The sequence below is a fragment of the Bos taurus genome, chromosome 1, assembly GCF_002263795.3.
Source record: "Bos taurus isolate L1 Dominette 01449 registration number 42190680 breed Hereford chromosome 1, ARS-UCD2.0, whole genome shotgun sequence".
Classification (NCBI taxonomy): Eukaryota; Metazoa; Chordata; class Mammalia; order Artiodactyla; family Bovidae; genus Bos; species Bos taurus.
In genome coordinates, this window is record NC_037328.1 from 48,291,440 (window position 1) to 48,363,528 (window position 72,089).

Here is a 72,089-nt window from a genome sequence, read left to right on the forward strand (position 1 = left end):
ACCCTCACACAGCAATGATGACCCAGTGCAGCCATAAATAAAATAAATAAATAAAATTTAAAATTAGAAAAAAAATCATTTAGTCACAGATATTTATCAAGTAACAAGTATGAGTGTTTACTTGGACCATTTTGTTTACATGTAAACTAAAACAGAAAACAAAACATTTATGTAAAATACTTGACAGGATACTTTCTATTTTATTAGGTAGGTAGTCAAGAGTATTTTCCTTTCCATGACTGGTTTATTACTATAAATTTCCATAGCATCTAATCTATTTTCTTGTACATAACAAATGCTCAACAAATCTTTGTTGAACTAGCAGATGGTCTTTTTAGCTCTTTCTTCATTTCTTTAAAAACTGTTACATTAATGAAATTAAGTATCATGTTATTACAATTCATTTATGAAAATGTCCATTTGCATGGACACATACCTGTATATACTGTAATGTACAACTGATAATACTTTTACTTTCCAAGCTCAAAGAACAATTTTAAAAATTCATAATTAATTAATTATTTCTAGTAATGAGAATAAATAATTTCTTCTTTTTTTTGAAGAAAAAATTAAATGTACTATTTACCTTTCAAAAGAGAAACTAACAAAGCTGAAAGTATCTTAAGTACCTGATAATAGATACTGTCTTTTATTATACTTAACGAGGCAGCAGAATTTTCCATGTTTCTATTCTATAGCCTTGTGTTGTATAAACCAATTAGATCTTCATACAACTACAAATAAATTCCAATCATTAATTCAGCATATAAAATTATTACTTTCAAAGATATTTGTTATCAAGTGAAGTTAATGATCAACTCTTTCCTACACAGAAAACATACAACAAATCAATATTGAATCATGACTAATGATGTCAATATATAACAAGCATACTGTTATAAAGAAATGAATTTATTACCCCTTTGACACTCAGTTATAGCTAAAACTGTGTGATGTTTTAATGAACAGCTTCCAAATAATTGCATTAGAATCAACTACATATTTAAACTGTGTTAAAAGGCAACATAGAGAGGGTAAAATTGCCTTCCCCAAAACTCAACAAAAGCATAATTGTGTTTATCATCCCCTAAACTATTTTCAAAGCATTTTATGAAACATATGATGTGTTCAGTAGTATTTTGGGTGTTCTAAAGGATATACAAAATGTATTTGCAGATATCACCTTCAAGGATGTTATAACTTAGTACACACATGAAGCAGATAGCATTTTACACTATTTGGTTAAACAGTGAGGTAGGTTGCATGGATTTTATAGCTACTTAGTTTTAAGAAAGTTCCCAAAACAACTTGGAATAGTTCTTTGCAACTGAGTGAATTATTTGGAAATCTCAGGATTATTTATTCATGTTGTGTTTCCTAGAACATGTTTATCAAGATTTTCATTTTCATGAAACAATGCATTCTACATCTATTCAAAGATAATTATATAAAAATTTTAAAAATAAATTATTATTATTATTACTAATCTCTTTATACTTAAATTTTAAAGAAAAAACGAAATAAAGATTTCCAGTTTTGACTTCAGCCTGAAGAGTGCTTGGAAGTCACCACTCTTGGATGTTTTAGAGATTTTAAAGAAAAATGCTGACTAGAAATCTAGAGAGACAGGCACATCCAAAGAGACACAACCAGGATATATCTATTGGAATGGAAACTTCTGGTGACATAAACCGTAGAAGACTAAAATGCTAGTTTTGATGATCTGCCAGAGACTGAGTGTAAACTGGTCACAGAGTAAGAAATTTCTGAGAGCTGCAGTCTGAGCAGGGCCCCTACACTTCTGTGAGCTTTCCTTCTAGAATTCCACCAAAATTTCACAGAGAAGATCTAATAAGTATTCCTTCTTGTCTCTGGCAGGGGAAGGGAACAGTAATGATGTGAAACATGCCTACAGCATGCTCCATAACAAAGGCATACTCTCCAGGGATGAAGGCTATGCCAGATCCTTATTCTGCGTGTTCTCAGTCTTTAAGTTGTGTCCAACTCTTAGTGACCCCATGGACTGTAGCTTGCCAGGCTCGTCTGTCCATGAGATTGTTCAGGCAACAATACTGGAGTGGGTTGCCATTCCCTTCTTCAGGGGATCTTCTCAACCCAGGATTGAACCTGCATCTCTTGAGTGTCATGGAGTGGCATGCAAATTCTTTACCACCAAGCCACCCGAACCTTCTAACCTTTGCATATCACATAAGGGGGGAAAAATGCAGCAGGAAAATGCAGCCACCAGGCAAGGCAAGACAGTAAGAGACTGGAGGAAAACAGCCACAGCTCTTGAGAAACAATTGTGAGGGTCAAAGGCCCACTAAGAAATGGAGATTTTAATTGGAGGATTATAAAACACTCCTCCTCACTTACAACTTATTCCACACCAACAAGAGTCTCACTTTATAATAGTTTCAAGACATAGACTGTCTTTAAGGAATAGTTCTCAGGGAAGCCCAAAGTCAAGAAGGGAGACAAGAATTAGGACACTATAGGCACCTAAAGCTATCAGTTCAGTTCAGTCACTCAGTCATGTTTGACTCTTTGCCACACCATGGACTGCAGCACGCCAGGCCTCCCCGTCCATCACTAACTTCTGGGGTTTACTCAAACTCATGTCTATAGATAACACTAAACACAGACCAATGCCTAGCCATATTAAAATGAATCCTTGCATTAAAATCCTATTTACTTCAGTAGCTATTTCCTGATGTAACACATACAACATTTAACAACAAAAAAGCCATGCCAAAAGGCAACAAAAATATAGTCTGAAGAGACAACATAATCATCAGAGCCAGACTCAGATAATGACATGAATTTTGGAATTAGCAAATACAAAACTTAGAATAATCAAGAAAAATGTGTTAAAGAGCTCTAATGGAAAAAGTAGATAGTGGATATGAATGAATGAAAAATGTAAGCAGAGAAATTGACACTCTAATTAAATGTGAAAAGAAAATGCTGGAAATAAAAAATATTGTCATATCAATGGAGACTGCCTTTGTTCAGCAAACCTATAAAGGTCAAAGAAATAATTAATGAGCTTGAAGACTGGTCAAAAGAAACTTTCCAACCTGAAATGCAAAAGGATTTACATGCATTTTTACACAAACTCATCCAGAACATAAAAGATGAAAAACTCTTTCCAAGTAATTTTGTGATACAAGTATTTCTCTGACATAAAACCAGAAAAAGACAATAAAAAAAGAAATAAAATAGAAAAAGAGAGGAAAATATGTTAGACAAATATCTTTCATGAACTTTGATACAATAATCCTCAAAAATTTATGAGCAAACCAAATCCAAAATATACAAAAATAATTATAAAACATGACAAAGTAGAATTTATTATAGGTTTATCAGGCTGGATCAACAATTGAAAACAAATCAATGTAATCCACTATATCATCAATCAAATCAATTGACACACTGTGAAAGAACATTTGACAAAATCCAACACATATTCATGATAAAAATATTCAAAAAATAGGAATTGAAGGAAACTTCCTCAACTTAGTAAAGAACAGCTATAGGAAACTGACAGCTGATATTCTTTATGGCGAATGAATGAATGATACCCTCAAGATTGAGAACAAGACATAGATATCTGCACTCATCAATAGTTTTTCACATAATACTGGAGATTCTAGCCACAGAAATAAGGTTAAATAAGTATTATTTACCCATATTGATAGGAAATGGAAAAAAAAAAAAAAAACCTCTCTATTTGCAAATGATATGATTGTCTACATAGAAAATTTAACTAAAGATTTTTTAAAATTTCCTAGAAGCAACGAGTGAGTTCAGCTAAATTGCAGATTATAAAAGGAACACGGCAAAATCAACATTTTTATACATTGATAATTAGGTCTTCTCTTGTGGCTCAGTGGTAAAGAACCCGCCTCCCAATGAAGAAAATTGGATTCAATCCCTAGGTCAAGAAGATCCCCTGGAAAAGGAAATGGCAACCCACTCCAGTATTCTTGCTTAGGAAACCCCATGGACAGAGGAGTCTGGCAGGCTACAGTCCATAGGGTCATAAAGAGTCAGACACATCTTAGTGACGAAGAAACAACATGCTAATAGTGAACATGCAGAAACTGAAGTGAAAAACGAATGTTGTTTATAAGTGTTCCAAAGAAAAGAAACACTTATATACTTACAAAACATGTGCAAGGCCCATAAGTCTAAATTACATTGATAAAAGAAATAAAGAGAATTATATTGAGTGAACATACATTCAGTAAGACACCAGCTTCACTTCAGTTCCTTTCCCTGCCTTCTGAAGTCTAAAAACTCCACAGATGATTTGCATTTGCAATAAATTTTGAAAACATCTAATTATTACTATCATCATTATTATCATCATTGTCATTGTCATCTTTATCATATCATCATCATATAAATCCCTCAGATTGGGGCCTTAGAGCTTCTACATAATTCTAATTTTTTTTTTCCTCATAAGTATTTTCTTAGAAGTAAAAATTACTCTTCCCCTGGATCACTGGTTCTCCAAGTGAAGGTACTTATGAAATAGGGAGTTTATTAGAATGAAGATGCTGGATCATTAGGTCAGGATGGGCCTGAGATTCAATGTTTTAAAGGATCCAATAGATCGACCAGATATATGTTACCAGACTAGGTGCCTCACTGTAGGATAGAGTTATTTCAGGGTTCAATATTAATCTCCAGTGTATATAGGTTGTGTATTTAGTTATGCCCTATACCAATCAGACTGGGTAGGATATAGTCTATGTTGTTAAGCTCATAAGTAAGCTCCAATTCTGCCACCATGACCAGTTTATAGATGAACTCATTGAGAAAGTACTGACATGTCTCAAAAAAATATGGTTGCTTGACTATGTAATTAATGATGGCATCTTCTGCATAAAATATAATAATTTATAAATTTGCTTCAGTCATAAGCATTCTCACTATCATCTTAATTTTTTTTTGATTAGCAGATAGTTGCTTTCCAATGTTATGTTTCTGCCAAGCAACAATGTGAATCAGCTTTAAATATACATATATACCCACCCGCCTTGAGCCGCACTTTCACCCTCCCCATCTCACTCCTCTAGGTCATCACAGATCACCAGGCTGAGCTCCCTGTGTTATACAGCAACTTTCCACAAGCTATCTATTTTACACATGGTAATGTATATAATTCAATGCTACTCTCTCAATTTGTCCCACATGTCAGACTTTATTTTTCTGGGCTCCAAAAACACTACAGATGGTGACTGCAGCCATGAAATTAAAAGACGCTTACTCCTTGGAAGGAAAGTTATGACCAACCTAGATAGCATATTCAAAAGCAGAGACATTACTCTGCCAATAAAGGTTCGTCTAGTCAAGGCTATGGTTTTTCCTGTGGTCATGTATGGATGTGAGAGTTGGACTGTGAAGAAGGCTGAGTGCCGAAGAATTGATGCTTTTGAAGTGTGGTGTTGGAGAAGACTCTTGAGAGTCCCTTGGACTGCAAGGAGATCCAACCAGTCCATTCTGAAGGAGATCAGCCCTGGGATTTCTTTGGAAGGAATGATGCTAAGGCTGAAACGCCAGTACTTTGGCCACCTCATGCGAAGAGTTGACTCATTGGAAAAGACTCTGATGCTGGGAGGGATTGGGGGCAGAAGGAGAAGGGGACGACAGAGGATGAGATGGCTGGATGGCATCACTGACTAGATGGACGTGAGTCTCAGTGAACTCCAGAAGTTGGTGATGGACAGGCAGGCCTGGTGTGCTGCGATTCATGGGGTCGCAAAGAGTCGTACACGACTGAGCAACTGATCTGATCTGATCTGATTTCCTTCCCCCACTGTGTCCACAAGTCCATTTTCTATGTCTGTATCTTTATTCTTGCCCTACAAATAGGTTCATCAGAACCATTTCCCTAGATTCCTTATAAATGTTATTTTCTCAAGATTCATTCACATATCTCTTCCAAGAATTTGTTAACAATTCTCTAATTTTCACATTTATCATCATACCAAAATTATTAGCCTGAGAAATGAAATATTTCCTCCTATGTCAGTAAACAAGCATGTCAAGTCATCAGCAATTGAAGCCCTTCAATATGAGCCAGTATTTCCTAAGGGCACTCAGGAAGGAGAAGAATACCTACAATCTAGCAGCCATGAGACCAGTCACTCCCTATGGTGAGCACAAAGGGGTCTCATGATGTGAAAAATACAGGATACTGACCATGGACTGATGAGATACATATGAAATAAAGTCTGTCACTGGTTCCACTGTTTCCCCATCTATTTTCCATGAAGTGATGGAATCAGATGCCATGATCTTAAGGGAACCAGATGCCATGATCTTAGTTTTCTGAATGTTAAGCTTTAAGCCAATTTTTTCACTCTCCTCTTTCACTTTCATCAAGAGGCAATCTTCTTACTGGCACCAGAAGATTGGGATGGGCCTGAGATCCTGTTGCCTTTTCTGTGTTTTAACAGACCCAATATATTCAACTTGACATAATTTACTAGACTAGATAATTTTTATTTTCTTGGTGTTCCTTTTATAGTTTCTAAATATTCTAAAAAATTATAACTAAAATATTATTATTAAAACATAATATTTTAAAATATTAAGTTATTTGAACTAGTATTTCCATCACTACAAATCTAACCTAATAAACAGAATGAAAAAAAAATTGCACATACACATGTTCACTTGCAGTACTATTTTTACTAGATAAAAACAAACAGCTCAAATACTCAGTAATTTAGTATGGTTAAATATGTCCATATGCTAATATCTAGATTCTTAGACTCTGTTATGTTACATGACAAGAGAGAATTAAAGCATAGGTAGAATTATGTTTGCTAATCATGACCTTGAGGTAAGGAGAGTATCTTGGTTTGTTCAGGTAGGTTTAATGTAATCACAAGGGTCCTTTTAAGGGAAAGAGTGAGACAAAAGGCCTGGAGTCAGAAAGAGATTCCTTATGGCTTTGAAGATGGAGCAAGGGACCATAAACCAAAGAATGCAGGAGATCTCAAGCACCTGAAAAAGTTAAAGAAACATATTTTTGCCTAGATCCTCCAGAAAGAATGAAGCCTTGATGCATTCAATGATGACACCTTGATTTCTAGCTCAAGGAAAGGCATTTAGAAGCTTTGCTCTCTAGAATTGTAAGATAATAAATGTGTTGTTTTACACCACTAAGCAATAGGACACAAATCTATCAGGTTTTTTTTTCCCCCTTTGCTAACTCATCATAGCAAAATCTTATAAAGATATAAGAATCACTTGAGGGAGGAATGGCAATGAGATAAAAATAGTTACTGTGGAAATGTGAGAAACTTTCTCATGCAATTTACTGGAGTTTTCATAATTACTTAAGTCTGATATAAAACATACCACTTCCTCTCTGAAACTGGGAAATGCTATTTTCACAGAAATATATGACTTTGTAGGTTATAAAAGATTAGTTAACATAAAGCAAATAAATGATCTTGGTTACTTAGTATTTCATGGATAATAACCAATTCCTATTAAAAGTTTGATAGAAAAACAAGAGCTAACCTCACAGAATTATGTTTAATTGCAAAAGAAATCAATTTACTTCAAATGTTCTGATTGGGACTTTACAGAACGCTATATTACAAGTTACCTGCTGTAATATCTGCAAATGACCTCTTCCAACAACACAAGAGAAGACTCTACACACGGACATAACTTGATGGTCAATACTGAAAGACGCTAGCTCCTTGGAAGAAAAGCTATGACCAACCTAGACAGCGTATTAAAAAGCAGAGACATTATTTTGACAACAAAAGTCCGTCTAGTCAAACTATGGTTTTAGTTATGTACATCCATCAGAGTTGGACTAGAAAGAAAGAATTGAGCACCGAAGAATTGATGTTTTTGACCTGTGGTATTGGAGAAGACTCTTGAGAGTCCCTTGGACGCCTAGGAGGTCAAACCAGTCAATCCTAAAGGAAATCAGTCCTGAATGTTCACTGGAAAGGCTAATGTTGAAGCTGAAACTCTAATACTTTGGCCACCTGATGCTAAGAGCTGACTCATTTGAAAAGACCCTGATGATGAGAACCATTGAAGGTGGGAGGTGAAGGGGATGACAGAGGATGGTTAGATGGCATCACTGATTCAATGGACATGAGTTTGAGTAAACTCTGGGAGTTGGTGATGGACAAGGAGGGCTGGAGTGCTGCAGTCCATGGTGTTGCAAAGAGTCAGACATGGTTGAGCTACTAAACTGAACTGAACACGCTGTTTTAGCAGAGAAGGATGAAGCATAAGAAACCACCATATACCATTTTGACTCCTTGTGCTACATGTGTGTGCTCAGTTGCTCAGCCATGTCCAACTCTTTGTGAGACCAGGGACGGAGGCCCGTCATCTTCTGTCCATGGGATTTTCCCGACAAGGGTACTGGAGTGGGTTGCCATGCCTACCTCCAGGGGATCTTAGCGACTCAGGAACCTAACCTGCTTCTCTGGAGTTTCCTGCATAGGCGGGTGGATTCTTTACCACTGTGCAAACTGCTTACCATTTCTATCCAGCATCCTGGATTTGGACAATAAGTTTTCCTCACTCATTAGAAAGAGTTAGGAATTAGGGGGTAGATTGTTTGGTTGAATGGGTCTCAGATAAAACTCCTTTTCCTGTACATGTAAATAAATTATTAGATATTGATAGAAATATTCAGAGGACATTTGAAAATTGTATTATATACTTTTTATTTTCATTAAATTTGCTCATCACAATTACTTTGTTTCATGGTCACCAACACAATGAAATAATTAAAAGGACATGTCAGGATGGCAATAAAGTTGAAGCTACATATATTAATAAATGGAATGTTATTTGTTTGTGTTAAAGCATCCATAAGCAAATTTAAGTTTCTGTTTTTGAAATAGCAATAAAAAGAAGTATACATATTCCCTGGCTTTCTAATCATTTCTGAGTTAGAATAATGTTAAAAAAATAGTCTAGGTATTTTATAAAAGCCAGCAAGTTCATATCATAAAGCTAAACAAAATACTCCTTAGAGGAAACAACAGAATGTAAAAAAGGAAGCAAAATTTTATAAACTATTTAGATAGTTTCTTAGGATGAATTTCAGTGTTCAGAAAAGACAAGCAGTGCCTTGATATCATCTGGCATATTTTTGAATACTTAGGTAATAATGATAAATTATATGTTGTGAATACATAAATAAAATTTTTAAAATATATGTACTACTTTGAAATCAGACCTCTCTTGCTTTATCCACCTCTTTCATGTCTAGAATGCGTTGTCTAATTTTGAATGAATACCCTTAAGAGCAAGATTGCCCTTCTTAAATATTTGCCATGCCATGAAAAAAAGAATTGCCTCAGTAAATTAGAACTATTAGTAATTATAAATTACTGAATAGTTGATGAGTGATAAATCTTTGGTTTTTCACTTTAACTCATTATATTCATATCAAACTTCAAATGATTATTTGCTTATTTTCAAAGATTTAAATCAATAGCTCTTGAATAAAAACATTTGTTTCACTCCACAGCCATTTCTAATCTTAAATCTATTTTGTTTTTGCAAGTCATAATAATTATTAGATTCATAAAAAGTCTATTACAGCAGGATTTTAAAAATATTCTGCAAATCTTCTGTAACTTCAAAGTGAAGATCAGCAACCATCATTCAAGGAAAGGCTGAGTGACTGCTACACTAGAGAGAAACACATTTTATGCAAGGAATTATGAATGGCTTAATGCAATGACTGAGCATGCAGACACACAGGATAAAGAATGGAAGTCTGATTCTGTGAGGTTTTTCTTTCCTTGCAGTCACTCATGTCCAACTCTTTGGGACCCCATGGACTGTAGTCTGCCAAGCTCCTTTGTCCACAGAATTTTTCAGGCAAGAATCCTCAAGTTGCCATTTCCTACTCTAGGGAATCTTTCTGACCCAGCGATCCAAACCGCATCTCCTGCATTGGCAGGCAGATTCTTTACCAGAGCACCTCCTGGGAATCTCTTAGAACCAGTAAAAAATACAAAAAGTATGAATAATAACTCCATGGTTTAAGGAGAAAATATAACAGTGAAGATGATGTTAAAGATAAAACAACCAAAAAATTATTAATAGGACTTTCTTGATTTTCCCACATGGGAGATTTTAACAAAGAATAAGCTGTACAGGCAACAACAGGAGGGATAGAAAAATATTACAGCTCAAACATGCAAAGAAGCTAGAGTCAATTCTTAAATGTAAGGCATGTAGATATGTACACAGTGATGGAGAGAAGTTTCCTATCAAAGACAACATCACAATGGCTGATAAACATGTGACAGTGTGCTCAACATTAGTAATCATGGGAATGCAAAACCAGATCATGAGGTACCACTTCATATCAACCAGAAAAGACTAATGAAAGAACATACAAGGTGTTAGAGAACTTTGTGGGGTATCTGGAATGCCTATACATGGCTAGAAGTATAAATCTGTACTTTAGAAAATCTTGGTACTAAAGTTGAACATATACACACACTTTGCTGAGCAATTCCTTTTTTAGAGCTCCCTGGACAAAGTATCACAGTCTGGGCTTAAATGACAAAAGATTTATTTATTTTATTTTTAAATTTTTTTCTCTTCTGTCTAGAGGCTAGAAGTTCAAGATTGACATTTTGGTAGACCTGCTTTCTTCTGAGATCCATTAGGAAGAATCTGTCTGGGATTCCAAGCCTGGCTTTGAGATGGTAATCTTCTCCATGTCTTTACTTTGCTTTCTTTCTGCCTATGTCTGTGTCCAAACTACCTCTTCTTATGAAGACACCAGTTATATATGATTTGGACTCACCCATAAAACCTGATTCTAAACTAATCACCTCTCTAAAGACCCTATCTCTAAATAGCTACATTCTGAGGTACTAGAAGTTAGGATGACTTCAACACATGTATTTTGAAGAAGAGGGTAAATAATTCAGTACATAAAGATACTCAACAGAAATGCCTATCTATTTATCGACATCTATATATCTATATATATAATCCTGCACAAATTGTTTATTTTAGTACTATTTGTAGTATCTCCAAAATATAATTTATCTGAATGAACCTAACAAACAGAATGACCAAGGGAATTTTGACATATTTATATAATGAACTACTATATAGCAATTAGAACATATGAATAGAACTTGCAAACAGAAAGGGGCCAACATAAAGAAGTACACAACCACATGATTTTATTTATGTGAAGTGTAAGAACAGGAAAAACTAATTAATAATGTTAAAAGTCAGGGTGAGCATTTCTCTTGGTGAGGGTATTAAGAAAGGATTGTGACTGGAGGAAGCATGAGGGGACTTCTGAGATACTGGTTAGATTGTTGTTTTGTTGTTTAATCTATTTGTCTAGTTTATGAAAAAACACTAGACTCTTTATTTAAGAATCACACACATTATTGAAAATATTTTATACTATAATAAGATTTTCTTAAAAGAGAATAAATAAATCAACATCATGACATTGATGTTGATTTTAATAACAAGACACAGTATTTTGAAATATTTTAGGGGAGTCAGTAGGTGCCCAGTATGCTACTGGAGATCAGTGGAGAAATAACTCCAGAAAGAATGAAGGGATGGAGCCAAAGCAAAAACAATATCCGGCTGTGGATGTGTCTGGTGATAGAAGCAAGGTCCGATGCCAGTACTTTGGCCACCTCATGCGAAGAGTTGACTCATTGGAAAAGACTCTGATGCTGGGAGGGATTGGGGGCAGGAGGAGAAGGTGACGACAGAGGATGAGATGGCTGGATGGCATCACTGACTCGATGGATGTGAGTCTCAGTGAACTCCGGGAGTTTGTGATAGACAGGGAGGCCTGGCGTGCTGCAATTCATGGGGTCGCAAAGGGTCAGACACGACTGAGCGACTGAACTGAACTGAACTGAAGGTAATGATTTAATAAACACACAGAAATTAAATCTTGATGAAGCATTTCATATTCCATCCCAGGCCCTTAAGTAGATTTATGATGCTGAAAAAATCTTTTAACACTGAAACGCTGATGTCTCCCCCTAAATTAATGATTTCTATAGTAATATCTTTAGAAACCCTCTTTCAACATTAGAATTCTTACATTCTTAATAATTTAGGGACTGAATTGCTGAAATTGAAGAAAACATCATATTTAAATATTTGATTTAAAAAAGGATAAGTTTCCCAACAGTTAAGATAACAATGTATTTCACACTTAACTGTCATTGAAATATAAGGATTAAGATTAGGCTTAGAATTACGGTTAATTATAGGGTTATCCTTTTGGTCATTAATTTTGTATATGTTGTCAGAGGAAATTTATTTATGTAAAAATAATGAAGATAGTAAAGCTTTCTTAATTATTATTTAATAATTTTAAGAGTTCCAATAAAGAGTTTCAGTATTGATAATTAAAAATATTGGCAACTATTTTTGAAAAATGTATATTCTTATGTGATAGGAAACTTTGAGACTATTACCAAAACACATGATAGCAAGATAAATATCAATTAAATATGGCTTCAGACCATCCCAAATACCAGGTAAAAAGAGAAGCATGCAGTGAGCAGCTGAGGATTATGAATAGCACTGAAAGAGGGCTGCTGTCAAAGACTGACACAGTTAAATTAACTAAAAATAATGGTGGGCTTTTGTATGAGGGTGATGAATCAGAAATATTTACAGTCAATCAAAATCTGAAGGAAAATGAAACAAAACAATCATACTGGTGTGTAAAGCAAATATCAGCATCTGCAGGCCCTTATATTGAGTGATTCCTGTAGCTAACAAGAAATAGGAAACTATGATTCATGAGTTGCCTCACACATTGCACAGCAAAACTCAAAATGAGACGGCTATGTTGAGATTTTGCATTCAGTACCCTTACAGCAATGTTTTACATTGAAATCTGGTATAAATATAATATCTATGTCACAAAATAAGAAAAAGTATTAGGAAGACATATGAACTGAAGTCACCCTTAAGCAGCAATTGCCAGATATTGCTACATTTGCTTTCCAGAAATATTCATAGAATACAATTGATGTTGGATCCATCAAGATTATTGTGTTTGAAGCCAAGTGGAGAGGGAGAATATGAAATATGATAATAATGAACAGCTTTCTAGTTCTAAATGCAAGCAGAGGTTTAAGTGCTTCACACTTCATTTGAGTGGTCATGCAGTAACCTTTTCAAGCGTGATGACAAACAACCTCACAGTTGGGCAATAATGTTGCCATGTGAAAAATGCCAAAACACTTAAAAAACAAAACCTACTTCTCATCTTTCAAGTTCTTATTTTTTCTCATTTTTTTAACTTCAGTTTACTATTTATATGTTAAAGTATTTTTAAAAAGAAAAAATAGCAGTGTAAATATTCTAATGGCGACCCCGTGGACTGTAGCCTACCAGGCTTCTCAGTCCGTGGGATTCTCCAGGCAAGAATACTGGAGTGGGTTGCCATTTCCTTCTCCAGGGGATCTCCCGACCCAGGGATCGAACCCAGGTCTCCTGCATTGGAGGCAGACACTTTAACTTCTGAGACACCAGGAAAGATAAAAGATATATACAATATTAATTTTTGAGAGAAAGAGAAGAACTTACAGTCACATAGATGTAAACATTAAAAAATATATTTTATCTTATTCCTGATTTTATCTTAATTATTTTATCTTATTTTTGAAGCATAGCATTTGTCCTCAGATAGATCATTTAATTTTTCTTACATGATTTTATCACTATGCAATTAGCTCAGTAATACCTATAACTAACTTTAGAAATTATATGAACAATAAAGATTGAATGGTATAAAAGTCACTGGAAAACACTGTTATTTGAATAGCAGTCATAATACTAGGGGATTGCTAGAATGAGTTCAACTCACAATTCAGAGTTGATATTCACATTAGGATATTAAACCTATTCAATTTTTTTAAAAAAAGATTAATATTTTCACTAAATAACAATCTAAGGTTATTTAGGGTACTAAAGGTAAACTAAAACCTTTAGTAAAGGCTTACCAAAGGTTAAGTGAGGTTAACTTAAACATTCCTTAAACAGGTTTAAGGTTACTAAAAGAGCTTTTGCTACATAATGGGGAAAAAAATCACTCTTTATACTTTGCTCATTATTCCCACTGCTTAACCATATATTACTCAGCCAGCAGTAGATCATGTGTAGATTCCATTGTCCAGAAGAAATTGTTATAGGATGCAAAAGTCCACTGGGCCATGTTCTCAGCCTTTTTATAATGCTGAAGTAAATGATAGTCTATAGCAGTAATTAACAATTAACTGCTATAGTATATTACATTGCCCTTGGTTAAAACATGATTGATCAAAATGTAGAAAGACATGGAAGATGTTTCCAGGAATAATTGAGAGTGAATCTTTCTACCTTCAAATAGAAAGGTCATTTCTATTTATTGTCAATAACTATTAATTAAAAGGGCTTCCCGGGTGGTTCAGCTGGTAAAGAATCTGTTTGCAATGCAGGAGACCTGGGTTTGATCCCTGGTTTGGGAAGATCCCCTGGAGAAGGGAAATGTTACCCACTCCAGTATTCTGGCTTGGAGAATTAGGGTTAGGGTTAGGGTTAGGGTTTAGGGTGGTGTATAGTCCATGGGGCTTCCCTGGTAGCTCAGATGGTAAAGCGTTTGCCTGCAGTGTGGGAGATCTGGGTTCAATCCCTGGGTTGGGAAGATCCCCTGGAGAAGGAAATGGCAATCCACTCCAGTACTTTTGCCTGGAAAATTCCATAGACTGAGGAGCCTGATAGGCTACAGTCCATGGGGTCACAATAGAGTCGGACATGACTGAGAGACTTCATCTTCCTTCCTTCATAGTCCATGGGGCTGCAAAGAGTTGGACAGGACTGAGCAATTTTCGCTTCACTTCACATTTATTTAAAAACTTACAATGTTCCAATTGTTCTGGGTTTTGTTGTTGTTGTTGTTCTTAGAACCATCAGCAAATAGATACATATTCTTCTCCTTTAATTATATTTCTTAGTGAAAGAAGACATAAACTAGGTACAAAATAAGGAAATCATAGTGTTTGTTAGCTGTTGATCCAAGTTATGATAACAACAACAGCAACAAAATAGAGAAGGGAAAGGGAAACTGGGAGTACAAGGTGGTCCAAGGTAGAGGAGAAAGTTGTAATTTTAAACTGTGTGGTCAAAGCAGTCTCAGTAGTAATTTAGCTTTGAGCAGACTTGATACAGGCAAAGGAATTAACAATTCAAATACATGAGACAGAAATGTCCTATAAAAGAAAAGAGCCATTATAAAATTCTAAAGTCAGAGCATGTCTTCTGTGTTTAAGGAATAACAAACAGACCGGAAGGAGCAGATATCAAGAGATGAGATGTTCAGGTAATGGCAGCCTACTCATAAGAACCTGCTAAGGCATTGTCAGTTCAGTTGAGTTGTTCAGTCTGTCTGACTCAGTGACCCTATGAACCACAGCACACCAGGCCTCCCTATCCATCACCAACTTCTGGAGTCTACCCAAACCCATGTCCATTGAATTGGTGTTGCCATCCAACCATCTCATCTTCTGTCATCCCCTTCTCTTCCTGTCCTCAATCTTTCCTAGTATCAGGGTCTTTTCAAATGTGTTAGTTCTTCGCATCAGATGGCCAAAGTATTGAAGTTTCAGCTTCAACATCAGTCCTTTGAATGAATATTCAGGACTGATCTCCTTTAGGATGGACTGGTTGGATCTTCTTGTAGTCCAAGGGACTCTCAAGAGTCTTCTCCAACACCACAGTTCAAAAGCATCAATTCTTTGGCGCTCAGCTTTTTTTATAATCCAACTCTCACATCCATACATGACTACCAGAAAAACCATAGCCTTGACTAGACAGACATTTGTTGACAAAGTAATATCTCAGCTTTTTAATATACTGTCTAAGTTGGTCATAACTTTCCTTCCAAGGAGTAAGCGTCTTTTACTTTCATGGCTACAATCACCATCTGCAGTGATTTTGGAGCCCCAAAAATAATGTCAGACACCTTTTCCACTGTTTCCCCATCTATTTGCCATTAAGTGATGGGACTGGATGCCATGATCTTAGTTTTCTGAATGTTGAGCTTTAAGCCAACTTCTTCACTCTCCCCATTCACTTTCATCAAGAGGCTCTTTAGTTCTTCTTCACTTTTGCCATAAGGGTGGTGTCATCCACATATATGAGGTTATTGATATTTCTCCAAGAAATCTTGATTCCAGCTTGTGCTTCCTCCAGCCCAGTGTTTCTCATGATGTACTCTGCATATAAGTAATCAGGGTGACAATATACAGCCTTGATGTACTCCTTTTCCTATTTGGAACCAGTCTGCTGTTCCATGTCCAGTTCTAACTGTTGCTTGCTGACCTGCATTCAGGTTTCTCAAGAGGCAGGTTAGGTGGTCTGGTATTCCCATCTCTTTCAGAATTTTCCACAGTTTATTGTGATCCACACAGTCAAAGGTTTTGGCATAGTCAATAAAGCAGAAATAGATATTTTTCTGGAACTCTCTTGCTTTTTCCATGATCCAGCGGATGTTGGCAATTTGATCTCTGGTTCCTCTGCCTTTTCTGAAACCAGCTTGAACATCAGGAAGTTCATGATTCACATATTGCTGAAGCCTGGCTTGGAGAATTTTGAGCATTACTTTACTAGCGTGTGAGATGAGTGCAATTGTGTGGTAGTTTGAGCATTCTTTGGCATTGCCTTTCTTTTGGATTGGAATGAAAACTGACCTTTTCCAGTCCTGTGGCCACTGCTGAGTTTTCCAAATTTGCTGGCATATTGAGTGCAGCACTTTCACAGCATCGTCTTTCAGGATTTGAAAGAGCTCAACTGGAATTCCATCACCTCCACTAGCTTTGTTCATAGTGATGCTTTCTAAGGCCCACTTGACTTCACATTCCAGGATGTCTGGCTCTAGGTCAGTGATCACACCATCATGATTATCTGGGTTGTGAAGATCTTTTTTGTACAGTTCTTCTGTGTATTCTTGCCACCTCTTCTTAATATCTTCTGCTTCTGTTAGGTCCATACCATTTCTGTCCTTTATCGAGCTCATCTTTGCATGAAATGCAGGTCAGGAAGCAACAGTTAGAACTGGACATGGAACAACAGACTGGTTCCAAATAGGAAAAGGAGTTCATCAAGGCTGTCTATTGTCACCCTGTTTATTTAACTTATATGCAGAGTACATCATGAGAAATGCTGGACTGGAAGAAACACAGGTTGGAATCAAGATTGCTGGGAGAAATATCAACAACCTCAGAGATGCAGATGACACCACCCTTATGGCAGAAAGTGAAGAGGAACTAAAAAGCCTCTTGATGAAATTGAAAGTGGAGAGTGAAAAAGTTGGCTTAAAGCTCAACATTCAGAAAACGGAGATCATGGCATCCGGTCCCATCACTTCATGGGAAATAGATGGGGAAACAGTGTCAGACTTAATTTTTCTGGGCTCCAAAATCACTGCAGATGGTGACTGTAGCCATGAAATTAAAAGACGCTTACTCCTTGGAAGGAAAGGAGTATTCAAAAGCAGAGACATTACTTTGCCAACAAAGGTTCGTCTAGTCAAGGCTATGGTTTTTCCTGTGGTCATGTATGGATGTGAGAGTTGGACTGTGAAGAAGGCTGAGCGCCAAAGAATTGATGCTTTTGAACTGTGGTGTTGGAGAAGACTCTTGGGAGTCCCTTGGACTGCAAGGAGATCCCACCAGTCCATTCTGAAGGAAGTCAGCCCTGGGATTTCTTTGTAAGGAATGATGCAGAAGCTGAAACTCCAGTACTTTGGCCATCTCATGCGAAGAGTTGACTCATTGGAAAAGACTCTGATGCTGGGAGGGATTGGGGGCAGGAGGAGAAGGGGACGACAGAGGATGAGATGGCTGGATGGCATCACTGACTCGATGGACATGAGTCTGAGTGAACTCCGGGAGTTGGTGATGGACAGGGAGGCCTGGCGTGCTGCAGTTCATGGGGTTGCAAAGAGTCGGACATGACTGAGCGACTAATCTGATCTGATCTGATAGATGTAAACTGGATATATACAGAGAGAGAGAGAGAGAGAGAGAGAGAGAGAGAGAGAGAGAGTCTATTGGTTCTGTTTCTACAGAGAACCTTGATTAAAACGGGCATCATAAGGACTTTATCTTTTATTCTAAGGAAGATGGGAAACCATTATAGATCAATGAGCAGTCATAAATTTTGACGATGATTGTTTTTTGATAATAGACCATAGAGAAGAAATTTAACAACTGATACTAGAGATGATAGTAGGTTAGTAAAAGGATGTACTGACATAGATGATTAGAAATGGTTGATATTTTATTTATCACAGATAAAGTAACTTCCTTATGCAATAGATAAGAGGATTGAGAGAGAAAGAGAGTGGTTAAGAATTACACCCCGTTTTCTACCTGAATAACGGAAGGATACAATTGCTATCAATAGAGATAGGAAAGATTGGTCAAAGCAATCTCATGTTAGAATCTCTCAATTTCCCATGAGTAACATGATTCAAATATATATAAAAAAAATAAAAGCTGCCTTAAAGTATCACTAAAGACAAATGTCATGATACAAAGGTATTTCTTTTAAATTTATTTTTATAAGTTTTTGAAAAGAAAAGAGAAAAAAATATCAAAGGAAGACAGATATGAGCATGATAGAAATATTTTAGAAAATGGCATAATGCTTTTAGAAAAACCAAAGATAAATCTCCCCTAATTAATTATGACAACACCCCCCCTTTTTTTTAAAGCATTTTAATTTGCAGAATAAGTAGAAAATAACTCAATTAATTTTTACTACAAAAAGCAAAAAAAGAAAAAACACTTTTTGGAACAGTGGTTTTCAAATTGCTTTGTAGAACCTCAGGTTTCTCAGAAATAAGGATGTGCAAAGGAGGAATCAAGCAGGACATAACTTTTGTTTCTTCTTATATACGGAATGTGCTAAGTTACTCACTCAAGTCCAACTCTGCGACTATGGATTTTATTCCACCAGGCACTTCTGTCAATGGGACTTTCCAGGCAAGAACACTAGAGTGGGTTGCCGTTTCCTCCTCCAGTGGGTCTTTCCAACCCAGGGATCAAACCCTCATTTCTTATGTCTCTTAAGTCTTACAAATTAACATTCTACAATTGAAATTATATTCAAAAAGGGCACTGTGTCTTTTGTTAAACTGTGAAAACTACAATTGCAGAGGAAGAAATCTCATTTTATTCCACCATTGAAAATGCAAACTTACTTTTTTCTCTAATACTGTCATAGATTTTGAATTGGAGTAAATTGTGAATCCAGAGTTGATAATAGGAAATGCATGAATACATGTAAAATACTCATGAGGCTACTTTTAACTATTTTTATTATAAGAGGGTGACTAAAATTTAGCAGTAATTATTTCTTTGTTCTTATAGAAAAAATAACAATTGTATGTCAGTATTTTGAAATCTAATTGTCATAGCATTGTTTTAGCTAATTTATATAGTATTTGAATTTGAAATTTTCCCAACTAAGAGTTTTAAAGTATTTCATCTAAGTACGTATGATATTTCCTCCTTAGGAACCATAACTATTATTATAGAGAATGTAAATGGCATATGTATGTCCAATTTCCTCCATGTATATATTCATTTCACAATCTATAATTTTTTTCCAAGGGAAAAAGGCTAATTCTCATTAGAAGTACTATAACATAAAATATAAATAAAAGTATAAATTTAAATATAAATAGCAGCATAATTATAACATTTTCAAATTATATAAGCCTCATATTATTCACAGGCTTTCTTTTGAGTTTATATTATTTATAGGCTTTCTTTTGAAACAAAAACAAAGAAGCCTCCTTAATAAAGTAGTTCCATAAAATCCTATTTGTCTTTGTATATTAAGATCTAGTGATTTCAGATCACTTCATTCAAATGAAATACTATGAAATCACAGATCTGTTAATAAAACTGGCACACCAACTTGTATCAGAGGCAAGAAAAAATGATTTGTTTCAGTCCAACTAAGATTTAATCCAGCTGCAATAACATTATTCTCTTTGGAAAGCATTACTACAGTCTCAGCATACTTACATTTATATTATAAATATCATGTTGCTTTTTAATAAAAACAACAAAAAGATAGTTTACCATCTTGTGTCAACAGTTTGCATTTTATATGTTGGCTATTTGGCAGCAACTGTAGTTTTCTGCGTAATTTTTTATACCTAAAAGAAAGTTTGCATTTTGGAAATCCTCATGGCCCTAATGTTTAAGGATAAAAAATTCTTCACTTTTAAAATTTTACTCACATTGTAAGTTGAAATTTAACATACCAGCTAAGTTTTTAAGGTAATTCTCTAAGGAACAACTTATTTAGTAATCAATAATAAAAGTTTTGAAATTATTTTCCATGAGAACACTATACAAGTTATTTAATAAAAAAAAAAAGTGTTTACAGGAGGGAGAAGTGTATTTCTTGGAGAGTTTTCACCTCTTTGGTCTCATATTTTGAATTATGGCCATGCTATCCATACCAGGAAAGCATTCATATTACTTGATATAATGATTGCTTCACAAATGATTATGCCTTGAGGTTTTTCTTTTTATTCATGCAAGAACTGAATTTGGAGTTCACTTTTAGCACAGATCAGGAAGACGAAGTCAAATTATTCTTTTGGTGAGCTTCTGGAATATGTTCCCATTTGCTACTGAACTGTGGAAAGCTAACACCTGAGCCTGAATATACTGCCGTTGTCATTTCTACGGGGAATTTTTTGCATGGAATTAAAACTACAACTCTGTGTAAGTGTGCATGTCTCTATATGCTTATAGTGAGTAGAAAACAAAAGATGGATGGATTCTATGGAGTCAAGCAAAAATGGTTTGTCTCCTACCTAGGTGCAGTTAACAATAAGCTTGCTATTTAATTTTCTAAACTGTAAACTGGTGTGATAATACTTTTCTTGCAGTATTATTGTGAGAATGAAATGATACATAGATGTATAAAGGACCAGGGAATTAACAGTTCAGTTCAGTCTCTGTCACGTTTGACTCTTTGCAACCCCATGGATTACAGCATGCCAGGCCTCCTTGTCCATCATCAACACCCAGAGCTTACCCAAACTCATGTCCATTGAGTTGGTGATGCCATCCAATCATCTCATCCTCTGTCTTCCCCTTCTCCTCCTGCCTTCAATCTTTCCCAGCATCAGTCTTTCCAATGAGTCAGCTCTTCGCATCAGGTTGCCAAAGTATTGGAGTTTCAGCTTCAACATCAGTCCTTCCAATTAACATTAAGGACTGATCACCTTTAGGATGTATTGGTTGGATCTGCTTGAAGTCCAAGGGATTTTCAAGAGTCTTCTCCAAGACCACAGTTCAAAAGCATCAATTCTTTGGAGCTCAACTCTCTTTATAGTCCAAATCTCACATCCATACATGACTACTGGAAAAACCATAGCCTTGACTAGACGGAACTGTGTTGGCAAAGTAATGTCTTTTCTTTTTAGATACTGTGTAGTTTGGTCATAAGGTTCCACCCAAGGAATAAGGGTCTTTTTATTTCATGGCTTCAGTCACCATCTGCAGTGATTTTGGAGCCCCAGAAAATAAAATCTGACACTGATTCCACTGTTTCCCCATCTATTTGTCATGAAATGATAGGGCCAGATGCCATGACCTTTGTTTTCTGAATGTTGAGCTTTAAGCCAACTTTTTCACTCTCCTCTTTCACTTTTTTCATCAAGAGGCTCTTTAGTTCTTCTTCATTTTCTGCCATAAGGGTGGTGTCATCTGCACGTATGAGGTTATTGATATTTCTCCCAGCAGTCTTGATTTCAGCTTGTGCTTCACCCAGCCCAGCATTTCCCATGATGTTCTCTGTATATAAGTTAAATAAGCAGGGTGACAATATACAGCCCTGAAGTACTACTTTTCGTTTTCCTATTTGGAACCAGTCTAATTTGTTCCATGTCCAGTTCTAACTGTTGCTTCCTGACCTGCATACAGATTTCTCAAGAAGTAGGTCAGGAGGTCTGGTATTCCCAACTTTTGAAGAATTTTCCACAGTTTATTGTGAACCACACAGCCAAAGGCTTTAGTATAGTCAATAAAGAAGAAATAGATGTTTTTCTGGAACTCTCTTGCTTTTTTGATGATCCAGCAGATGTTGGCTATTTGATCTCTGGTTCCTTTGCCATTTCTAAAATCAGCTTGAACATCTGGAAGTTCATGGCTCACATATTGCTGAATTTTGAGCATTACTTTACTAGTGTGTGAGATGAGTGCAATTGTGTGGTAGTTTGAGCATTCCTTGGCATTGCCTTTCTTAGGGATTGGAATGAAACTGACCTTTTCCAGTCCTGTGGCCACTGCTGAGTTTTCCAAGTTTGGAAAACTCAAATTTGAGTTCAGCACTTTTACAGAATCATCTCTTAGGATTTGAAATATCTCAACTGGAATTCCATCACCTCCACCAGCTTTGTTCATAGTGATGCTTTCTAAGGCCCACTTGACCTCACATTCCAGGATGTCTGGCTCTAGGTGAGTGATCATACCATAGTGATTATCTGAGTCGTGAAGATCTTTCTTGTACAGTTCTTCTGTGTATTCTTGCCACCTCTTCTTAATGCCTTTTGCTTCTTTAGGTCCATACCATTTCTGTCCTTTATTGAGCCCATCTTTACATGAAATGTTCCCTTGGTATCTCTAGTTTTCTTGAAGAGATATCTAGTCTTTCTCCTTCTATTGTTTTCCTCTATATCTTTGCATTAATCACTGAGGAAGGCTTTCTTATGTCTCTTTGCTATTCTTTGGAACTCTGCATTCAAGTGGGTATATTTTTTCTTTTTTCCTTTGCTTTTGGCTTCTCTTCTTTTCACAGCTATTTGTAAGACCTCCTCAGACAGCCATTTTGCTTTTTTGTATTTCTTTTTCTTGGGGATGATCTTGATCCCTGTCTTCTGTACAATGTCATGAACCTCTGTCCATAATTCATCAAGCACTCTGTCTATGAGATCTAGTCCCTTAAATCTATTTTTCACTTCCAGTGTATAACCTAAGGCATTTGGTTTAGGTTATACCTGAATTTTCTAGTGGTTTTCCCTACTTTATTCAATTTAAATCTGAATTTGGCAATAAGGAGTTCATGATCTGAGCCACAGTCAGCTCATGGTCTTGTTTTTGATGACTCTGTAGATCTTCTCCATCTTTAGCTGCAAAGAATATAATCAATCTGATTTCAGTGTTGACCATCTTCTCTTGCATTGTTGGAAGAGGGTGTTTACTGTGACCAGTGTGTTTTATTGGCAAAACTCTATTAGCCTTTGTCTTGCTTCATTCTGTACTCCAAGGCCAAATTTGCCTGTTACTCAAGGTGTTTCTTGACTTCCTACTTTTGCATTCCAATAATGAAAAGGACATCTTTTTTGGGTGTTAGGTCTAGAAGGTCTTGTCGGTCTTCATAGAGCCCTTCAACTTCAGCTTCTTCAGCATTACTGGTCAGGGCGTAGATTTGCATTACTCTGATTTTGAATGGTTTGCCTTGGAAACGAACACAGATCATTCTGTCATTTTTGAGATTGCATCCAAGTACTTCATTTCAGACTCTTTTTGTTGACTATGATGGCTACTCCATTTCTTCTAAGGGATATTTGCCCACAGTAGTATATATAATGGTCATCTGTAATGGAGACTTAATAATAAACACACAAAATTTAGCGAGTTCTAAGAGCTCAGTAGATGCCTGTTTAATTCCTGGTTTGGGAAGATCCATTGAAGAAGCGATAGGTCACCTACTCCAGTATTTTGGGGCTTTCTTTTTGGCTCAGCTGGTAAGGAATCTGGCTGCAATGTGGAAAACCTGGGTTCAATCCCTGGGTTGGGAATATCCCTGGAGAAGGGAATGGCTATCCACTTCAGTATTCTGGCCTGTGAAATTCCATGGCATGGTGTTGCAAAAAGTTGGACATGACTGAGTGACTTTAATAAATAAATAAATAACTCAATAGAAATCCATTTATTTCTTATTCCATGTGATTTACAAAAGAACACACTGGTTTTAGAAAGAATTAGAAATGAAGTCTGCAATACTGAGGAGATCTAAGAGTTAAAACTCCAAAATAGCAAAGGATAGAGGTAGGCACAGATCTTTCAGAAAGTATTATGGATGGCCACTGCAAGATTCAGAAGGCCAAAAAACCTTGAAAATTGGTTAATTTTAATGTGCAGAAGTGTTTTTCTATATAACACTGGTAGTTTCAGGCAAATGTTGCCAAAATATATGAAAAGAATTTTTATAATTTTATAAAATATTGTGGCATAAAGAACAATAAAATTTTACAAGATTGATTGAAAACTAATGAAGTGATAATGTTTTGAGAAGAGACACATGAGTTGAATATCGTTTCTGGATAGAGATGCTTCTCTTATCAACACAGAAGTAACTACTGTGGAACGGAGGGTGAGAAGAATGAGAAGGATTCTGAGAACTTCTACAATACAATTAGCAGTTATAAGAACACATACAGATGATGCAAATATAATAGAGCAAGAGCAGCAGTGTCGGATCCTGGACAACAGCAGGAGAGCAATAACGGATGACTAGACATTCAAGATCTTACAAAATGAAGGGATGCAAATCACAGGATTTACAAACTCAGTGATTGTGTGCATGGGGTTTAGAATCATGGGGTATATTCACTGATATTTCTGATTCACTCTCTGTTTCAAAGGAGTGACAATATAATGAATTGTCAGTGATGCTTGGAGATAAACTGATAAATTAAAGAGCTCATATTCACCAACTTAAATGTGTAAAACATTTTTTCTGTTTTTTCTAAAAATATTTTAAAAATTGAATATAGATCGCTGAGAGTAGAATCTTTGGTTTTAGTTTAGATTGGTTTAGAAAACCGATTAGAATTGGTTTTCCCAATTATTTTCTTTGACACATTACTAAATGCTTTTGCTTCTCAGTTTCTGTTTCTATAAAATGAAGGTGACAGGATAGTTTCAGAGGTTAAATGAATTAATATATATATAAGATACATACTAATGCTCTATGAAATGAGGTATAATTATCTTCATTATGGTTGTAATTATTGTTTATTGTAATAACTATTAAAGGGAACAACTTCTCATTTCAATTTGTAAGTCTGTTTTTAATTTCCATACACTGTTTTTGATCAGTAGCTTCTACTTGGTCATTTCCCAGATTTCTTTTTTTATATAATAAAGTAAAACATATATTCAAGTATTATTCAGTTTAAGTGTAATATTTTACACTCAGAATTTGTGAAAGTGAGTCACTCACTCATGTCTGATTCTTTGCAACCCCATGGACTATCAGTCCATGGAATTCTCCAGGCCAGAATACTGGAGTGGGTAGCCTTTCCCTTCAAGGGATCTTCCCAGCCCAGGTATCTAACCAAGGTCTTTTGCATTGCACACAGATTCTTTACCAATTGAGCCAACAGGGAAGCCCAAGAATACAGGAGTGGGTAGACTAGCCCTTCTCCAGTGGATCTTCCTGACCCAGGAATCGTACCAGGGTCTCCTGCATTGCAGGTGGATTCTTTACCAACTGAGCTATTAGGAAAGCCCTCAGAATTTGTATATTATAACTATTTAAAGCACATGGAAAAAGATGCAAAATGATATGATTCAAAGTGATGAACTACTGATTTTTTATAGTAAACACTTATTATATTGATTACCTTTCTGAAATATAAGTATTTCTGGCTTTATAAATAAGAATCATTTGGGTCATTTATGTGCAAACCATGCATTGTTTATAGATAAAAGAGAGAACACCATAGCTGATTAATTCCTTAGACACTGTTTGGTCCAAGATGAACACACAGACACACACATGCAGAGGCACACATATAATTCACATAAATAACACACATGCATATAATTTTACCAAATCTCATGGGCAGAGGAGTCTGGTAGGCTGCAGTCCATGGGGTCGCTAAGAGTTGGACACGACTGAGCAACTTCACTTTCAATCTTCACTTTCATGCATTGGAGAAGGAAATGGCAACACAATCCGGTGTTCTTGCCTGGAGAATCCCAGGGACAGGGGAGCCTCGTGGGCTGCCGTCTATGGGGTCACACAGAGTTGGACACGACTGAAGCGACTTAGCAGCAGCAGCAGCAGCAGTATATTATTAGGGAATTTTAGTTTGTGCTATGAACTGCTTTATACGGAAAATTAATTATTTCACAAACAATGATTTTTTTTCCCCCTGAATATAACATAGTGAAAGAGCAAAACAAAACTAAAACCAAGACTCTAATAATGGTGCTAACAGGGTTTTTGATTGTGAGCTGCTCTGCTAGAAATATTCTTTAGAAATACAAAATAATGTAAATTATATAACCACATTGTTCAAATTTATAATTGTATTAATTTTGGAACAATTTTATAATAGGTATAATCTCCACAGTTTGTACTTCTGAGTCAGTTCATCTAAAGTGTAACTAAAGATTCAAAAATTAAATTAGTCTGTTTAAACTAACACTTCATAGAAATATGCAGCATAATTTGGCCATTCTCAAATATGATACATTCTGTATTACATCAGGCACTCATCATGTTTACTAATCATTCTCCATGAAGGTCCATTAGCAGATAGTTGAATCATAGATTGAAAATAAAAAGAAAGTTTTACACAACTATCTTCTAATCTTTTTCTCTACAGTAAGATTCATTGTAGATTATACATGGTAGAAATCTAAAATATATTCACTGAGGAATAGTGTCAATGGCTTTTCTTCTGATGTACACTTAGGTTCTGATAAGAAATCCAAATCACAGTACTTAAAATATGTTTCCACCTATTCTATGAAAGACAGTAATCATTTCCTTTACTTATTTCCTTCCTACTCCCATATCTCCCTCATAGATAGCATGGTTATATCCTTTTCAGTTTGCTCTAAAAACTCTTATCAAGGAAGCCTTGATACCCCCTTCTGGCTATTGCTGATCTAAGTATTTACCTGTCCCAAGTCAGACTACTGAGGTTCTCTTTTCTACAAAAAGACCACATAGTGACTGGATTCAGACCCTGTTAAGCAAATGAACCTGAAGGCCATATAATGCTAAGCAGCCATTTTTTACTATGTGCCCCACCCACCAAAAATGGATTATGTGGAATGATAAATACGAAGAAAATACATGAATCTTGACTCCTGGTAGCTTGTGATTTATAGGTTTTATCTCCTGTGAAATATTTCAGAATCATATTAACACTTTAGATCTCAGCAAAATTCTCTTAAATTTTCCTTAATAATTATGGTAGTCTTGAGGATATTTGTTACTGATAAACACTCAGTTATAAGCCACTAACTAACTCTCTACCAGGTATCAGAGATTGCCGCTTTTGTTATGAGTATATTAGTGGGGTGGTTTATTCAATTTCTGAAAGATAAAAAATGAATAAAAGATCAGTGCTGGGAGACTGGAGTTCTGATGTTTTAAAATAGTTGTTTTTGATCCAACCAACACAAATGTCAAGAAAATAATATAATAAATTTGTCTCAAGCTTAAAAGAAAATTTGGGTTGGATATATTCTTTTGGAAATCATTATATATATATAAACTTTTTTTTCTAGAAAAGCTGAAGAGTGGTAAGATAAGAAATTTAAGACATCTTCAAGAACTCAACTATTTAAATACAGATAAATAATGATGAGTGGATAAAGACTGAGCAAAGATTAGTAAAGTAAGAAGAATACCTGAGATGTGTGGTATCATTGAAACCAAAGAAAATGTAATTAAAGAGGAAAGATGTGGTGAACTGAGAAATCAGAAGGTTGAAATACACCCACTGGGGTAAGACATCAACAAAACACAGAAAATGCTGTGGAATGATAAAAGATGGTAACAGAAGGGAATGAGTTGGTGGGAACAATGTAAGTAGCATAAATACCTCTTGAAAATTTGGCAGTAATGGAAAAAATGAGTTAAAATGATAATATTTAAAAGACAGTGGAATTTGGAAACTTTAAAATTGTGTTTTACAAAACTTTTTTTTGTTTTGTTTTGTTTTTAATAAATTTATTTATTTTAATTGGAGGTTAATTACTTTACAACATTGTATTGGTTTTGCCATACATCAACATGAATCCGCCACAGGTATACACGTGTTCCCCACCCTGAACCTCCCTTTCTCCTCCCTCCCCATACCATCCCTCTGGGTTGTCTCAGTGCACCAGCCCCAAGCATCCAGTATCATGCATCGAACAGCAAAAGAGACACAGATGTATACAAAAATTTTTAAATAATAGAAATTTAAAATTTTAAAATTATAGGAAACTTTTAAATGATAAAAAGGCTTTCATAGACTAGAAGGGTAAAGATAAAGGAGAGAGAACAATAATTAATAAAGTAAGGTTTCCTAGGAGACAATATAGACTATAATAGAGAGCCTAAGAGGAAATATGAGCATTAGATGGATGAATATATTTTGGCCCTTAGAAGAGGATTTCCAAATTTAGCAGATAAAAATATACCATTTCCAGTTAAATTGAACTTCAGATAAACAATTAACATTTTTACTATAAGTACATCTAATATAATATTGGTATCACATTTTTTTACTAAAATTTTGTCATTACCTGAAATTCAGATCTTTTTTTTTGTTTGTTTTTGTTTTTAATTAATTTTATTTTATTTTTAAACCTTACATAATTGTATTAGTTTTGCCAAATATCAAAATGAATCCACCACAGGTATACATGTGTTCCCCATCCTGAACCCTCCTCCCTCCTCCCTCCCCATACCATCCCTCTGGGTCGTCCCAGTGCACCAGCCCCAAGCATCCAGCACTGTGCATTGAACCTGGACTGGCATCTCATTTCATACATGACATTTCACATGTTTGTATAGACATGCTGCATTTTTCTGGTAATCTTAATTGAATCCAAGGATACGACTCCCCATCCACATTTTTGGACCTTGTGTTTAGAAAGCCTCTCTATGGCCCTCTTTTGACCATGCTTGAGAGTGCAGAATGAGGAGTCCTGGAACCAAGGGGACCTATCCATCTGGAACACAAGCCCAGCTCTTATAACAACCAAGATACTGCAATAATCTACAAACATGGATGAAAATCTACATTCAAGGCTGCTTGGGTCTCATCTTCACATCCTCCTTCCCTATAAGAAGCAGCACTGCCAGTGTGTCCTCGCATGTACAGCCTGAAACACGAGGTACAGCCAAGGGGTAAGTCCTTGTGTGGATATAACAAAATCTTAGCTGTGAAGATGTTTTCCACATATATGATATTCAAATAAGAAGTTGATGAAATTTAGTAATGAGAAGGGAGTGAGAGAGAAAGTAAGTGGGCCAGCTTTAAGAGCAGTGAATGTGTTAGGAAAACTGTCTTTGCTGCCAATTTCCTAGATGGGATTGTGAGGAGTGCAAGAAATCTAAATTAAAATTTTATTTTCTGGTTGTAAACATAAAATTGTATTTTCAAAGGAAGAAGGAGAGAACATATTTTATTTAACAAACTTCTATCTTGATTTTGACTTCTCTTTCCCAATATTCTGAAAATGTAAAGAGTGGGCCAAGAGGAAGATACAATTTCTGAAAATCATATAAAGGAGGTGATGGTCAAGCATCCTTATATCCTTATATACATGGTAGTGTGACATTGGGGAAGACACCTCTGATGGTTTCTGTTTTCTTTGAGGTAGTAGACAAGACTGCCTTCTAAAAGTAAGTGTGTGTGTGTGTGTGTGTGTGTGTGTGTACAAATGGTAATCATAAATTTGGCAGAATTTGATATATTTAACCAGAAACAAAGGTGAAAAATGTGACTGAAGAAAACAAGTAGGATTGTTCAGAAGTGAGTGTTGAGTTGACAATGCTGGGCATGACTTTTTACTAAGATTTTAAAATTTCATGTTTGGCACAGTTATATTGAAGAAGGATAAGTACATTCATGCAAGGTGGCAGTTTTAACAGGTTGTAAAAAAAAGATGAAAAAATTAGAGATTTAAGGGTATTTGGAAGAAGATTATTGACATGGTGGATAATGATGATATCTAAGCTAGTTTTGGTAGAATGAGGATAACAAAAAAGTGAAAAGGGGAATTGGAGTATTATTGTGCTAATGAAGATGTAAAGAAACACCTCTAAATGTTTCTTAGGCTTCTCTTCCTTTACCTTTACTTTCCTATTTTGTGTTCCAAAAGTCCTATAATTATCATTGTGTAATTGGATACGAATAGCTAGTAAAGTAATGCTCAAAATTCTCCAAGCCAGGCTTCAGCAATATGTGAATCGTGAACTTCCTGATGTTCAAACTGGTTTTAGAAAAGGCAGAGGAACCAGAGACCAAATTGCCAACATCTGCTGGATCATGGAAAAAGCAAGAGAGTTCCAGCAAAACATCTATTTCTGCTTTATTGACTATGCCAAAGCCTTTGACTGTGTGGACCACAATAAACTGTGGGAAATTCTGAAAGAGATGGGAATACCAGACCACCTGACCTGACTCTTGAGAAATCTGTATGCAGGTCAGGGAGCAACAGTTAGAACTGGACATGAAACAACAGACTGATTCGAAATAGGAAAAGGAGTATGTCAAGGCTGTATATTGTCACCCTGTTTATTTAACTTATATGCAGAGTACATCATGAGAAACGCTGGACTGGAAGAAACACAAGCTGGAATCAAGATTGTCCGGAGAAATATCAATAACCTCAGATATGCAGATGACACCATCCTTATGGCAGGAAGTGAAGAGGAACTGAAAAGCCTCTTGATGAAAGTGAAAGTGGAGAGTGAAAAAGTTGGCTTAAAGCTCAACATTCCGGTCCCATCACTTCACAGGAAATAGATGGGGAAACAGTGGAAACAGTGTCAGACTTTACTTTTTTGGGCTCCAAGATCACTGCAGATGGTGACTGCAGCCATGAAATTAAAAGACGCTTACTCCTTGGAAGGAAAGTTATGTCCAACCTAGATAGCATTTGAAAAGCAGAGACATTACTTTGCCAACAAAGGTTCGTCTAGTCAAGGCTATGGTTTTTCCTGTGGTCATGTATGGATGAGAGAGTTGGACTGTGAAGAAGGCTGAGCACCAAAGAATTGATGCTTTTGAACTGTGGTGTTGGAGAAGACTCTTGAGAGTCCCTTGGACTGCAAGGAGATCCAACCAGTCCATTCTGAAGGAGATCAGCCCTGGGATTTCTTTGGAAGGAATGATGTTAAGCTGAAACTTCAGTACTTTGGCTACCTCATGCAAAGAGTTGACTCATTGGAAGAGACTCTAATGCTGGGAGGGATTGTGGGCCAGAGGAGAGGGGGACAACAGAGGATGAGGTGGCTGGATGGCATCACTGACTCAATGGACATGAGTCTGAGTGAACTCCGGGAGTTGGAGATGGACAGGGAGGCCTGGCATGTTGCGATTCATGGGGTCGCAAAGAGTGGGACACAACTGAGGGACTGAACTGAACTGAATAGTGTTCAAGCGATCAAGTGTTGATTTCAGTCTCATTTTTCAAACAGTATACATGATCTTAGGAAAAGCATACCTTCTTCGATCCTCAGTTTCCTCACTTACTATATTATTACATTAATACTTTATCATAATATTGCTATGAGGTATCTTTGACATGTATTTAGTGCTTAATTGGTACAATATACTATTTTCTCTCTTTTTCTGATATATATATGTATATACACATATATGTATATATACACACACACACACACAAACATATATATGGAGCTTTCCAGGTGTCCAGGTGGCTCAGTGGTAAAAAATCCACCTGCCAATAGAGGAGCCACAGAAATGCTAGATTGATCCCTGGATCAGAAAGATCCCCTAGAGTAGGAAATGGCAACCCACTCTAGTATTCTTCCCTAGGAAATCCCATGGACAGAGGAGTATGGCAGGCTAAAGTCTAAGAGTCACAAAGAGTCAGACACGACTGAGAGACTGAGCAAACACACATGTGTGTATATGTGTGTGTATATATATATATATATACACATACATATATATATATGTGTATACTTACACACACACACACACACACAAATATATATGTATATATTTCCCCTGAGTGAACTTACTTAATTAACATGTGATCTCCTTATACACTAATGCATTCCCAATGGTAAAAGTCTGCTTCCTGAGTTTCAAACTTACATTTCAAGCATCCATGAATTATACCTCCCCTAAATGTTCCATCTGTGCCAGGCTGGATGAAGCACAAGCAGGAATCAAGATTGTGTCCTAGTTGCTCAAACATGTCTGACTCTTTACAACCTCATGGACTGTAGCCCACCAGGCTCCTCTGTCCATGGGGATTCTCCAGGCAAGGGTACTGGAGTGGTTTGCCAGGCCCTTCTCCAGGGGATCTTCCCAACCCAGGGATCAAACCCAGGTCTTCCACCCTGCAGGCAGATTCTTTACCTGGGAAGAATAATTCTGAGCCATGTGGGAAGCCCTGGAATCAAGATTACTGGGAAAAATATCAGTAAGCTCAGATATGCAGATGACACCACCCTTATGGCAGAAAGCAAAGAGGAACTAAAGAGCCTCTTGATGAAGGTGAAAGAGGAGAGTGAAAAAAACTGGCTGAAAACTCAATATTCAAAAAACGAAGGTCATGACATCCAGTCCCATCAATTCATAACAAATAAATGGGAAAAAAAAAATGGAAACAAAGACAGACTTTATTTTCTTGGGCTCCAAAATCACTGCAGATGGTGACCGCAGCCATGAAATTAAAAGACACTTGCTCCTTGGAAGAAAAGCTATAACAAACATAGATGGCATATTAAAAAACAGAGACATTACTTTGCCAACAAAGGTCCATCTCATCAAGGATATGGATTTTCCAGTAGTCATGTATGGATATGAGAGTTGGGCTGTAAATAAGGCTGAGCGCTGAAGAATTGATGCTTTTGAACTGGGGTGTTGGAGAAAACTCTTGAGAGTCCATTGGACTGCAAGGAGATCCAACCAGTCCATCCTAAAGAAAATCAAAGAGGAAGTGGCATATGAACCGTTTTGAATTTACTAGTAAGACAAAGATAGAAGATTGGACATGCTAGACTTGGAGGCATGTTAGTGCAGCATGTTTGTGGCAGTGAAAAATATTAATAAAGCTGACAGCCTATGGGAAAATAAGTGGTCTGGGAGAAATAAATAGCAAATTTTGGCTTTGAGGTGACCATGGAACATTGGTGGTTGTCCAGTCATCCAGTTGTGTCTGACTCTTTGCGACTCCATGGACTACAGCACTCCAGGTTTCCCTGCCCTTCACCATCTCCCGGAGCTTGCTCAAACTCATGTCCATTGAGTCAGTGATGCTATCCAAACATCTTGTCCTCTATTGTCCTCATATTTTCAATGATTATTTAACAAACATTTAAAAAAAATCATTTCAGAGTTTCACACAAAGAACCCCTATCAAACCGAACCAAAATAAAACAAACAAACAAATATGCTTTTAGATTCAGGAGATCTATTCAGGCTATTCTTCCTAGACTGTGTTTTAAATTCTATCTTCGAATATCTCCAAATGCCAATTTACTTTCCTATATTTAGATTTTCCCTCTTTACACAGTCTCATAGACAGAGTTTTTTCTTAGTTCTGTTTTACCCTTGGACAGGCTTCTGAGTTATCCAGCTCCACACTGTGTCCAGACTCAGATTGTACACTGCCAGCAGGGATTGCTAGCGCTCTAAATAGAAATCAGGCTCCTTGTCTCAACTTTTGTGACAGGGATTAATATTTATTGGGGAATGTCTTAAAATTACTTCTTTACACGTCATTGTTCCTATTAAACTTAATTTTCTTAAGTGGCAGTGGATATCTCTTGGGCATCTTTTTTCTAGTAATTATGATATAGGAGCCTGGTGGGCTACAGTCCATGGGGTCACAAAGAGTTTGACACAACTGAGCAACCAATGCTTTCATTGTAATGACAATGTCAATTATATCATGATGCTTCAATGGTAACTTTTAAAAAAGTGACTGAATAAATGAAAATGAGTAAAACTCATACACTACCTTAACTACAATTATTCTGGCCATAGGTATTCTTTTTCTGTTCTCACCTTTACACAGGAAGGCCAGTGTACACACCCACCTGCCTTGCCTAAGGCCAGCAGGCTCAATTCCTTCCAACAGAGACTTTCTACTCTAAGACATAAGGAGTGTGGTGTGAGTGTGTGCATGCTCAGTCATGTCCCACTCTTGGCAACCCCATGGACTGTAGCCCACAAAGCTCCTTTACCCATGGGATTTCCCCAGGCAAGGATACTGGGGTGGGTTGCCATTTCCTACTCCAGGGGATCTTCCCCACCCAGGGATAGAACCACACACACACACATATATGAAACATAAAAAAGCTCAACAGTCAGGAGATGTTGAAGATATGATGCACATGGAATAACAGCAGCTACCACATTCCTTCAATTAATTTTTTTTTCTTTTAGACTGTTTTGTTTTACTCATGATTTTCTTTTTTTTTTATTAAAAAATTTTTTTTAACTTTACAATATTGTACTGTTTTTGCCATACATAAACATGCATCCCCCATGGGTGTACACATGTTCGCCATCCTGAACCCCCCTCCCACCTTCCTCCCCATACCATCCTTCTGGGTCATCCCAGTGCACCAGCCCCAAGCTTCCTGTATCCTGCATCGAACCTGGACTGGCAATTCATTTCTTATATGATATTGTACATCTTTTAATGCCATTCTCCCAAATCATCCCCCCTCTCCCTCTCCCACAGAGTCCAAAAGGCTGTTCTATACATCTGTGTCTCTTTTGCTATCTCGCATACAGGGTTGTCATTACCATCTTTCTAAATTCCATATATACGTGCTGCTGCTGCTGCTGCTAAGTTGCTTCAGTCGTGTCCGACTCTCTGCGACCCCAGAGACTGCAGCCCACCAGGATCCCCCGTCCCTGGGTTTTTCCAGGCAAGAACACTGGAGTCGGTTGCCATTTCCTTCTCCAATGCATGAAAGTGAAAAGTGAAAGTGAAGTTGCTCAGTCGTGTCCGACTCTTTGCGACCCCATGGACTGCAGCCTACCAGGCTCCTCCACCCATGGGATTTTCCAGGCAAGAGTACTGGAGTGGGGTGCCATTGCTAGTATACTGAAAAACACTGGTAGGTGTTTTTCTTTCTGGCTTACTTCACTCTGTATAATAGGCTCCAGTTTCATCCACCTCATTAGAACTGAATTAAATGAACTCTTTTTAATGGCTGAGTAATATTCCATTGTGTATATGTACCACAGTTTTCTTATCCATTCATCTGCTGATGGACATGTAGGTTGCTTCCATGTCCTGCCTATTATAAACAGTGCTGCAATGAACATTTGGGTACACGTGTCTCTTTCAATTCTGGTTTCCTCGGTGTGTATGCCCAGCAGTGGGATTGCTGGGTCATATGGCAGTTCTATTTCCAGTTTTTTTAAGGAATCTCCACACTGTTCTTTTTCTAAAACACTATGATACATTTAGGTGTAGAGATTTTTTTTTAATTTTATTTCAATCTTATTTGCCATTTATTGAGACTTTTAATCTGTGATTTATGTCTTTTTCTAGCTCTAGGAAACCAATCATTATTTCTTCAAATAATATCCCTCTATCATCTTATTTCTTCAGTGAGCTTTTAATCTCTTTTAGTCACATGTTGACGCTTATGGATATATCCTCTGTTCTTTAAGTTTTATTTGATATTTTCTAACTCATTGTTTGTGTAGCAATCTAGTGATTTTCAATAAGGCAATCTTCTACTTTACTAATTTTCTCTTTAAGCAAGTATAATTTACTATTCAGGCTTCCCTTGTAGCTCAGTCAGTAAAGGATCTGCTTGCAGTGCAGGAGACCTGGGTTCGACTCCTGGGTTGGGAAGATCCCCTGGAGAAGAAAACTACAACCCACTCCAGTATCCTTGCCTGGAAAATCTCATGGACAGAGAAGCCTGGTGGGCTGCAGTCCATGGGGTCACAAAGAGTCAGACACGACTGGGCAACTAACACTAACACTAACTAATTTACTATTCAATCCCTGAAGAAATTGACACCAGGACTGTAGGCCTGGGTACAAATCCTGAGTAAATTACTTAAATTCTCTGAGCTTCAGTTTCTTTCTCTTTAAAATAAAGTTAATTATAGTATTAACTTTGCGGTGCCATTTTGTGTTAGTAATTGTAAAGTGTATATATATATATATATATATATATATATCTTTCATTTCTTCCTACCTATATAATTATATGGGCTTTCCTGGTAGCTTAGCTGGTAAAGAATCCACCTGCAGTGTGGGAAACCCCAGTACAATTCCCAGGTCGGGAAGATCCTTTGGAGAAGTGATAGGCTACTCACTCTAGTATTCTTGGGCTTCCCTGGTGACTCAGACAGTAAAGAATCTACCTGAAATGCAGGAGACCTGGGTTTGATTCCTGGATTGGGAAGATCCCCTGGAGGAGGGCATGAAAACCCACCCTAGTATTCTTTTCTGGAGAATCCCCATGGACAGAGGAGCCTGGTGGGCTACAGTCCCTGGGGTTGCAAAGAGTCAGACAGGACTGGGCAACTAAAGACAGTACAGCATATAATTATCTGGACTTTGAACTGTCCATATCTTGTTTCTTCCTTTATTTATTTATTTTTTCATTGCATCCCTTGGAAAGAAAATGTTCTTTCATCTACAATGTTCATCTTCACCTTAAACATCACTGCCACATATATGTCACTATTTTACACACAATTCACCTATATCTCAGATCTAAAAAAAATCTGGCATTCATAGCTATATTCTCATGATGAAGTTTACATGTCTCAGTCAGGACAATCATTATTTAGACTTCTTTCTACTGATATATTGGAGTAGGAAATGGCAAACCAATCCAGTATTCTTGCCTGGAAAATTTCATAGACAGAGGAACCTGGCAAGCTACAGTCCATGGGGCTGCAAAGACATGACTGAGTGACTGAGCACACACACACTACTGATTTATATTTTTCATATACCTTTACCCAAGCACTTCACTTGTTTGAATGTACGTACTCATAGTTCAACAAATGTACCACACACATTCTGCTCTTTATTTATCTTGTTCATTAACTTGATCATTTACTTATTTATGCAGTCATTATTTATGATTTCATATTTTATTAAAGATGTTGTGAATACAAAGATGAATAAGTCATGATCTTTGCTACATGCTGGAAGTCATAGACATGCAGCAATGTTAATATAATAATTTTAGTACAAAGTGATAGGTACTGTAAAAAACCTTACGCTTCTTTTTAGTAAAGAAATGTTTCATACATATAAGCAATAAAAAGAATAATACAACAAATACCCTTTTAACTACCACTCTGAATTAGCAAACATTAACATTTTGTCACATTTGTTTCAAAACTTATCATTTTAATCAAATTAATTTGGTCCATTTGATTAGTCACTAGAAATAGCTATCCTTCTAATTCCCAAGACATTATAAATTTATTTTATGTGTGCTACTGTAAAATATGGACCAGCCTGTTCATAATTTAGTTAGCTTCATACAGTAAGCTAAGACCAAATATAAGTAATAATGACATTTTTTAGTGAAAGTTTGGTGATAGCTAAGACCACAAGAATAACTTCTTTAGGTCGGTTCTGACTCATCTACACCATTAAAAATTTCCAAGATTGAATGGCTCCTCATATACATTTCATCTTCTAAGCACTATCGTATTTCTCGCCCAACATTTAAACTCTTTCAGAATGAATGATACAATGAATTTATTTCCCTCAGTAGAGAATTCCTTTCCCTATCTCCAATAATGTATTTTGCTTCCAATGAGCCTGACATATGGCTCACTATTTAAAAATAAAATAACATGTTCCTGGAATTTGGAATCAATATACTTCAAACAACACCATATTTGCTATATCATCAGCTTTCCTCTAGTAAGCAACAAAATAAAGATTAAGTTTTCATATCATTCCTGTTTTTAGCTCAGTTTTCTTTACCAACTATTACCAATTTTTTTTATCCAAATGCACAAAATCCATACATTCACATACATGCATTCTCAGATACTATGATGGTAGAAAAAATAAAAATAAATATATCTTAGTCTAGGCACTTTCTAAATCAAAATAGTAGTGTAGTTTATTTCCTAAATAGGATGCTTAACTACATAATCTGAAGCATCACATTTACTTGGTTGAATCATATGAAATTAGGACACTGACTTTTATCTTTTTTTCTTTTATGTAAACATTATGGTTAATTTCATGTGTCAACTTGACTGGGCTAAGTGATACATAGATCAAACATTATTTCTGGGTATGAGGGTGTGAAGTTGTCTTCAGATAAGAGTAGCATTTGAATCCTGGACTCAATAAAATAGATTGCTTTTTCTCAATGTGGTGGGCAGCATCTAACTTGTTAAAGGCCTAAACAGAACAAAGAAGTGAAGTTAGGAGGAATTCTTCCCTTCTGTTTCTGGCCTTCCTGCTTGAGCTGGAAGGCTAGTCTTCTCCTGCCCTTGCTGCTACTGCTGCTAAGTCGCTTCAGTCGTGTCCGACTCTGTGCGACCCCTGAGACGGCAGCCCACCAGGCTCCCCTGTCCCTGGGATTCTCCAGGCAAGAACACTGGAGTGGGTTGTCATTTCCTTCTCCAATGCATGAAAGTGAAAAGTGAAAGTGAAGTCACTCGCTCAGTCGTGTCCGACTCTTCACAACTCCATGGACTGAAGCCTACCAGGCTCCTCCGTCCATGGGATTTTCCAGGCAAGAGTACTGGAGTGGGGTGCCATTGCCTTCTCCGTCTCCTGCCCTCACATTGTATGTTCTCTTTGTTCTCAGGCCTTTGGACTTAGATTGGAATTATACCATCAGTTTTCCTGGGGCTCCAGCTTGCAAACAGCATATATTGAAGAGCTGACTATGAAACTTGAGCATCCCAGGGTTTTGGTATCATTGGGTAAGTCCTAGAACTGATTCTCTGAGAATACTGAGGGATCAATTCAGTGTATGTGTGTGTATGTGCCTGCATGTGTATGTCTGTGGTGTGCTTCTTTGCAGAACTTTGATAAATACAATGGGCAAATATGGTCATTTTCATATAATTTAGGAATTGAAGTACTTCACTGTATTCAGGATTTCTTGAGAACAAAATTTGGAATATATTTTTTTTCCTGAAAAAAAAAAATGGAGGAACTAGTCTATCCAGAAATAAATTAATATGTATCTCTCAGAAAATGGAATATACATTTAATATTTTGAATGAATGATTTTATTACATCAAAACTTCAGTCATGTCCTCATCAGAGTTTTGTTACAGGCAAACATACAAAATATTATAGTAAAAGTACACCTCAATATGTAAAATGATATAGTATATTTAGAATATTTAAAAATCAATATAGTAACATTTAAAAGCAAAGGAAATGCCTAAGTGGGCCAATTTGAAATTCAAACCCAACACAATAAATTGAGACTAAAGCCATAAATCTACAGGATTTCTAGGGCAAGAATTTAAAATCTGAATGTTTTGAGTGAAAGAACTCAAGCCAGACATATTTAAGACCAAAAAGTTTTCAAAACTGCATAAACGGGGAACACATGAGAAATAAAGGTTTAAATTTTTTTAAATTTAAAAAAAAAAAAAAAAACAATGGAAAAAAAAAAAATAAACTGCTTTGGCACCTTTTTGTCCAGAAAAAAAAAAAACTGCATAAACATTATTAAGAAGCAAACAATAAACTAGAAGATATTTGTAATGATAAAACAAAGAAAATGGTAAGCACTAGAATATATAAATAGCTTCTAGAAATCAAGAGTAAAGAGCAAGCACATATTTCATTGAAGAGGATCTATTCGAAGCCAATGGATATATGAAAATATGTTTGACTTGACTAGTAATAAAAGACATGCCAATTAAAGTTGTTAATGCACATCCAACAAAAGAGGCGAATATAAAATTTCTCACTGGTATTCTCTATAAAGATTGAAGGAAACTGAACTTTGCATACATTTCAAGTACTAGTTGCTGCTGCTGCTGCTAAGTCGCTTCAGTCGTGTCTGACTCTGTATGACCCCATAGATGGCAGCCCACCAGTCTCCTCTGTCCCTGGGATTCTCCAGGAAGGAATACTGGAGTGGGTCAAGTACTAGTAGAAATTTGGAAAAAAAAAAAATTTGGAAAACACTCCTGCCAAATTTAGTAAGCATTTAAAATATGCTTACTCGGCAGTTCTACTTCTAATTAGACATTTCCATATGCACACAGGAAACATTTACATGTGTGTTAATGTCAGAAACAATCTTAGAATATAAAACTAACAATGTATGCTGATATGCAGAATATTTATTATATGACAGTTAAAAATGATTATGCTATATTTAGATAGATAATATTTTTATCAAAGAAAATACATTTTAAAAGGTCAGTGTTGAGGAAGAAATGGACATTAAAGAACAATTTGTTATCATCTATGTAAATTTTAAAACACTGATAATGTGTAAATTTTACATATATATCCTATATGAAATGAAATATATCAAACATACATTAAAAAGCTAACTCTATTGATGGCAATGGTTTCTTCCAGTAGGAGCAAAACTAATAGGATTTCAGGGAAATAAAGGGAAAGTTGAGTTGTATTTCTATATATATTCAAAAGATATTATCAAATGTTATGCTTTATGCTCTTTCCTTTTTTATATGCATTTGTTTTTCATTTTTTCAAACTACACATTTGCTTTTTATGTGTTTGTAAAGCTTTTTTCTAATGTCTTTATCTTATTTTTCTCATATTTCCCACAATTGACTTGTAATTTGAGATTCTGTGACATTTATATTTCTTGTCATTTCCCTTTGATTTAATTTTAATTTTCTCCTGTCTATGAGTTTTTCAATCTTCTTGAGTCTACATAGTTAATGTTATTAAATTTTCTTTTCTGTTTTCTTTTAGATTTTTTTTTAAATTTAAGTCTTTATTAGATTTCATCTAAAAATATCAGGAGAAAAAAATAAAACTTTGGATAGTTTTCAAATTAGTCACATACCAGGGCTTATATTCATAAGTTTTGAGAAAGACTGCTTATGATAAATGACTTGAATTATATCCTAAAGAAAGAGACAGAGAGTACATAAAAATTGACAACATGTGACTTTTCTAATAAGAAAGGAAATACTCAAAGTTTCCTGTTTAGCACATATGTATACAATGAATAACCCTACAGAATACTTTAAAAAAATTCATAAACAAATCAAGACAGTTCTTTATGTAGTCTGATAAATAGAGATATAGAAAGACTTCCAAGTTATATTCTATCTATCATTTATATTTTTAAGTAGTCCCAGGAGTATATTTTATTTTTTATAAATCTCAAACTATTTGTACATAACCTCTTTTGTTTGTTTTCTTTCATTAAGCCAATGGAATTATTTTCCTTGTGCCCACATATTTGCATAACATCTTATTTTTACTCACCACTTTGCAAACTATAGTACAAAAGTAAAAACTATTTGGGAGACTTCAGCAATATGTGAACCATGAACTTCCAGTTGTTCAAGCTGGTTTTAGAAAAGGCAGAGGAACCAGAGACCAAATTGCCAACATCCGCTGGATCATCGAAAAAACAGAGTTCCAGAAAAACATCTATTTCTGCTTTATTGACTATGCCAAAGCCTTTGACTGTGTGGATCACAATAAACTGTGGAAAATTCTGAAAGAGATGGGAATACCAGACCACCTGATCTGCCTCTTGAGAAATTTGTATGCAGGTCAGGAAGCAACAGTTAGAACTGGACATGGAACAACAGACTGGTTCCAAATAGGAAAAGGAGTCCGTGAAGGCTGTATATTGTCACCCTGCTTATTTAACTTATATGCAGAGTACATCATGAGAAACGCTGGGCTGGAAGAAGCATGAGCTGGAATCAAGATTGCCAGGAGAAATATCAATAACCTCAGATATGCAGATGACACCACCCTTATTGCAGAAAGTGAAAAGGAACTAAAAAGCCTCTTGATGAAAGTGAGAGAGGAGAGTGAAAAAGTTGGCTTAAAGCTCAACATTCAGAAAATGAAGATCATGGCATCTGGTCCCATCACTTCATGGGAAATAGATGGGAAACAGTGGAATCAGTGTCAGACTTTATTTTTCTGGGCTCCAAAATCACTGCAGATGGTGACTGCAGCCATGAAATTAAAAGACGCTTACTCCTTGGAAGGAAAGTTATGAGGAACCTCGGTAGCATATTGAAAAGCAGAGACGTTACTTTGTCAACAAAGGTCCATCTAGTCAAGGCTATGGTTTTTCCAGCGGTCATGTATGGATATGAGAGTTGGACTGTGAAGAAAGCTGAGTGCCGAAGAATTGATGCTTTTGAACTGTGATGTTGGAGAAGACTCTTGAGAGTCCCTTGGACTGCAAGGAGATCCAACCAGTCCATTCTGAAGGAGATCAGCCCTGGGATTTCTTTGGAAGGAATGATGCTAAAGCTGAAACGGCCAGTACTTTGGCCAGATCATGTGAAGAGTTGACTCATTGGAAAGACTCTGATGCTGGGAGGGATTGGGGGCAGGAGGAGAAGGGGACGACAGAGGATGAGATGGCTGGATGGTATCACTGACTCGATGGACGTGAGTCTGAGTGAACTCCGGGAGTTGGTGATGGACAGGGAGGCCTGGCGTGCTGTGATTCATGGGGTCGCAAAGAGTTCGACACGACTGAGAGACTGAACTGAACTGAACTGAATCATAATGTATTTCTTATCAATATAACTGCATTTTAGAGAATTCCAAAAGCAGGATATGATTAACTCATCATGTATACTATCAATAGAACAGAGTCAATGTTTAATCTTGGATTCTGGCAAAATATCAATATCAAGTTAATCAAATCACTATTTGAACCACAAATCAAATACAACTACCAGTTGTATCTCCTTATGTTTTCCCACTTAGGGTCTTATGGTTTTCACATTTCCTTTCAAACTTAAAGGTGTTCTCTTGGCTTCTCTCACTGTATTTTTCTATAATGTCCACTGAAATCATATGTGGAATATTATCTCAGAACATGTGCTGTAGTACTCTCTCAAAATAGTTTTGCTAAATCTTAACTTTATACTAATCCCACATGCTCTCCACAGTGCATCCATATTAAACACATCATAGTCAACCATGTGACTTAAAATAGATTTGTTTCTTTGAACAAGATGTCCTTCATTTCTGTTTCCTAGTCACAAACACCATTACCCTATATCTTGATGACACCTCTAAAATTCTCATCTCATTTTAAAATTTGCAATTCTCTTTTTAACTCACAATTAATATTTCTGGCCCTCCTTTGTTTTTCACTACTAAAAACTCTTGTACTTCTTTTATGTCATGCATCTATAGTATCTGGTAAAGTTTTCTTGATCTTGGTATATCTCACTTTTCTCTTCAAATATATGTTTCTAATCTCACTACACAATCCATATTCTCTTAGGAGTTCATTTTTTGACAGCAAAATTCATAAAATCCAATATTATTTATGATATCATCTAATACACCACTTATAGTTCTTCCTTTCTGAAAGCATCAACCAACGAAGAGATGAAAATACCACATATATTTCAAAGTTTTTCAATCCATAAACAGGACTTCAAAGCTTGGCTCAACATTTATTCTCATACAAATCCACAAAACGCTGGTTATATTCAATAAGAGTGATGAGTCTCCAGCTGTTCAGCCTTGTGTTTCAGATGTCCATTCTCCATATTACTAGCAGATCTATCCTTCTGAAACAGAAGACTGACTATGCCAGTGCTTGTAAATACACACATAGGACTAGAAAGCACTTCACATACATCTTTGCAGAATCTCAAGTATTACTTTGCATTGTTTATAGTATGTATTTCTAAGCCATTCCTAAAATACCACACAAGAATTGAAATCAATACTGTCCAATTATAGGTCTTAGGCATGGTCATAGTTAAATCACTGTATATATAAAATGGTGTTGCTAACAATAATCCTCTTCACAGATAACAGTAACATTTCTATTTGTGTCAACACCTATTTTCTGTGACTGACACAGAGTATTTTTGAGGAATTCCATGACTACATAAGTTTGGAATTTCCAGAACTAAAAATGGAAGTTGTTAGATAGAAAAAGGATAATGGAAGATAGAAGTCACACAGAAGATAATGGATTAAAGTCATAAAGAAACTAAAGAAGTTTAGTTCTACTTTAGTTGATGAGAAGCTGTGAACATTTTCTAAATAAGGAGTGACATTATTAGCTTTATATTTTAGACAATAATACTTTCAAGGTAGAATTTCAAGAATACACATGGTAGAATGAAGAAGGGAGAGTTTAAATTCACATTGCTCACAATGGATATGATAAAAGCTTGAACAAAGAGCATAATGCCAGATGATCAAATTGTGAGAACTGTGTATAAATAAATGTAAGGAACCTGAGAGGAAAGTAAAAATTATACTATAATTAGAGTAAAGCACAGGCAACTTGAAAGTTGTTGCTGATTTCTTATAAACTTTACATTGTCCTCAGATATGTTATTAAAATTATTTATTATATAGTTTCAGTTCAGTTCGGTTCAGTCGCTCAGTTGTGTCCGACTCTTTGTGACCCCATGAATCACAGCACACCAGGCCTGCCTGTCCATCACCAACTCCCGGAGTTCACTCAAACTTACATCCATCAACTCAGTGATGCCATCCAGCCATCACATCCTCTGCTGTCCCCTTCTCCTCTTGCCCCCAATCCCTCCCAGCATCACAGTCTTTTCCAATGAGTCAACTCTTAGCATGAGGTGGCCAAAGTACTGGCATTTCAGCTTTAGCATCATTCCTTCCAAAGAAATCCCAGGGCTGATCTCCTTCAGAATGGACTGGTTGGATCTCCTTGCAGTCCAAGGGACTCTCAAGAGTCTACTCCAACACCACAGTTCAAAAGCATCAGTTCTTCAGTGCTCAGCTTTCTTCACAGTCCAACTCTCACATCCATACATGACCACTGGAAAAACCATAGCCTTGACTAGACGGACCTTTGTTGGCAAAGGTCTCTGCTTTTCAATATGCTATCTAGGTTACCTCTGTCCATTTCACATAACTATGAATTAACTGTTACCAGAAAATAATTCATTTGCACATAATTCACATTTTCAGTCCTCTGAAATTAAGAAACAATAAATACATTTAGGAATTTAAGAGCCAAACAAGAGATTGGGAATAACCATGAAATCTGTGGGTTCTGGGATCAGGTTAGTAACTAACCCATCTGCCTGAAGTACAGCTAGAGAGGTGGTATAAGCTCATACTCTCCTAGGGAATGAGCACCAGGTGTTCCAGGAGAGCAGGATCCCTGATAGGCTTGTTCTTAGCCTAGCTGATATTTGAGATCAAGTCCTCCCAAACTTGATACCAAATGAGGAATAGCAACCAGTGAGATAAATAAAATACAATTCCGTGCCCAAAGTCCCTGGCATTTGTCCCCAGAATTAACCTTATTCTCTGTCCTGGATGGATCTAGACAACTTTAGAGCTTTTGCTGGCCCTGAGCCTACCTCTATAGTATTAGTCCTGAGCGGAGTGGAGCAGTTGGCACAGTGAGGATGAGATACTCCAAAAGAAAGAAATCAGAAGACACTGAGTAACATACAATCAATTCATTCTTAAAGCACTTCTTCATTAGGAGGAAATGAGTGAAATGAGGGAGATTGGGAGAATAATTCATCTTTGTACTTCTGGGAAGAAGAAGATACGTGGGTTCCTCTACATCAAGTGGTTTCCAATCAAGAGTCACAACCCAGCTACTGACATTCATTTTCTGAAACAGGATCTGTTGAACATCTTCCCATACAGAGCTGTTGTTCAGTTGCTAAGTCAGTCATATGCAACTCTTTGCAATACCATGGACTGCACACATCAGGCTCTTCTATCCTCCACTATCTCTCAGAGTTTGCCCAAACTCATGTCCATTCCAACCATCTCATCCTCTGCTGTCCCCTTCTCCTTTTGCCTTCAGTCTTTCCCAGCATCAGGGTAATTTCCAATGAGTTGGCACTTCACATCAAGTGGCCAAAGTAATAGAGCTTCAGCTTCATCATCAGTCCTTCGAATAAGTTTTCAGGGTTGATTCTGTTAGGATTGACTGGGTTGATGTTCTTGCTGTTCAAGGGACTCTCAAGATATTTATATGTAAAAGGCATTAATTCTCCAGTGTTCTTTATGGTCCAACTCCCATATCTATATATGACTACTGGAAAAAACACAGCTTTGACTATATGGACTTTTGTCAGCAAAATGATGTCTCTATGCTGTCTGAGTTTGTCATCCTGAACAAAATGTTAATGGTAACTCCACAAAGAAACATCACTGGAACCTAACTCTTGAGAGGCCCTTTAGTCTCATTAAAAACACAAACTCTTTATTGTCTTTGTAAAATATTATGTATATAACACTAATTTTTTCCTTTATTTGGTGGCATGTTTGAACTCTCTTCTGTGAACTGGATGTGTTATTGAAGATGTTAAAAAACCTTGTCATTTATTTACTTATAGAAGTGTTTTTTTTTAATATATTTACAACTAGGGTCATTTTAGACACATGTAAAAATAGTGCTTCTAAGATGTGGAAGTTTTATTTAATTTTTTATTATTATTATTATTATTTTTTACTTTACAATATTGTATTGGTTTTGCCATAAAATATGAGCTGAACAGAGCATAAAATGAAGCCTAAAGGAATGAAAAGAACAAATTCCCAAACTGAACTTGATTACAGAAGATGTTATACAGTCGTTAAAAATACCCAGCTCATCATGATGAGTAAGAATAAGCACTTCAGAATTTTCTCTGATTTGTTCTACTATTCAAGTGACTGAAATAAGGTTATGTTGCATATCTGTTATTAAACCTATATCAAACAAGAAGAGTCAGCTGTTTTGAAAGTAATAATAATCTTAAAAATCCTGTTAAATTTAATCTCTAATAAGTACAGCTAAAATAATTGGATAAACTAAATTAAATATTTGTTTCTATAGTTATTGTTGCTATTCAATTGCTAAGTCATATCTAACTCTTTCCAACCGTATGGGCTGCAGCATGCCAGATTTCCCTATCTTTAACTGTCCAGTACTCTTGCCTGGAAAATCCCATGGATGGAGGAGCCTGGTGGGCTACAGTCCATAGGGTTGCTGAGAGTTGGACACGACTGAGCGACTTCACTTTCACTTTTCACTCTTATGCATTGGAGAAGGAAATGGCAACCCACTCCAGTGTTCTTGCCTTGAGAATCCCAGGGACAGGGGAGCCTGGTGGGCTGCCTTCTCAGGGGTCGCACAGAGTCGGACACGATGGAAGCGACTTAGCAGGAGCAGCAACTGTCTCCCAGAGTTTGCTCAAATTCATGTCCACGGAGCCAGTGTTGCCATCCAATATTTCTTTCTCTGTTGCCCCCTTCTCCCCCTTTCTTCAATCTTTCCCAGCATCAGAGTCGTTTCCAATGAGTCAGCTCTTTACATCAGGTGGCCAAAGTATTGGAGCTTTAGCTTCAGCATCAGTCCTTCCAATGAATGTGAAACTTGTTCAGTCGTGTCCAACTCTTTGCGATCCCATGAACTATACAGTCCATGGGATTCTCCAGGCCAGAATACTGGAGTGGGTAGCCTTTCCCTTCTCCAGGGGATCTTCCAAACCCAGGGATAGAACCCATGTCTCCTGCATTGCAGGCAGATTCTTTACCAACTGAGCTATCAGGGAAGCCCCAATAGTCCAATGAATATTCAGGGTTGATTTCCTTCAGGATTTCCTGGTTTGATCTCCTTGCAATCCAAGGGAATCTCAAGATCTTTCTCCTACTTCACAATTTGAAAGCATCAGTTCTTCTATGCTCAGCCTTCTTTATGGTCGAACTGTTGCATCCGTTCATGACTACTGGAAAAACCATAGCTTGACTATACAGACCATTGTTGGCAAAATGATATCTCTGCTTTTTAATATGTTGTCTAGGTTTGTCATAGCTTTTCTTCAAGGGAGAAAGCTTTTTTTAATTTTGTGGCTGCTGTCAAAATCCACAGCGATTTTGGAGCCCAAGAAATTAAAATATGTCACAATTTCCACTTTTTTCCATCTATTTGCCACGACGTGATGGGACCAGATGCCATGATCTTAGTTTTCTGAATGATATGCTTTAAGCCAGCTTTTTCACTTTCCTCTTTCATCCTCATCAAGAGGCTCTTTTGTTCCTCTTTGTTTTCTGTCATTAGAGTGCTGTCATTTCTTTTACTCCTGTTAAAATTTCCAGTGTATTTGAGAGCTTCTTTGTTTTTGTCTTTACATTGATCTGCCTTTTAAATACTTCCTGGTACTGGAGAAAAATCCTCCACATCCAAACTAAAAATCTTTACTAATCTGTGTTTTAAAATCTTTACTAATCTTTACTATCAAAAGTACTGTTGATGTTGCCTTCATAACCAGAATATAAGATAATTTTTAGATGGTTTGAAGTTAAAATGCCTACTAATATTTAGGATTTGGACAGAGAACTAATACATGTCATATTGTGAAAGTCAGAGAATTTTTTTTAATTTGGTATATAATAAAGACAGCTAAGTCTGAAATATATTTAGCATATAACAAGTCAAGAAAACACCTACTCAATAAATGAAAGCTGTTTACCAAAAACTTCAACTATGAAAGAAGAAAAATAATGAAAAGTCACAAAGATGAAATAACGTGAAAAACACTAAGAAAATAGATAAGTTAAAAAACTAATACAATTATGTAAAGTTTAAAAATAAAATAAAATTAGAAAAAAAAAGAAAAAAAAATTTCCTAATGAAGTTAGAAATAAGTTGAAACATAAGTATATAATTCAAACTTGGTTATCTGAAAAAACACTAAAATTTCTATAATCTTGCATATTTTACCTTCACTGAACTATATACATCTTTAAGATTATATACCAAATAATTTGGAAAATAGTATTAAAGATAAATATGTTTATAATTATTTAATATATATGTATGTGTGTGTCATATCATTAAATTTACCTGGCAACAGATGGAAAATTGATAAGTTCTAAATAATAACTATTTTGGTAAAACATGGATTGGAAAAAGTAGTATTAAAATAATGAAACTCATGTAGTTTCTTCTATTTCAAGATTACTTGTTTAGTGTTAAAATAAAAAGTTACAATTCCTCAGATTCTGGCTAATTAATTAGTTAAGATGCATAGAAAAAGCTAATGAATAGTTTCAAAAAATTCTGTGGATTAAAAAATCCTACGTTTATATACCCACACATATCATATATTTTAAAATATCTAAATTAGAGAAATGAAGATGGCATCAATGTGTCCATCAATATAATTTTCCTAAATGTAATATTATTAAATGCTTCCAAGTAATATAATCAGATATGTGCAGTTTATGTCTCAACTCTCTTAAGACTAAATTTCTCTTTATATCTGCTATGGGATTTTGTCCCTTTGAGGAGGATAGTACCAATTTAACTGTTATGATCCAGTGTTTATTTTTGCTATTGCACTAAACATCATATTGAGGAATGTGTAAGACTCATTTTTATTTCTGTCTCCAGTCTGACATCATCATTAGAAATGACAATGGGTGTCTACACTTCTAAAATCATGACAGAAGTTACTCATAATCTATAAAATTTTTATACAAGAAAAAATCCATGTATGCTTCTATGACAAGAAAATTAGAAAGAAGTAAAACAGCACCATTTTTATAAAAATTAATCATTTTTAGCAATTTAATCTTCTGTGATACAACAGAAAGCCTGAGAGACTCAAGGGGAAATAATAGATTTAATCCATCTAGATATGTTTGTTTTGAGTTTCCAAGATTGGACATCTCTGGTAATTAAATTCCTCAGTTGAATACCACTTATGCAGTCACTAATGGACAAGGTCTGCTTATGTGCTGGGTCAACCGGCCTATCTGGATATTCTTAACTAGTTTCAATCAGTTTTATCAGTGGGGATTTTTGTTCATTAGGGGGTTTCTACTTATGTAAGAGATTTAGAAGATTCTTCAAATATTCAGATTTAGAAAATCTTCACAACTTCAGGTTTAAAAAATGTAATTTCAAAGGCAATTTATAATTGGAAATGTAATATTAATTTATTCCACAATCATAAGAGAATTGCTAATGCTAAGTTGCTTCAGTCATGTCGGACTCTATGTGACCCCATAGACGGCAGCCCACCAGGCTCCCCCATCCCCGGGATTCTCCAGGCAAGAACACTGGAGTGGGTTGCCATTTCCTTCTCCAATGCATGAAAGTGAAAAGTGAAAGTGAAGTCGCTCAGTCGTGTCTGACTCTTAGCGACCCCATGGACTGCAGCCTACCAGGCTCCTCCATCCATGGGATTTTCCAGGCAAGAGTACTGGAGTGGGGTGCCATTGCCTTCTCCACAGAAGAGAATTATTTTATATCAATAATAAATCTACAGTCCTATCATGGTCTTGGCTTCCTAAAGCAATTCAATATTTTTAGCAAAATCAGTATTATCCAAAGTGTCTAAATAACTACCACCTTTTATCATTATTAACTGTCTTTAAACTAAAAAAATAAAATAAAATAGTATGCCCATTTCTCCCACCCTCTGCTTCTGTCAGCCACCAATCTATTCTCTGTATTTATGAACTTATTTTGAATTTTGTTTGTTTTTGTATTTCACATATAAGTGATATTATATTACATTTGTCTTACTCTGTCTGACCTATTTCAGTTAGCATAATCCCCCTGAGATCTGTCCATGATGCCACAAATGGCAAGATTTTATTCTTTTTATGGCTGAAAAATATCCCACTCTGTGTGTGTGTGTGTGTGAGACAGTTTCTGTATCCATTCATCCGTCAATAGACACAGATTTATTTTTGACATCCTATTTTTATTTCCTATGGATACCTACCTAGAAGTGAAACTTATGGATCATATGATAGTTATATTTTATAATATTCTGAGGAACATTTCATACTTTACCAAACTGGTTACACTAGATTACTTTCCCAACAATAGAGCACAAGGGTTTCCTTTTCTTCACATTCTTACAAATACTTATTATTTTTGTCTTTTTGACCATAGCTCTTCTAAAAGGAGTAAGAGCAGCAAAAACCAAAGGAGAAAAGGAAAGATAGACCCATTTGAATGCAGAGTTCCAAAGAATAGCAAGAAGAGATAAGAAAGCATTCCTCAGTGATCAGTGCAAAGATACAGAGGAAAACAATAGAATGGGAAAGACTAGAGATCTCTTCAATAAAATTAGAGATACCAAGGGAATATTTCATGAAAAGATGGGCACAATAAAGGTCAGAAATGGTATGGACCTAACAGAAGCAGAGGATACTAAGAAGAAGTGGTAAGAATACACAGAAGAACTATACAAAAAGATCTTCATGACCCAGATAATCACAACGGTGTGATCACTCACCTAGAGTCAGACATCCTGAAATGTGAAGTCAAGTGGGCCTTAGGAAGCATCACTATGAACAAAGCTAGTGGAAGTGATGGAATTCCAGTTGAGTTATTTCAAATCTTAAAAGTTAATGCTGTGAAAGTGCTGTACTGTATATGCCAGTGCATTTGGAAAACTCAGCAGTGGCCACAGGACTGGAAAATGTCAGCTTTCATTCCAACCCCAAAGAAAGGCAGTGCCAAAGAATGCACAAACTGTGGCACAACTGCACTCATCTCACATGTTAACAAAGTGATACTCAAAATTCTACAAGCCAGGCTTCAGCAATACGTGAACTGTGAACTTCCAGACATTCAAGTTGGATTTAAAAAAGGCAGCAGAACCAGAGATCAACTTGTCAACAACCATTGGATTATAGAAAAAGAAAGAGAGTTTCAGAAAAGCATCAACTTGTTTTGCTGACTATGCCAAAGACTTTGTGTGGATCACAACAAACTGTGGAAAATTCCTAAAGAGATGGGAATACCATACCACCTGACATGCGTCCTGAGAAACCTGTATGCAGGTCAAGAAGAAACAGTTAGAAGTGGACATGGAACAACAGACTGGTTCCAAATCGGTAAAGGAGTACAATGCTGTATATTGTCACCCCACTTATTTAACTTATATGCAGATTACATCATGAGAAATGCTGGACTGGATGAAGTACAAGCTAGAATCAAGATTGCCCGGAGAAATATCAATTATATCATATATGCAGATGACACCACCCTTATGGCAGAAAGCAAAGAAGAACTAAAGAGCCTCTTGATGAAAGTGAAATAGAGTGCCATTGTATGAATTCTTTAAATATATTTGGATATTAGCCTCTTATTAAATATATGATCTGTATATCTCGGTAGGGTACCTTTTCATTTTATTGATAGTTTCCTTGGCTGCACAGAAGTTTTTTAGTCTGATACAGTTCTGCTTGCTTATTTTTATTTTTTGCTTTTGCTTATGGTGTCAGATTTAAAAATTCAACACGACCTATGTCAAGGACCTTAGCACCTATGTTTTCTTCTAGAGGTTTTATAGTTTCAGGTTTTATGTTCATGTCTTTAATCCATTTTGAGTTAATTTTTGTGTATGGTATAAGACCATGGTCTATTTTTATTCTTTTGTATGAGGCTGTCCAATTTTACAATACCTTTTATTGAGGAGACCGTGCTTTCCCCATTGTTTATTCTTGTTTCCTTTGTCATAAATTAATTGACCATTTATGCGTGGATTTAATTATTGGCTCTGTGCTTTGTTCCTTTGATCCAGGTGTTTGTTTTTATGTCAGTATAATAATATTTTAGCTACTCAAGCTTTGCAATGGAGACTGAGATCAAAGAGTACGATACCTCTAGCTTTGCTACTCTTTCACATGATTGTTTTAGGTATTTGTGGACATTTATTTTTTCACACAAGCTTTAGGATTTTTTGTTATATTTTGTGAATAATGCCATTAGAATTTTGATAGGAGTTACACTGGATTTGTATATTGTAGAATGGACAATTTAACAATATGGATTATCCTAATCCATAATCAGTGACTATGTTTCCACTTATTCTTGTCTTCCTCTTTGTTAACACCTTGAAGTTTTCAATACACAAATTTTTCACCTCCTTGGTTAAATTTTTTTCATAGGTTCAAAAATTTATTATTTTTGATGCAACTGTAAATGTGATTTTTAAAAATGTCTCTTTCTGATAGTTTGCTATTAGTGTGTACAAATGTAAAAGTTATTTCTCTTGAAGTATAGTTGGTACACAATATTATATAAGTTAGAGATTGAAATATGGGTGACTCACAATTTTTAAATATTATATAACATTTATAGTTATTATAAGATATTTGCTATAATCCTTCTGTTTTATAATATATCCTTGCAGTTTATTTTATGCCCAATAGCTGTTACCTTCAGGCCCTTACCTTATATTACCCATCCGCACTTCCTTTTCTCCACTGGAAACCACTTGTTTGTTTTTTATATGTGACTCTGCTTCTTTTCTGTTATAGTCACTGGATTTTTTTTTTATTTTAGATTCCACATATAAGTGATGTTATACAGTATATATTTTTCTCTACTTGACTTATTTCAATTAGCATAATGCCCTCCAAGTCCATTCATGCTGCTGCAAATGACAAAATTGCATTCATTTTTATGGTTGTATAGTATTCCACTGTGTATTTTCTGTATATATCAATAACCTCAGATATGCAGCTGACACCACCCTATGGTGGGAAGTGAAAAGGAATTAAATAGTCTCTTGAGGGTGAAAGAGGAGAGTGAAAAAATGGCTTAAAACTCAACATTCAAGAAACAAAGATCATGGCATCCAGTCCCATCACTTCATGGCAAATAGATGGGGAAAAAATGGAAACAGTGATTGATATTACTTTCCTGGGCTCCAAAATCACTTCAGAGACTTCACCCATGAAATTAAAAGATGTTTCCTCCTTGGAAGAAAAGCTGTAACCAACATAGACAGTATATTAAAAAGCAGAGACTTTACTCTGCCAACAAATATCTATATAGTCAAAGCTATGGTTTTTCCAGTAGTCATGTATGGATGTGAGTGTTGGACCATAAAGAAGGCCAAGCTCCAAAGAACTGATGCTTTTGAACTGTGATGTTGAGGAAGACTCTTGAGAGTCCCTTGCTCTGCAAGGATATCAAACCATTCAACCCTAAATATTCATTGGAAGGACTGATGCTGAAGCTGAAGCTCCAATATTTTGGCCATCTAATGTGAAGAGCCGACCTATTAGAAAAGACCCTGATGCTGGGAAAGATTGAAGGCAGGAGATGAAGGGGATAACAGAGGATTAAATGGTTGGATGGAATCAGTCAATGAACATGAGTTTGAGCAAGCTTTGAGAGATGATGAAGGGCAGGGAAGCCTGGTGTGCTGCAATCCATGGAGTCGCAAAGAGTCTGACACCACTGGAGACTGAACAACGACATTAGGGGATAATCTGAACAAACTTTTTGCTCAATTCTAAATATATATATATATATATATATATATATTTAGCTATCAATGAATACTTAAACTGTTGCCATACCTTGTCAAATGTAAATTAAAATTCTGCTATGAACACTGGATTTCATGTGTTTTTTGAATTAGTGGTTTTGTTTTTGATATATACCTGAGTGGAATTCTTATGTCATACAGTACTCCTGGTTTTAGTATTTTGAGAAACTTCATACTGTTTTCCATAGTGGCTGCACCAGTTTACAATTCCACTAACAGTGAAGGTGGGTTCTCTTCTCTGCACATCTTTGCTAACATTTGTTATACTCCTTTTGATGATAGCCAGCTGACAAATATGAGGCATCCTGCAAATTTACTGAATTTATGAGTTACAATGGTTTTTTATTTGAAATCTTTAGAATTTTCTATATATAATATCATGACATTTGCAAATATGTAACAGGTTTATTTACAGGAAAAGTTTTCAGATTTTCTCCATTGACTGTGATGCTAAGTGTGATGTTGTCATATATGGCCTTTATTATGTGAACGTGCATTCTTTCTATGCTCAATTTGCTGAATTTTTATCATAAATGGATGTCAATTTTATAATTTTTTTGCACATCTCTTCAGATGATCATATGATTTTACCCATCCTTTTGTTAATGTGGTGCATCACATTGGTTGACTTGCCAGTATTGAACCATCCTGGCATTCATGAGATAAATTTCACTTGGTCATGTTGTATGATCCTTTTAATCCATTGTTGAGTTAGTTTAGTTAAAACTTTGTTGAGGATGTTTGCATATATATTCATCAGGGATATGGGTTTGTAATTTACTTTCCTGTGGTGTCCTTGTCTAATTTTTAAATCAGGGTGATGCTAGCCTTGCAAAATGAGTTTGGAAGAGTATTGTCCTCTTCTATTTTTTGGAAGTGTTTGAGAACGATTGGTATTAATTCTTTGAATGTTTGGTAGAACCAGGGGAGTCATCTGGTCTCAGAATGTTATTAAGAGCCTTTTTTTTTCTTCAATATAATAATCAGTTTGTTCAGATTATCTATTTCATCATAATTCAGTCTTAGTATTATAGATTGTTTGCTTCTAGGAATTCATCTCTTTCTTCTAGATTGTTCAAATTGCTGGCATATAATTTTTATAGTAATATCTTATAATCTTTTATGTTCTTGTGGCAAAAATTATAATATATCTCCTCTTGTATTTATGATTTTATTTATTTGTATTTTCTGTCTCTCTCTCTCTCTCTCTTTATTTTTTTTTTTTTTTTGTATGCCTGCAATGCAGAAGGCTTGGGTTCAATCCCTGGGTTGAGAAGATTCCCTGGAGAAGGGAATGACAAACCACTCCAGTATTCTTGCCTGGAGAACCCCATGGACAGAGGAGCCTAAAGGATTACAGTCCATGGGGTTGCAAAGTCAGACATGACTGAGCAACTTTTACTCACTCACATGGTTAGCTAGAGGTTTGTAAGTTTTGCTTAGTTTTTCAAAGAACCAATGTTTATTTCCATTTATATCTATTGCCATTTCAGTCTCTATTTAGTTTATTTCTGTTCTAATCTTTGTTAAGTTCCTTCCTATCACTGACCTGGGGCTTTGGTCATTCTTTTTCTTTCACCATTTCCTTGAGATGAAAAGTTAGATTGTTTACTTGAGATGCAAAGTTAGGTTGACTTTTCTCGTTTATTGATATAGACATTTCTTACTCTCTACCTCCCTCTTAGAAGTGCTTTTGCTTCATGCCATAAATTTTGGTTAAGTCTGATCCCATTGTAATGGTCAACATTATTACTCTTCCTCACTCATGTTTTGTGCTTTTAAGTATCACATTATATATCTTCTTCTGTATCCATTAACTGATTATTATAACGATAGTTATTTTTACTACTTTTTTATTTAACCTCTATATCAGCTTAATAAGTGATTCAGTTCAGTTCAGTTCAGTCGCTCAGTCGTGTCCAACTCTTTGCGACCCCATGAATCACAGCACACCAGGCCTCCCTGTCCATCACCAACTCCCGGAGTTCACCGAAACTCATGTGCATCAAGTCGGTGAGGCCATCCAACCATCTGTGATTAATCTACTACATTTACTATATATGCATTTTTTTGGAGATATTTGTTCTGTTCTATGTATTCTTGAGACTATTTAGCATTTTCTCTCTTTTCAGCTTAAAGAATTCTCTTTAACATTTCTTGTAAGGCTAGTTTAGTCATGATGAACTCCTTTAGATTTTGCTTGTCTTAAAAAGCTCTTTTCCTCTCTTTAAGTTTTGAATGAATGATAACTTTGCTGGGTAGAGGGTTCTTGGTTAGAAGCTTATTTGTTGTTCTTTTCTCACTGCACCCCCACCTCGTGTCCCCGTCTCCCCATTTCAGCACTTTAACTATATTGTGCCACTTCCTTTGGACTGGCAAAGTTTCTGCAGAAAAATTTGTTCATAATTTTGTGTAAGTCGCCTTGATCATAACACATTGCTTTTCTCTTACTGCTTTTAATATTCTCTCCTTTCTAATTTTTGACATTTTAATTATAATTGTCTTGGTGTGGGTATCTCTAGGTTCTTCTTGTATAAACTCTCTGGGACTCCTGAGTCTGGGTGTCTTTTTCTTTCTCCAGGTTTGGAAAGTATTCAGCCATTATTTCTTTAAATAAGACCTGTGACCCTTTCGATTCCCCTCTTCTGGGAGTCCTATGATGCAAATGTTCCTCTGTTTAATCAATGACAAAAGTCACTTTTTTTTTTTTTTCTTTTTGGTGCTCTGATTGAGTTTCACTGCTTTGTCTTTTGAGTTGACTAAATTTTTTTTTACCTAGTCTGTTTTTGAACCCTTCCCATAAATTTTTCAGTTCAGCTGTTGTATTATTCAGCTCTATGACTTTTATTTTGTACTTTCTTGTATTTTCCACCTTTATGAATTTATCACTGTGGTTCATTCATTCTCTGCCTCAGTTTTATGAGCATTTTTATGATGATTAATTTGAATTGTTTATTAGATGAATTTTTCAATAAAATAAATTTTTAATAAAATATTTCATAGTTTTAAAATATACAGTGTTTTGAGGGAGGAGCTAAGATGGCAGAGGAGTAGGATAGGGAGAACACTTTCTCCCCCACAAATTCATCAAAAGAACATTTAAACACTGAGTAAATTCCACAAAACAACTTCTGAATGTTGGCAGAGGACATCAGGCACCCAGAAAAGCAACCCAAGTCTTCGAAAGGAGGTAGGAAAAAATATAAAAGACAAAAAAAAGAGACAAGAGAGGGATGGATGGAGTTCTGTCCCAGGAAGGGAGTCTTAAAAAGAGAGAAGTTTCCAAACACCAGGAAATCTTCTCCCTGCCAAATCTGTGCCGAGCCTTGGAAGCACAGAGGGCAACATAACAGGGAGGAAAAAATACATAAACAATTAAAACCTGCAGATTGCGAGCCCTATGGTAACTCCCCCAGTGGAGAAGCAGCGCAGATGCCCGCACACACCACTAGCAAGCGGGGGCTGGGCAGGGAGGTGTGGCGCGGGCTGCATCGCTTAGAGTAAGGATCTGGCCTGAATACCCCGAGTGCTATCTGAGCGAAATAATTTGGGCTAGCAAACCAGACTGTGGGATATCTACCACACGAAAAGCCAGCCCTAACCTAAGACACCACCAGGCCCCTGCATGGAACAAAGGACTGAACAGAGATAGCCGGCTGCAGACCATCCTCCTCCGCTGACAGGCAGCTAGAGCCGGAAGGGGGCAATCGCAGCCCCAGAGAGACATTATCTATAAAACTGTAAGCAGGCTTTTTTGCTAACTAAAACTTCTTGGGGGTCTGGATGGTCAACATCCGCCTGAGAAGGTGTGCCAGTTGTACACCTAGATAACCGAGCAGCGGGGAGGCGATAAGTCGCAGCAATTGCGCTCACCAAACACCTCATCACCTGAGCTGCTCGGACCTGGGAAGGGCACAAAACTCAGGCCCAACCAAGTCTGCGCCTCTGAGGACTACCCAAGTGCCTGAACCTGAATGGCTTGGACCTGGGAGGTGCAAGCAGCCCAGGGCAGGCCACGGATGGTTCCTGGTGGAGCAACCTAGAGCCTGAGCAGTGTGGGCAGGGAGGCTACACACGCTGTGAGCAGGGGCAGAGGCAGTGTGGCAGAGGCACTGCGAGCACAGCCAGTGTTATTTGTTTGCAGCATCCCTCCCTCCCTCCCCACAGCGTGACTGAACAAGTGAGCCTAAAAAAAAAAAAAAAGTGTCCACCACAGTCCCCTTTGTGTCAGGGCGGAAACCAGACACTGAAGAGACCAGCAAACAGAAGAAGCTATAACAGAGGGAACTGCCTTGAAAGCTACAGGCAATAGATTAAACCCTGTGGTTAGTACTGACTACATAGGAAGGGACCTATAGATCTTGAGAAATATAAGTCGGACCAAGGAACTAGCTGAAAATGAACTGACCCCACAATACTCACAACAAAACCAGAGATAGTCCTAGATATATTTTTACCATTTTTACAATCATTCTTACTTTTTTTTTAATTTTAAAAAAATTTTAAAGTCCTCTATTATTCCTTTAATTTTCACTTTTATAACCTACTATTACTTTGCAAAAAAAAAAAAGACACTATTTTTTTTAAAGCAAACTTCAAATATATATATTTTTATAATTTTTGTGACCTTGTTTTTTTTTTTTTTTTTTCCTTCTTTTCTTTAACATTGTATTTTTGAAATTCCAAACTCTACTCTAGATTTTTTAATTTATGCTTTTTGGTATTTGTTATCAATTTTGTACCTATATTTTCTTTATGATTTTTGTGACTTTGTTTTTGTGTGTTTTTTTTTTTCTCTCTTTCTTTTTCTTCTTCTTTTTCTTAACATTGTAGTTTTGAAATTCCAAACTCAACTCTAGATGTTTAACTTTTGCTTTTTGGTATTTGTTATCAATTTTGTACCTATATTTTCTTTATAATTTTTGTGACTTGGTTTGTTTTTGTGTGTTTTTTTTTTCTCTCTTTCTTTTTCTTCTTCTTTTTTTTTAACATTGTAGTTTTGAAATTCCAAACTCTACTCTAGATGTTTAACTTTTGCTTTTTGGTATTTGTTATCAATTTTGTACCTATATTTTCTTTATAATTTTTGTGACTTGGTTTTTTTTTTTTTTTTTTCTCTCTCTTTCTTTTCCTTCTTCTTTTCTTTAACATTGTATTTTTGAAATTCCAAACTTTACTCTAGACTTTTAATTTTTGCTTTTAGGTATTTGTTACCAATTTTGTACCTTTAAGAACCCAATCTTCAGTACCCATTTTTCACGAGGGAGAGAGATTACTGGCTTGACTGCTCTCTCTCCCTTTGGACTCTCCTTTTTCTCCACTGGGTTGCCTGTGTCTCCTCCCTAACCCCTCTCTACTCTATCCAACTCTGTGAATTTCTGTGTGTTCCAGACGGTGGAGAACACTTAGGGAACTGATTACTGGCTGGATCTGTCTCTCTCCTTTTCATTTCCCCCTTTTATCCTCCTGGCCACCTCTGTCTCCTTCCTTCTTCTTCTCTTCTCTGTATAACTCCATGAACATCTCTGAGCCATCTAGTTGTAGAGTGCACATAAGAAAGTGGCTAGCTCACTCTCTCCTCTATTGATTCTACCTCATCTCATTCAGGTCACCTCTAACTCCCTCCTCCCTCTTCTCTTCTCCATGTAACACTGTGAACCTCTCTGGGTGACCCCCACGGTGGAGAAACTTTTCATCTTTAACGTAGATGTTTTATCAATGGTGCTGTATAGGAGAAGTTTTGAAACTACTGTAAAAATAAGACCGATAACTGGAAGCAGGAGGCTTAAGTCCAAACCCTGACTCCAGGGATCTCCTGACTCCAGGGATCATTAATTGACAGGAACTCATCAAACGCCTCCATACATACACTGAAACCAAGCACCACACAAGAGCCAACAAGTTCCAGGGCAAGACATATCAAACAAATTCTCCAGCAACATAGGAACACAGCCCTGAGCTCCAAGATATAGGCTTCCCAAAGTCACCCCAAAACCATAGACATCTCATAACTCATTACTGGACACTTCATTGCACTCCAGAGAGAAGAAATCCAGCTCCACCCACCACAACACTGACATAAGCTTCCCTAACCAAGAAACCTTGACAAGCCACCTGTACAAACCCACACACAGTGAGGAAATGCCACAATAAAGAGAACTCCACAGACTGCCAGAATAGAGAAAGGACACCCCAAACTCAGCAATTTAAACAAGATGAAGAGATAGAGGAATACCCAGCAGACAAAGGAACAGGATAAATGCCCACCAAACCAAACAAAAGAGGAAGAGATAGGGAATCTACCTGATAAAGAATTCCAAATAATGATAGTGAAATTGATCCAAAATCTTGAAATCAAAATGGAATCACAGATAAATAGCCTGGAGACAAGGATTGAGAAGATGCAAGAAAGGTTTAACAAGGACCTAGAAGAAATAAAAAAGAGTCAATATATAATGAATAATGCAATAAATGAAATCAAAAACACTCTGGAGGCAACAAATAGTAGAATAACAGAGGCAGAAGATAGGATTAGTGAATTAGAAGATAGAATGGTAGAAATAAATGAATCAGAGAGGAAAAAAGAAAGATGAATTAAAAGAAATGAGGACAATCTCAGAGACCTCCAGGACAATATTCGAATCATAGAGGTCCCAGAAGAAGACAAAAAGAAAGAACATGAGAAAATACTTGAGGAGTTAATAGTTGAAAACGTCCCTAAAATGGGGAAGAAAATAATCACTCAAGTCCAAGAAACCCAGAGAGTCCCAAACAGGATAAACTCAAGGCAAAACACCCCAAAACACATATTAATCAAATTAACAAAGATCAAACACAAAGAACAAATATTAAAAGCAGCAAGGGAAAAACAACAAATAACACACAAGGGAATTCCCATAAGGATAACAGCTGCTCTTTCAATAGAAACTCTTCAAGCCAGGAGGGAATGGCAAGACATACTTAAAATGATGACAGAAAATAACCTACAGCCCAGATTATTGTACCCAGCAACCATCTCATTCAAATATGAAGGAGAAATCAAAAGCTTTACAGACAAGCAAAAGCTGAGAGAATTCAGCACCACCAAACCAGCTCTCCAACAAATACTAAAGGATATTCTCTAGACAGGAAACACAAAAAGGGTGTATAAGTTTGAACCCAAAACAATAAAGTAAATGGCAATGGGATCATACTTATCAATAATTACCTTAAATGTAAATGGGTTGAATGCCCCAACCAAAAGACAAAGACTGGCTGAATGCATACAAAAACAAGACCCCTACATATGCTGTCTACAAGAGACCCACCTCAAAACAGGGGACACATACAGACTGAAAGTGAAGGGCTGGAAAAAGATTTTCCATGCAAATAGGGACCAAAAGAAAGCAGGAGTAGCAATACTCATATCAGATAAAAAAGACTTTAAAACAAAGGCTGTGAAAAGAGACAAAGACGGTCACTACATAATGATCAAAGGATCAATCCAAGAAGAAGATATAACAATTATAAATATATATGCACCCAACACGGGAGCACCGCAATATGTAAGACAAATGCTAACAAGTATGAAAGGAGAAATTAACAATAGCACAATAATAGTGGGAGACTTTAATACCCCACTCACACCTATGGATAGATCAACTAAACAGAAAATTAACAAGGAAACACAAACTTTAAATGATACAATAGACCAGTTAGGCCTAATTGATATCTATAGGACATTTCATCCCAAAACAATGAGTTTCACCTTTTTCTCAAGCGCACATGGAACCTTCTCCAGGATAGATCACATCCTGGGCCATAAAGCTAGCCTTGGTAAATTCAGAAAAATTGAAATCATTCCAAGCATCTTTTCTGACCACAATGCAGTAAGATTAGATCTCAATTACAGGAGAAAAACTATTAAAAATTCCAACATATGGAGGCTGAACAATATGCTGCTGAATAACCAACAAATCACAGAAGAAATCAAAAAAGAAATCAAAATTTGCATAGAAATGAATGAAAATGAAAACACAACAACCCAAAACCTGTGGGACACTGTAATAGCAGTCCTAAGGGGAAAGTTCATAGCAATATAGGCATACCTCAAGAAACAAGAAAAAAGTCAAATAAATAACCTAACTCTACACCTAAAGCAACTAGAAAAGGAAGAAATGAAGAACCCGAGGGTTAGTAGAAGGAAAGAAATCTTAAAAAGTAGGGCAGAAATAAATGCAAAAGAAACAAAAGAGACCATAGCAAAAATCAACAAAGCCAAAAGCTGGTTCTTTGAAAGGATAAATAAAATTGACAAAACATTAGCCAGACTCATCAAGAAACAAAGGGAGAAAAATCAAATCAATAAAATTAGAAATGAAAATGGAGAGATCACAACAGACAACACAGAAATACAAAGGATCGTAAGAAACTACTATTAACAATTATATGCAAATAAAACGGACAACGTGGAAGAAATGGACAAATTCTTAGAAAAGTAGAACTTTCCAAAACTGGACCAGGAAGAAATATAAAATCTTAACAGACCCATCACAAGCATGGAAATTCAAACTGTAATCAAAAATCTTCCAGAAAACAAAAGCCCAGGTCCAGACGGCTTCACAGCTGAATTCTACCAAAAATTTAGAGAAGAGCTAATACTTATCCTGCTCAAACTCTTCCAGAAAATTGCAGAGGAAGGTAAACTTCCAAACTCATTCTATGAGGCCATCATCACCCATACCAAAACCTGATGCCACAAAAAAAGAAAACTACAGGCCAATATCACTGATGAACATAGATGCAAAAATCCTTAACAAAATTTTAGCAATCAGAATCCAACAACACATTAAAAAGCCCATGACCAAGTGGGCTTTATCCCAGGGATGCAAGGATTCTTCAATATCTGCAAATCAGTCAATGTAATACACCACATTAACAAATTGAAAAATAAAAACCATGATTATCTCAATAGATGCAGAGAAAGCCTTTGACAAAATTCAACATACACTTATGATAAAAACTCTCCAGAAAGCAGGAATAGAAGGAACATACCTCAACATAATAAAAGCTATATATGACAAACCCACAGCAAACATTATCCTCAATGGTGAAAAATTGAAAGCATTTCCTCTAAAGTCAGGAACAAGACAAGGGTGCCCACTTTCACCATTACTATTCAACATAGTTTTGGAAGTTTTGGCCACAGCAATCAGAGCAGAAAAAGAAATAAAAGGAATCCAAATTGGAAAAGAAGAAGTAAAACTCTCACTATTTGCAGATGACATGATCCTCTATATAGAAAACCCTAAAGACTCCACCAGAAAATTACTAGAACTAATCAATGATTATAGTAAAGTTGCAGGATATAAAATCAACACACAGAAATCCCTTGCATTCCTATACACTAATAATGAGAAAACAGAAAGAGAAATTAAGGAAACAATTCCATTCACCATTGCAACGGAAAGAATAAAATACTTAGGAATATATCTACCTAAAGAAACAAAAGACCTATATATAGAAAACTATAAAACACTGGTGAAAGAAATCAAAGAGGACACTAATAGATGGAGAAATATACCATATTCATGGATTGGAAGAATCAATATAGTGAAAGTGAGTATACTACCCAAAGCAATTTATAGAGTCAATGCAATCCCTATCAAGCTACCAATGGTATTCTTCACAGAACTAGAACAAATAATTTCACAATTTGTATGGAAATACAAAAAACCTCAAATAGCCAAAGCTATCTTGAGAAAGAAGAATGGAACTGGAGGAATCAAGCCACACTCATCAAGACAGTATAGTACTGGCAAAAAGACAGAAATATAGATCAATGGAACAAAAAAGAAAGCCCAGAGATAAATCCATGCACATATGGACACCTTATCTTTGACAAAGGAGGCAAGAATATACAATGGATTAAAGACAATCTCTTTAACAAGTGGTGCTGGGAAATCTGGTCAACCACTTGTAAAAGAATGAAACTAGAACACTTTCTAACACCATACACAAAAATAAACTCAAAATGGATTAAAGATCTCAACATAAGACCAGAAACTATAAAACTCCTAGAGGAGAACATAGGCAAAACACTCTCCGACATACATCACAGCAGGATCCTCTATGACCCACCTCCCAGAATATTGGAAATAAAAGCAAAAATAAACAAATGGGACCTAATTAACCTTAAAAGCTTCTGCACAACAAAGGAAACTATAAGCAAGGTGAAAAGACAGCCTTCAGAATGGGAGAAAATAATAGCAAATGAAGCAACTGACAAACAACTAATCTCAAAAATATACAAGCAACTCCTACAGCTCAATTCCAGAAAAATAAATGACCCAATCAAAAAATGGGCCAAAGAACTAAATAGACATTTCTCCAAAGAAGACATACAGATGGCTAACAAACACATGAAAAGATACTCAACATCACTCATTATCAGAGAAATGAAAATCAAAACCACTATGAGGTACCATTTCACGCCAGTCAGAATGGCTGTGATCCAAAAGTCTATAAGCAATAAATGCTGGAGAGGCTGTGGAGAAAAAGGAACCCTCTTACACTGTTGGTGGGAATGCAAACTAGTACAGCCACTATGGAGAACAGTGTGGAGATTCCTTAAAAAACTGGAAATAGAACTGCCATACGACCCAGCAATCCCACTGCTGGGCATACACACTGAGGAAACCAGAGTTGAAAGAGACACGTGTACCCCAATATTCATTGCAGCACTGTTTATAATAGCCAGGACATGGAAGCAACCTAGATGCCCATCAGCAGATGAATGGATAAGAAAGTAGTGGTACATATACACAATGGAGTATTACTCAGCCATTAAAAAGAATACATTTGAATCAGTTCTAATGAGGTGGATGAAACTGGAGCCTATTATACAGAGTGAAGTAAACCAGAAAGAAAATCACCAATAACGTATACTAACACATATATATGGAATTTAGAAAGATGGTAACAATTACCCTGTATATGAGACAGCAAAATAGACACTGATGTATAGATCAGTCTTTTGGACTCTGTGGGAGAGGGAGAGGGTGGGATGATTTGGGAGAATGGCATTAAAATACGTATGATATCATATATGGAACGAGTTGCCAGTCCAGGTTCAATGCAGGATACTGGATGCTTGGGGCTGGTGCACTGGTACGACCCAGAGGGATGGTACGGGGAGGGATGAGGGAGGAGGGTTCAGGATGGGGAACACATGTATACCTGTGGCGGATTCATTTCCATATTTGGCAAAACCAATACAATATTGTAAAGTTTAAAAATAAAATTAAATTAAAAAAAATAAAATATATAGTGTTTTAAAAGTTTATATTATCATTTTTATTATATTTATCCATAATTTTAATAATATTTTAATAAAATTAAAAAGTATTTTATTACTTTTTTCTGAGGTTCTATCTTGTTCTTTCATTTGGAATGTATTCCTCTAATTCTCAATTTTGCTTGGCTCTTTGCATTGGTTTCTACATAGTAAATGAAGCAACCATGTTGTCTTGAAGGAGATTCTATGAGGAAGTTGAATGCTGTCTTTCAACCCTGCCTCAGCTTTCAACTGTCTCTCAAACCTTTATGCTTGCCAAGCAGACTATTATATTTGTAAAAGCTCCCAGTAATTTAGAATGTTTCAAGTCTTATAATTGTCCCAGAGTGTTTGGTCTCATCACTTACGTTCAGGTTGACTGGAAATCAAACCCTCAGGCCTCAAGTTTTTAAAAGTATACATGCAGATTATTCCACTCTAATGGCAGAAAATGAAGAGGAACTAAAGAGCCTCTTGATGAGGGTGAAAGAGGAGAGTGAAAAAGCTTGGTTGGAACTCAACATTCAAAAAACTAAGGTCATAGCATCACTACATGGCAAGCAGAAGGGGAAAAAGTAGAAGCAGTGACAGATTTTATTTTCTTGGGCTCCAAAATCACTGTGGACAGTGATTGCAGTCATGAAATTAATAGACATTTGCTCCTTGGGAGGAAAGTTCTGACAAATCAAGACAGCATATTAAAAAGCAGGAACATCATTTTGCCAACAAAGATCCACATAGTCAAACTATGTTTTTTCCGGTAGTCAAATATGGATATGAGAGTTGGACCATCAAGAAGCTTGAGCACTGAAGAATCGATGCTTTTGAACTGTGGTGCTGGAGAAGACTCTTGAGAGTCCCTTGGCCATTAAGATCAAATCTGTCAATCCTAAGGGAAATCAACCCTGAATATTCATTGGAAGGATTGATGCTGAAAGTGAAGCTCCAGTACTTTGCCCACCTGATATAAGGAGTCGACCATTAGAAAAGACCCTAATGCTGGGAAGGATTGGAGGCAAAAGGAGAAGAGAGTGGCAAAGGATGAGATTGTTAGACAGCGTCACCAACTCAATGAACATGAATTTGAACGAACTCCGTGAGATTGTGAAGGACAGAGAAGCCTGGCATGCTGCAGTCCATGGTGTTGCAAAGTCAGAATTGACTTAGCAACTAAACAGCAAAATGCGTACAGTTGTGCAGGACTGTAAGCATAGTTCCACTGGCTACCAGAATCAGATGATTTGAAGGCATCTCTTGAGCAGCAGTTTATGTGACTGGGGCTCAGATGAGTATATAAGCTCCTTTCTGAGTGATACATGAAAGTTGAGCAAAGCAGAAAGTGAGAACCCAGATGGTGTCCACAGTCTATGTTCCTTGAGAGTGGCTTTGTACCACTAGATGTATGCCAAACCTGAAGACTGCCCCTCAGGCTGAAGGCCCAGAACAAAGGAAGAGACCTCCTTCACAGAAAGACCAGGAGGTGTGCCTCAGTCTGCTGTCCTTGCTATGCCCTTGGGGTTGTAGCCTGCCAAGAACTGTCTCTCCAATTGCCACAGTACTGTAGGACCCGAAAATGCAAGGCTTAGCCACCAGGTAATCCGGGGCTGCCCCCGAGGGCAAAAGTCGCAAAAACGGGCAATTTGCCATTTACTACTGGCCCTTTCTTGAAGATACAGAAAAAGTTATAGAGATATTTAACAAATTATTAAACAAAATGCAAAGCAGTGTACGTGTTGTAAAACTTGGGTGGTTAGTCAGATGAGGTATGAGTTACTTGTTATGGGAAATTACTAGTCACATTGGTAATTAAACATAAAATGAAATATTGGTCTTTCCCCACAGATAGACTGAGAAACACTGTTTTTGATAATAGTGGTTTGATTTAGGGATGTCACAAGCTAGTCTAAATATTTTAAGTCTATTCTAAATAGAATATTAATAGAAAGTGTAAACAACATGATGAGAGAAGTTGATGGGGGGAGGTAAACCAAATCTAAATATGATGTCTAAAATACAGATATAAATGGGTTGTCTTAATAGGCATTTTTGAAGACTTGTTAAAATTTTAATGTGCTATAACTAATATAACAATATTATTACATATTTGTTGAATATCTTTATGGCTCATTCAAAACAGAGTGCAGTTCTTTTTTCCCTTATATGTGGAACTTATAAAAGATGAAAAGTAGATGAAACACAAATACCATTCTTATGGATGACCTGAAACTAAATATATGCTTTTAATTCTCTATAATCTTTATCTCAACTTAACACTGTGCCAAAATCTTTTAAAACATTTCACTGCAAACATCTAAAGGGACAGGTCTGAGTTTGTGGAAGAGATATATTCATTGCAAAGATATGATGATGGCATCTATATGTTTAGAACTTTAATAATAAAAAATAATTTTTCCTATGTTATTCCATATGATTCTCACAAAATTCTGCAATACATGGATGTACTTAGATAATCAGCAACAATTTTCATAATATGAAACATTTCTATTAATTTTTATATTTTGAGAAAATAAAATGCAAGACTGTGCATAACCTACCATAGATAAATATATATATATATTTATAATGTAAATATTATATAAATAAATATATAGATATTTATTTATAGATAGATAAATATTAGGTGAATATATATATATAAATATATATAATATTCTTGCATGATAGTTTACACAGGATAATTTCTCATTTTGAATACAACACTGTATAACATATTTATAATTTAATAATAAAATATTTTCAGCTTGAATGATGAATGTGGTATCTGCAGTCATTAAAATTCCAACTTTTATGAATGATTCATAATTATACTGGTAATTACTGAATTCCACCCTTTCCCTGCTTCAAATAACAGATACCATGGATCTTCTTAAATGACAAATTGTTCTACCATATTCCTGTGCAATGAATTTCTGAAAAGAGCTATGATTGTTAACTCTCTTCTGATCATGTGGCTAAAAATTAATGATTTATGAAATACTGGCCTTGCTTCTTCGTTTCATTATTAATTAATAATGAGGACCAAAAAGGCAAAAAATAAAAAAAATTCTTTGATGTGCCAACTTTAGTGCTTTACAGATATCTGCATAACAAAAGTCTGTTATATGTGAACTGTATCTACTTATAAAGGATTAGGCACTGCAAGCCATTTGCCATTTCACTCTAGCTCTTTAACCCCTCTTCTAAAGTATTGCAATATATCTGGTTAATGAGGCTCATACTGTTACGGGCTTCTTTTTGTGATTCCATTTAAAGTCAGAGGATTTCCCTGAAGAAACTGGGTTTTGATCCACATATCCAAAAAACATGCATTTTGATAGTCTGAAAAAAAATGTACTGAATATTTTTGTTAGAATTAAAATAGTGAGAATTTTAGTCCTATTTTAGTGTTTTTGGCCACACAAAGTTAATTCATTTATAATTTTATATAAGATGATAGGCATTTGCATAGGAAAGTATTAAATGTAAATAAAGAACTTAAAATTAGTTAGAGCATTTTGAGATAAAGACAACTGAAGAAACACTCAAATTATTCCTTTTGGCCTGACTTTTCATTCCCATTTATTTCTTATAAGATGGTAATGAAATTAGTTGTAAAATATTTTCTGCTGAGGCTCTAGCCCTCAGGCAACTAAAATAACTAAAGGGATCTCTAGTAAAAGAAAAGATCTTCATCTTTGGGCCACAGAATTGAGATATATCTTATTTCCTCAGATCAGGTGATAATATTTAGGGTTTCATCATTTTGTTTTGTTTTGTTTTTTGAAAAATTGAGAACTAAAGCATTATTCATACAGTTGGTGCCAGATAATGTGGCTCTGTATTTTAGAATATTTATAAAAATAAACAAATCATCCTATATCCATAAATATTTTAAATGGAGGAGTGTATATTCTGCACACACATAAAAGGCAGTAGCTTGCCAGACTTAATGAGGAAACAGCATGGAGTGAAGCAGGCTCACCATGAGTTAAAACAATTCACATTCTAGGACACTTATAAATACTTGCAAAAGGGATGTTCTGTTTGCTGGCAAGTAAGCAGCTCTCTGGCAATGGCTACAGCAGCACTTAGTGTGTCCACAGCTGACTTAACTACACTTAGCATTTACTTTTTGAGGACATTTTAATTTGTGCTAGTATTGCTAATTGATTAAATTGATTCTCTATGGAGAGAACATTCATCACTACTCAAAAAGAATGTAAACTGTGCCTTTTCTTTATCCTCCTTTTAATAATGTACCGCCTGCAGTAAGAGGTCTGCTATCCATTTCATTCAGGCATTAACTTTGGGATACTGACAGAGTGGAAAAACAATGCAGTACATTCAGCATAACTGAGGATATAGTAAATTATTGTTTAAAATAAAAAATAGGTTTTTTGAAGTAGATATCATCATTTTATAATTTTGTATACTCACTATATTGGTGGATTCTATGAAATAAATCAAATAAAAGTGGGAAGAAATTTTCTTGCAGTCTCACTCCAAAGACTGAAGTGAACTTCCTCTCTAAAAGCAGATGTTGCCTTCCATTCCTTCCTTCCTTCTTTGGATCCTTTCTCCTTCCTTTCCTGCCCTCCTCCTACACTTTCTCCTCCTCTTTCCCTTTTGTCTTTTTCTTCTCTTTTTTCAATTGAGACTTTCTCTTTCTCCTCACTATTACCAATATCTTTACTCCTAAATGAGCTTCTCTTGTGCCTTGGCTGGTAAAGACTCTGCCTGGAATGCAGGAGACCTGGGTTTGATCCCTGGGTAGCAAAGATTCCCTGGAGAAGGGAAAGGCTACCCACTCCAGTATTGTGGCCTAGAGAATTCCATGTACTGTATCATCCATGGGGTCACAAATCAGACATACTGAGTGACTTTCACTTTAACTTTACTCCTAAATACTCGTCCAGGTATGATTGATAGGCCCTAATTGTAAACACTTCAATTACTGTGGTGAGTCAAACAAACATAGATAGGTTGATGACAAAATGTGCTGTTTATCTGAAATTGTGATAGGATAGATAATCCTATTTACCATATTTTTCAGACTCAGAGAATAATAACTTCTGTTAGTTTTGTTCATAAAAGTTAAGCAAAAGAAGAATCATTTCACATATCTTAACCAGAAAAGGGATTTTCAGACAGAAGACCAAATTTGAGAAAAGCAAAATGCATCTGAAAGATTTACTTGTAATCCTATTAAGCATTGTAAGCCTATTATAGGTCAAACCTGTTTTCTCTTCAGAAAACTAAATAGCACACCTACACATTTAAGATAAAAAAGTAGAACTGGTCCATTCATTATTTATCATTGGTATTATATAGGTAATTTGAATGCCCATTCTTCACAAAAGCACTTTTTAAAATGCTACTTGAAACAAAATTTCCTTAAATCTATAAATACTTTGTTTGACATGAATCAGTTCAGTTCAGTTCAGTTCATTTCAGTCCTGCAGTCCTGTCCGACTCTTTGCGACCCCATGAGCCACAGCTCGCCAGGCCTCCCTGTCCATCATCAACTCCCAGAGCTTACCCAAACTCATGTCCATTGAGTGGGTGATGCTATCCAACCATCTCATCCTCTGTCATCCCCTTCTCTTCCTGCCCTCAATCTTTCCTAGCATAAGGGTCTTTTCAAGTGAGTCAGCTCTTCGCATGAGGTGGCCAAAGTATTGGAGTTTTAGCTTCAATATCAATCCTTCCAATGAACACCCAGGACTGATCTCATTTAGGATGGACTGCTCGGATCTCCTTTCAGTCCAAGGGACTCTCAAGAATCTTCTTCAACACCACAGTTCAAAAGCATCAATTCTTTAGTGCTCAGCTTTCTTTATAGTCCAACTCTCACATCCATACATGATTACCAGAAAAACCATAGCCTTGACTAGATGGACCTTTGTTGACAAAGTAATGACTCTGCTTTTTAATATGCCATCTAGTTTGGTCATAACTTTTTTAATAAGCAGTAAGCGTCTTTTAATTTCATGGCTGCAGTCACCATCTACAGTGATTTTGGAGCCCCCCAAAATAAAGTCAGCCACTGTTTCCACTGTTTCCCCATCTATTTCCCATGAAGTGATGGGACTGGATGCCACGATTTTAGTTTACTGAATGTTGAGCTTTAAGCCAACTTTTTCACTCTCCTCTTTCACCTTCATCAAGAGGCTCTTTAGTTCTTCTTCACTTTCTGCCATAAGGGTGGTGCCATCTACATATCTGAGGTTA